At 53.4% G+C, this 58,548-nt stretch overlaps 4 long non-coding RNA genes across 4 annotated transcripts; 2 read left to right on the top strand and 2 right to left on the bottom strand.

Moving 5' to 3' along the window:
* Positions 1–12,445: 12,445 nt before the first annotated feature.
* LOC125321030 lies at positions 12,446–26,892 on the bottom strand. Its single transcript, XR_007201407.1, has 3 exons — positions 26,882–26,892; positions 17,048–17,055; positions 12,446–12,560 (listed from the first exon to the last, which is right to left on the bottom strand). It is a non-coding gene; the product is annotated as an uncharacterized LOC125321030 (long non-coding RNA).
* Positions 13,620–15,143, bottom strand: LOC125321027. Its single transcript, XR_007201404.1, has 5 exons — positions 15,095–15,143; positions 14,482–14,517; positions 14,318–14,356; positions 13,852–13,920; positions 13,620–13,760 (listed from the first exon to the last, which is right to left on the bottom strand). It is a non-coding gene; the product is annotated as an uncharacterized LOC125321027 (long non-coding RNA).
* LOC125321028 lies at positions 19,192–20,425 on the top strand. The gene is made up of 4 exons (XR_007201405.1): positions 19,192–19,215; positions 19,793–19,828; positions 19,954–19,992; positions 20,390–20,425. It is a non-coding gene; the product is annotated as an uncharacterized LOC125321028 (long non-coding RNA).
* LOC125321029 lies at positions 20,421–21,012 on the top strand. The gene is made up of 2 exons (XR_007201406.1): positions 20,421–20,458; positions 20,873–21,012. It is a non-coding gene; the product is annotated as an uncharacterized LOC125321029 (long non-coding RNA).
* Positions 26,893–58,548: the final 31,656 nt, after the last annotated feature.

Genomic DNA, 58,548 nt, shown 5'->3' with positions numbered 1-58,548 from the left:
CCATGAACAGCTCTCAGAAACCACTTCTCAGTGGACTTTAACAGCTTGGAAGCCCAAGGAGTCTGAATGTCTTCCTGGTGCCTTGGGCCCTGGGCAAACAGGGCTTATCAGAGATGCTGGCAGGGGACCATCATCCCTCCTCCTCCCAGGACACCTCTCTTTGCCCAATTAGCTCCGAGTGGCTGCCTGGGGACAAGCCCCTCTTTTTCCACTTCCCCTTGGATGGGCACATCCGACTCAGGTCCAGCGCTGGCCTGGGCCCAGGGCCAGGGAACTGCAGAGACCCTCTGTGTGGACAAGGGCCTTTGGGGACCTGCAGCAAATTGCATCCAGGCACAGTGCTGGAGTTTGAGCCTTACTGGGGATGGGGTCCCTGGCACCCTGCATGTGGAGCAGCTGTGCAGAGCTGGAGCCAGGTGCTCTGTGTGGGCACGGTGGCTGTGGGTGGGACAGGGGGAGGGTCAGGGCAGGACATTTTCCCCTCTGAACTCTGCTCTGGGGCTGGAGGTGGAACTGTTTTGGGGCCTGTGAGGAAAGGGAATGGAGTGGTCCAGCTGTGGGAAGAAGCACACCTGAGCCATTTCCCAAGCCTCAGCCTTGTCTTGGGGTGATCAACATTGCCCAGTGCTCCCCAGTGTCTCCAGTGACTGCAGATCCCAATCAGCTGCCTACCCTTGACTCAAAGTCCTCCCACATTCCTGTTTTCCCTGATTCCAGGGTCCTGGAAGAGGGGTCAGTGCCCAGCCCTATTTTCTCAAAGTGCCTGAGTGGGAATAGGGGCAACTGTGCTGGGACCCAAGAGAGTTTGGGATGGGCTCAGCTCTGGGCTGTCCCACAGGGAAAGCTCTGGGAGGGAAGGGGCAGCAGGAGATGGGGGATCTGGCTGTGGGGGCTGCAGGAGGATGGATTGTGGTGGAGTGGGCACTGTTCTCACATTGGGATCCCGCTGCCTTTGGCTCCCTGCCCTGCAGGCTGAGAGTTGCCCCTGGCAGCTGGCAGATCCCCTGTCCTGGCAAAGACAGGGATGCAGGATGGCTCTGCAGGACAGCGCTGGGCACCCCTGGCTGCACCTCCACCTTCACACCCTGCAGCCATCCCTGGGAGAGGAGGCATTTGGGCTTTTCACAGGGAGAGGGCTGCATTGGAGGGGATCCTATGGATGTCACCCCAAGACAGGAGACCTCTCAACTCTCCTGACACAACATTTCTGGGTTTCATTTTCTGTCATCCCCTGATCTTATCTCTGCTTCCTGGAGATTTTCCTCCTGGACTTGTTTGCCTGGGCCTGATCTGTCCCTGCCACCACTCACAGACCCCAAATCTCTGTGCACTCTCCTTGACCCTGCAGGAACCTGCCTCATTGCAGGGCACTGGCTGGGGGCAGTTTCTGTTTGTGGGTTGGAAAAACAACAGGCCAAACTAAGACTGATCACTAAAAGTAAGACTTCAGATGTCTCAGGGACTTGTCAAAATTCATAATACCATTTATATATATATCCCCTCCCTGCCATTCTCCACTAGTAGGAAACTGAAAACAAAGTCTCAGGAAATGTCCTCATTTTTATCAAAATCCTTGGCTTGGAAATACTCTGGGACAGATCACAAACCCTCAGCATTGTCAGAGCTTCATGTCTGACCTCCCCTGCACTCGAGATGTTCTGAGCTGTACTCACAGAATCTGTAGACATTGGGATGTTCCAGCTTCAGGAGATCCCTCCAGGAGCTGCAGCTGCCTTGTCCTGCAGCCAGAGGCTTCCTGAGTCAAGAGCTGGCAATGATTCTGCTCCAGCAACTTCTCAGCACCTTTGCAGCCTTGGCTGAGTTTAAGCCCTGTGTGCCTCTGTGCTGTGCCCGGGCTGGCTGCAGGCAGTGGCCCAGCCCTGCTGGGCTGGGCCCAGGAGCTGCTCCTGGCCACAGCTGTCTCTCTGCAGCGCTGCCGCTTGCCAGGAGCCGCCTCTGTGCCAGGAGCCCGGCCCAGCTCAGCAGCACAGCCACAGCACAAGGACTCTGATGACCCTCTTGGGGCTTGGTGCTGAGGCCCTGAACATCAGTCCCTGAGAGGGAGCTGAAGCAATCTCTCAAGAATTCAAAGTCAATATCAATCTCCAGAGTTTCCTGAAGTTTTAATGGGTCCCACTGAGGAACACTGAGGATGAGAAAGTGTCCCCAGGTTCCAGTTAGAGCAGAACACTGGAGGCAGTGGTGGCAGGTGAGGACAAGCAAGGAAAGGTGTCTGTGCGGCTGAGGAAACCTGGATGTGTTCCATGACTCCAAAGGGCCATGGCCTGAGCCCCAGCCCCTGGCAAGGCAGATCCTGTCCCTCCCTCAGTGCGCAGGGCTCTTGCCGGGGCACTGGGATGTGGGGATGTGCAGTGCCAAGGGCAGCACCATGGGGCGGCCCCTGCCAGGCCGCTGAGCAGGGACAAGGAGGCCCTGAGGCCCCAGGGCTGCAAGGGTCACTTGTCTCCTGCTGGCCTCAGGGCCAGGGACAGCAGCCGTGGCCAAAGTGCTGCACAAGTTGGCTCTGTCAGGGCCTTGCAGCTGCTGCCCATCCCTCTGCCCTCTGCAGCCCAGGCTGTCCCACGCTGTCCCTGCCCTGCGCCTCTGTCCCTGCAGGCTGTCCTCTTCCCGCCGGCTGCCCCACCTTGCCGGCCCCTTCCTTTGCTGGCAGCTCTGCGTCCTGCCTGCCTCTGCCTGGGCACACAAAGCCTTGGGCTGCTCCAGACTCCTTCTGGGGGACGTGTTGCAGCACAGCACTTCCCTGGGAGGGAAAGACCTTTCTCCTGGTGTCCAGTCTGGAGCTGCCCAGCTGCCCTTGGTGCCATTATTTCTTTGTCAGGCTGTTTTATACAACGAAGAAAAGCTCCTCCATCTTTGAAACCTCCCTTCAAGCCCTCCCAGGCTACTTCTCTTCTGTCCTCAGTCTCCACAGAACTGAGCCCAGGGCCCTCAGCTTCCACCTGCTGGTTTTGTGATGAGGCCTCCAAAGCCCATCTTGGGAGATTTTTGGGTTCTCTCTAAGGTCTTTGAAAATGGAAACATAGTGATCGAGGTCCAAGATAAATGGAGTGTTATTTTTTCCCAAACCTTGCAGTGACAGAACAAGGGGCAATAGCTTTAAACTGAATGAGGGGGAATTTAGATTTGATCTAAGGAGGAAATATTTGACAGTGAGAGTGGCACAGAACTGCAGCTGTGCAAGGCAGAGAACGATGCTCCATCCCAAAATTCTTCAAGGTCAGGAGGTTTGTGCCAACCCCTCCACTCCCCAAGGATGGAATTCCTGTTGTGGGGGTTCTCTGATGTGCTGCGTGACCTCACAAAGCTTCTGGCCAGAATGTCTGCTGGGGGCCAGCCAGGCTGCTGCAATGGCAGTGACCTCACAGCCATCACCATTCCAGCCCTGTCCCCTGGGCCTGGCTCTCCCCTTTCCTCTCTCCTGGTCTTGTCTCTGCAGGGATGAGTGGTTTTGTGATGAACACCTTGTCCCCAAGATATTCCTGAGACCAATCATTTGTCAGTCAGGCCCATGTCACAGCAGTGACCTCATTTTCAACTCGCTCAACTCCTCATCTCTGCTGGAGCCCACATTGAGCAGCCAAAGCCAGCCCCTGCTCTGGCCTTTCCCTCTGCCCTGCCCCAGGGCCTGACAGAGCCAGGCGGCCGCAGGTGACCTTGAGGTTGTGTAGGGCTCAGGCACAGGGGCTGTGCCAGACTCAGTGCTGAGCTCACACTCTGTGGGGTGGAGCAGAGCCCAGCCAGAATCACCCCCTGAAGCAGCAGCTCTGCCGTGCTGGCCACTGGGCCGGCTTGGCCAGGGAGGCTTCTGGCCATGCCCTGCAAGGAGCTGCTGCTGCCAAGGTGCCTTTGGTGTCTCAGGCTCTCCCTGGCACAGCTCCCACTCCGGCACTCTGCACTGAGGCCTTCAATGTGTTGGGCTGGCCTGGGGCTCCTCCTGCAGCAGGGTCTGCCCTGGTCATGGCACAGGAAAGGCAGTTCCTGCTGGAGCAGGAGGCTCTGCCTGGAATGGGCTCAAACAGCTCCAACAAGGCCCTGTTTGCAGAGCCCCCAGTGGGGAATGCAGAAGGGAGGTCCCGCTGCTTTTGGGGTGAAGAATGCAGAACCCAGCCTGACTCCTCCATTTCAAAGTTCAACATCCTCAGAGGGAGCTGCAGCTGTGGCAGAGCTGGTAAAATCCCTGGAGAAAGGAACAACCAACCAAGTGACGCCACTGAGAGCTTCTCCAGAGCTGTGGAGTTGGCACAGCCTGGGCACATCTGACTGACAGGGCAGCACGTCAGACTAGAAAAGCCCCGTCCCAAATTTTAATGGCAATGTCTTCTGACATTTCCCTTCTTGGGGGTGGTGGAGATCCCTCCCTGGAGTGGGGACACTCCTCAAGGTCACTGCTCAAGGCCGAGTCACAGAGATTTGCCCACGGTCATTGATCTGGGTGAGTGACATCAATCTCTGCTTAAGGACTGGTTTTGCTTTAATACAAGTGCTTCAAAATTGCGTCCTAGAGCACTAGATTGTAATAGTTGTTACAGCTCCTATACTGTGCAGTAAATAATTCTGATTAAGATCTTTTTCTCTAATCATGAGGGTAATCAATTAGATCTGTATTTATATAAATAGATCTGATTTGCTATTACTCATCCTGTGGGACAATTTACATAAAGCTTCAATTCCACCTGTCTAATCCTTGCCAAAAAAACCATAAACCCTTGCCAAAATCTGGGGCTGGGATTGGATCCGGCCGTTCCCAGGCTCCCCTCACTGAAGGAGTTTAGAAAGCCTGGGGGTCCTGGAGGGATTTGGGGATCTATGGGGAGTGTTTGGGGGTCCCTTCTGCACCTCATGACCCAATGGCAGCTTCTCTAATAAACTTTGCCTGAAACTCCCACTCTGCCCATGACAGGCACGCTGTGAGTGTCTGTGACATCCCGGCTCTAGGGCAGCCTGGGGACTCCTGGATGTCACCATGGAACCCCTGTGAGTGTCCGTCACCTCACGGTTCTTTAGGAGCACGGGGATTTCACCACTGGACTCCTGCCACTGACTGCGACATCCCGGCTCCTTGTCAGCATACAGACACGTCTGTTGTCACCATGGAGCCCCTGTGAGTATGTGTGAGCTCATGGCCCTTTGGAAGAAGACACCCTTTGCATTTCACATGAAGCCCCTGTGACCGGGTCTTTAGCAGCCCAGAGACCCCTGAGATGTTACTGTGGAGCCCCTGCGCTTGTCTGTGAGCTCTCAGCTTCTGAGCAGGCTGAAGACAACTGTGATGTCACCGTGGAGTCCCTGTGGCTGTGTGCGACTAATGCATCTTTAGGAGCCTAGAGACCCCTGGGATATCACCGTGGAGCCTCTGTCACTGCCAGTGACCTCGTGGCTCTTTAGCAGCCTGGAGACACTTGGAATGTCACCGTGGAGCCCTTGTGAGTACCTGTGACAGATCAATGCCCCAGCAACATGAAGTCCCCTGGGATGTCACCATGCAATGGCTTTGACTGCCTCTGACCCCACGGCTTTTTATCATCCCAGGAAAAGCCTGGGATGTCACCACGGAACCCCTTTGACTGCTTGTGCCGTGGTTTAGGAATGATATTCCCCCATTTCATGCTCCTACTAAAACCGTGGCGCCTCTCACTCCCCTAATGCCTCCCATGGAAAGCACAAAAGACAAAGATCCTGGGCTGGGATAAGAACAATTTACTGGGAACAGCAATGAGATAAGGAACAAACAGGAAGGGCAACAATATTGATAACAGAAGGGATAAGACAAAGAAGTTACTTACAGGGAAAACTGCAACACCACCAACCCTGCCGCTGTGTTCACCCAGGTGCCTGTGGAAAACCAGAATAAGGAGATCACCATCCAGGTGTCTTCCCAACGTGGATCACCAGGAATGTGGGTCACCAGGTCTCTTTGCAAAGTGGGTCCTCTGATGGAGGATGATGATGGGGCAGCAGACAAAGCTTTTCCTGCAGTTGGGGCGGTCCCAGGGCTTCCCTTACCGGTGGCTCTGCCGGTGATTAGTCAAGTAAGAACTCCGAGTGAAGCTCTTCCCACACTCAGGACACTTGTAGGGCCTCTCCCCAGTGTGGATGCGCTGATGGGGGACGAGGCTAGAGTTGCGGCAGAAGCCCTTCCCACAGTCGGGGCAGCGGAAGGGCCTCTCGTCTGTGTGAATCCGCTGATGCAGGAGGAGTTTGGAGCTGTCCCGACACCTCTTGCCACACTCGGGACACTCGTAGGGCTTCTCCCCGGTGTGGATCCTCTGGTGGTGAATCAGGGCCAAGCTCCTGCTGAACCTCTTCCCACATTCCCCACACTTGTAGGGCCGTTCCCCTGTGTGGGTCATCTGGTGGCGGATCAGGCTGGAGCTGACATTGAAGTCCTTCCCACATTCCAAGCACTTGTAGGGCCGTTCCCCGGTATGGATCCTCTCGTGGCGGATCAGGTGGGACCTCCAGCGGAAGCTCTTCCCACATTCACCACACTCATAGGGCTTCTCCGTATCATGAAGCTGCTCATGGACCACTAGGTCCGAGCTCTGGCTGGAGCTGCAGCTGCCATCCCGGCACAGGGTGGGTCTTTCCTCCTTGGAGCACCCTGGCCTGGGTTTGGAGCCCCTCTTTGTATGGCATCTTTGGGGCTTTTCCTTCCCGTTGCGTTCTTGTGACGTGGAGCCACTCAAAACGACCTCTTCCACAAGACTCTGTCGGGGGAATTTGCCCTTCCTGGTCTCCATCCTCAGCTCATTGTCTGGGGGAGGAAGAACAAAGAGAGGATGGGATTTGCTTCCATGTCAGAGGGAAGGGGAAGGAGATCCCCTAGTTCATCCTTGGCAGGATGGCGTCGGCAGCAGGGTTGTCCTGCAGCCAGGGGTGATGCTGGGCTGAGAGATGGAGCAGAAGAGAGGGGGAAAGGGGCAGTGACTTCTGCCTCACCTGTCTGGCTGTCCTGGGGCATCTTCCTCTTCCTCACAGCTTTCTCCTCCATCCGGCCAAGGTTTGGGAATGGGAACTCCTGCAATGGGGAAAAACAAGGTGTGAGCGCATTGGGTTGGGCGTTCCTCCTGCCCAAGTCCATCTCTAGAAGTCACCGGGCCTCTGGTGTCCATAAAAACCTCCAAAACACCAAGATTCAGTTCAAAAGAAGCCTCCTGCGAGTTCCCCCTCTCTGGTCTCTCTACTTTGAGCTTCTGGGGGCTCCCTCGTGTCCCTGCTGCTGGGGGTCCTGAATGTATTGGGTTTCCCCCATCTGCTTGGTCCCCACCCACCCCAGGCTGCCTGGCGTCCCTGGAATTCCAAGGCTCCCCCCACTTTGGTCTCCAAACTTGGAGATCCTTTGTGTCCCTCTTCTCTGGCATCCCCTCACTTAGGAATGCTGGGGGGCTTTGGGAGTCCTGGGGTCCCTTCTCCCCTTATTCTCTGCTTCAGGGTGCCAGGGCTTCAAGGCATCCCCCCTTTCCCACTTCAGGGTCCTGGCAATCCTTGAGGTCCCCCCTCTCTGAGGTCCCCACTTCAGGGTGCAGGCAATCACAGGGTTCACCCTCTCCACATTCCCTCTCCTCCAGATTGCTGGGGTTCCCCCAGTCCCGATATTGTTCCTCTCTGCTCTCCTCCCTCTGCAGGTCCCAAGGTGCCCCTGCTCTGGCTCTTCTGGGGCGTCCCACAACCCCCTGGCTCTGGGCTGAAAGCAGCAGTGCCTGACCCAGGAAGGCCAACTCTCACTGTGGGGTCGGGACCTGGCATCCCCCCGCTCACCTTGGGGGCTCTGCTGGCAGCAGCTACCAGGACTGCCAGAAAAACCCTTCCTGGGGACACCCCAGCATCCCCCAGAGGATCTTTTTGCCTCAGCTTTGGAGTCCTGCAAGCTCCAAACAGCCCCTCCCAAAAAACACTGTGCTGCTTTTAAGGGAAACTGGCAGGAGAAATGAACCCGCCTCAACCACCTCAAGAGAGAGTTCCGGTCGGGCTCACAATTCATTAAAGAGATTACAATAAACACAGCAATCAAGAGAAAACGGGTTTTAAGCCACAAAGACTGAGTACAACCTGGCACCGTGCTGGTCAGAGTGGTGCTGGAGATCCTACCACGTGGTGGTCACAGTCTTGTCAAAAGTGCTGGTCCTGTGGAAGTTCTGCTCCTCCTCTGGATCCCTTGAGCAGCAGTGGTTTCCTAGTTCCCCCAAGCCAGGTTTTATATGCTCAGGTTCAGGTGGAAATGCTCAGTACCTCCCCCAGGTCAGGGAGGTTCACAATGGAATGATGTCACTCTCTGAGTCACAGGATATTTTGGGAGTCCTTGATTGTCTAAGTCCTTGCAGCTGCCCATTCTGCTGGTGGATAATGACCAATTAGCAGAGAAGTCCCCTCAGGCTGGATGTGACTGCTGGTTGTTGTGGGTTTGTTTTTCTTTTCAGGAATTTTGTCCCATCTGAAAGGAAGAGGCAGTGAGGGCAGGGGGTTGCCCAGGAGACAATTAGGGGCAATTAGGAAACAAAAGAAATGGCCACGCCTCCTCACATACCATGGTGATGGCTCAGCCAGAGAAACCAGAGTTTGGAAGTGGTGGCTGGGGAGTGAGCTCTCTGGCTGGGGGGTTGGTTCTCAGCAATGGCAGAGATCCCATGAGAGGTTGGGGGCAAACCGAGACTTTGCTGATGTGTGGGGTCTGGGCTCTGCCCCCTTTGCTCGGCAATCGGAGGCACAGCGGTCACCTGTGGTGCTCGCAGTGGGTGCCTGTCCTTACCAAGATGGGGCTGCACTGTGCCTTGCTCTTGGGCTCTGCCCCCTTGTTTTACTGCTTCTCCTGGCTGCCAACACCAACTGCTGCTCAATCAGATCTGCTGCCTTCACCACTTCTGCCAGCTGCCGGTGAGTGACGCTGAGGTCCAGTGCTGCCTGATCGGACCTGCCTGCCTTTGCTGTTTGCTGCCCGCTGCCGGGGTTGGTGCTGAGACACATTGCTGTCCCGTGAGGCTGCAAAAGGAGAGCTGTCCCCTGTGCCCTCTTGCCCCAGCTGCCACTGCCAGCTGGAGAGGCTGCTGCGTGGAGTTACCGAGGAAGCTGCCGCTGCTGCATCGCGTGAGCAAGAATGCTGAGAAGCGTGGAAGAAAGCTGATTACACAGGATCTGAAAACAGGAAAGGCGTCCTGTTTGTCAGGCTGCAAGCCTTCAGAAAAGAATGACAAACTGTCAAGACAACAGATTTATTAGGGGACTGTAACTGGTTTTTGAGCGAGCAGCTAAAACAGTTTCTCACACTCAAAAGTATGAACGCTCTCTAACTTTACAATAAACCCGATTCACTTACACCTACCTTGTGTCTCTTGCATCCATACATCACAATACCCAACCCGTCATCCTTCATGCTCAAGTACAAGATGGCATCACAGGTACCTGCAGGTAAGTGCAGCCATTCCTTGAGGGTTGATCAAACTTTTAGGTCAAGGGCCTCGAGGAACCCTGCTTTCAGTTCTGAATGGTCAGCCAGGTAGGTCACTTGAGGGATGGTATATGTTTTTGGGCTATCCATTTTTTGATTCCTAGAGTTTGAAGAGGGACTTTACCAATTCACTGTAACCAGAATGTGAGTTTTGTAGATAGGATGCATTTTGCTACACCAATCCAAGGGTCAATCTGCAGGCCCAGATCTTTTTCAGAGTCACCGGGGCCAGTCATGTTCAGGACTGTGCCGGTGATGGTCCAAGCAGTGCAGTTGTTGATGCTAGAAGAGTCCTTTGTTTGCTTGATGGAAAAGCCGTGGCACTCTTCCCCTTGTGTTTTGAGACCGGGGAGATTGCAGAAGGTCTCTAATATCTTGATGTTCTGCTTCATGTTTTCCCAGGAATCGCTCAATAAGACCAGATCGTCTGCAAATGCCATCGCTGTGACGCTGTTCATTCCCCAGTGGTACCCTCTGCCCCTCTCTTCCAGCTTGCAAAAGGCAACATTGGGTTGCCCTGTTTGACTCACACCTGGATCTGGATGTGGTCTCTCTGTGTTTTCTTTGTGGGGATATATGTACGGATGTTCTCATACATATTGCTCACCAAGCTGATGACATGAGGCTCCACTTCCCTTTGCTGCAGACCATGCAGAATGTGCTGGTGGCTGACGGTGTCAAAAGCCTTAGTGATGTCCACAAATACAACCCCCAGCGGTTTGTGATATTTTTTGGCAGACCGAATTACTGTTTGCAGGAGTTTCACATTTTCAGAGCATCCTGCCATTCTTATAAAGCCTCTTTGCCTTGGGTTGAGGGAGCATGCTTTAGTCGACCTTGCTGTTAATATTCTGGAGAACAGTCTTAACAGGATGGAGCCAATCATGATGGGTCTCCAGTTATTAATGTCTTGGAAATGTTCTGGTTTGGTTGACTTTGGTGTTAATACAGTCCTGCATCCCCTCACCATGTCCGAGATTTTACCTGATGTTAACCAAAGGTTGAATATCTCCATGGTCTGGGAAAACTCAGGGTCTGTCTTCTTGAGGTCCTTTAGGGTAATCCCGTCTGGACCAGGAGCTCAGCTTTTGCTCATCTCCTGCACACTCTTCTCAGTTTCTTTGGCTGTAATTAAGTCCCTGGAAGCGCTATTGTCAGCTTTCCCATTGAATTTGCAAGTTCCCAAGGCTCTTAAACTTTCCAGGTGTTTCCCATCTGTCTTTAAATGCCACACAAATTTCACTGGGTAGAATTTTGCAGGACAGGCATTCAATGTCATGCAGAGTAATCTTGGCTGATTTCCCCCAATCTAGATGGAATAGGTGCTGGAAGTGCACCTCTCCTGATTGCTCTCTTAGTCAGCCACTTCTGGCAAGGTCTTCAGGAGTTTTCTTCCTGGGTCCCTGCTTTGTTCTTATCTCGGGCTGCTGTTCTTATCTCGGGCTGATGTTCTTATCTGGCTTATCATATTGATGCATCTGAAGCAGCCCTGGGCTGACTCATTGACCAGTGATGTCATCTGCTGGCCATTAAGTACCTGCTTGAATGCCCATGGGAAGGAGTTGAGTTTCCCAGCTGAAAGACTTTGACTGAAAGTTCTCTGATAATGGGCCCGCAGCTGCCCCTCCCTCTGCTGGTTGATGTTCCCAGCTGTTCCTCCTCATTATCTGGCCAATGACTCATCCCAGCTGCTGTTCCCATGCCCACAGCTGGTTCCCTGGGCAGCAATCTCCTCTTATCACTCATCTGCTTCCCTGTCTTGGACAGAATGTGTTTGGCAATGAGTTTACTGATGGTTTTGTTTCCCCAAAACTGAGCCTTCAACCTTATCAGCAGATGCTCTTCCTCCTTAGACCAACACCTTTTGTGGGCGAAACATAGATTTAAAAGAAACATAAAGAGTTTAGTTATAGGCTAGCTGTGTTGCAGTTAGTTAGAAGAGGAAGGAATTTGGGCCCAGCTAGAGTTAATTAAAATGGTTAAGAGAGCTGGACCTGAAACAGTTTTCAAGATGTTAGGAATTGCTTATGGAATAATTGCTGATCTGTCATTTGTATGTTTGCTTAGCTGTGCTTAGAATGAGGAACAGAAACATTGATAAGTTGGTCTGGGGAACAAGGGCAATTACCAGTTTCCTCCCTCTGTGGGAACCTATTCAAAAGTCACGCAAGAGGAAACTTAGAGATGTGGGTGGGGATGTTGCTGGCAGGTTGTGCTCCAGCTCAGGAGGCAATGTTTCCAATGTTCCTTCCCTCTCCTTGCTGCTTTTTCCCCCGTTGTTTAGTACAAAAAGTCTCGGGAGACAGCTGTCTTCTCCCACACTTGGTTGAGTTTTAAGATGTTCTTACACCTCCCATAGCCTGGGAAAACCCTCCCAAACCGTAGGAAAACGAACACACTCCTTAGTGTCAAACACACCCGATGTGTAAAACTCCAGTGTCAGCAGTTCAAATGCATTTTCTGCTAAGTTAGGGAGGCCAGATGGTAAATTTAGAGAGCACAGGTAGGCCCTGTTTTTACACAAGGAATCTAGATTAAAAGTTTTAGATGCCAGGTCCACCCAATCAAAATGGGAAGTTTGGGTGCCGGTCAATGCCTGGTACAGGCGTATCGATGGACACATTTTAGGGATCCGGATAGTTAAAGTGTCCAAAATTTTAGGAGAGGAGGAATAAGATCGGCAGTAGACCTCTCAATAAATTACCGGATCTTGCCAGGCACAAATCCCTGGGCCGGAATTCGGGTAAAAAGCTGCACGGTCCTTACATATAATTTGTTTAACAGTTTAGCAGGAGATTGTTGACTGGAGATTCCAATGGTACCATGCCGGGGCAGAAGTCGGCTTCATTACACTTCAAAGGGCATACAGTGGTACCATGAGGAGGAGCGACCTTTGCAGCAGTGCCCACTTCGTAACAGGTATCTCCTCAGAAGATGGTAGTTACGCTGGCCGCTTACTCGCGCTTCATTGAATTTCTTCACTTTGACATTCAGAGCACTGGGCAGAAATCACATGGCGTCAACACCCGCCTCGGGCCTTCGCGATGCTTTGTTTTAATTAAACAGTCGGATTCCCCTGGTCCACACCAGTTCTAAGCTGGCTGCTTTCTGATGTAGGAAGCAAATAGAGTCAATTTTTGGCCTGTGGTTTTGTTGTAATCCAGGGACAGTTTCCAAAATGATGCAATTTGTGGTGAAAAACCAGGAACGTGCCTCAGCATCGGGATGTTACACACTGAGTACAGAGCTGTTTGTGGTGGTTGTGATCAAGAAAACAACTGGAATTCTTGTCCCTACTTCACTCTTTCTCCCTCTCTCTCTGGGAATGAGTCTCCAACACTCCCTGCAGCTCTGCTTTCCATGATCTGCTCCTCTGGAGTTGGGCTTGGCCAGCTGAGCAGCGGGAAGCAGGAGGATAATGGACCATTCCAACTGCAGACTTCCTTTTTGTAGCCTCTGGATTTCCAGCATTTAGAAATGGTCATGTTTTAAACATTCTGACCAAATCCCACAGGTCTGACTTCTGCCTTGGCAGAAAACCCTCCTGTGGCCCTATTTGGGAACGGACCCTCGGAAACACCTCACTGCAGATGACTTTTGGTTGGTTTTGCTAAGGGATGACAAGAAGATCAGCACAAGGAGGAAGGCTGAGGGAGAGGGAAGGACCAGTTCCTTCCTTTTGTCTTCCCATTGCAAACAATGCAATGGAACCTACAGAGGTTGTGCTGCAGCCAGAGACTTGCCGGGCCAAGTGCTGAGGGAAACGATTCAGCTGAGGCACTTGAGGCATCTTGTCCCCGGTTTGTAGCCCTGGATCTGGGAGGGGACTCAGCTGCCCCCCCTGCACCCCACAACCCCCCTGAAATGGGGGATTCCTCCCGCCTCTGCCAGGTGCTTCTTATCCATCCCTAGCCTGGGTGCTCCTAGTCTGAGCTCCCATGGTCATTCCTGGTGGTGGGGAGCAGGAGGGAGGAGTTCAGAGCAAACCTGGGAGGTGCCAGCAGGCTCAGAGATGTGTGGAGGTGACAGTGAGACAGTGACGGGATGTGCAGATGGTCACGGGGACAGGACAACACCTCTGGGATCAACTTCTTGGAGATTTGGGGGAATTTCCTTAGGAAAGCACACACGGACACAGACACACGGACACAGAGCGTAGCTTTGCCAAAAGGGTGTATTGATTAGTCAGGGGCAAATGGCCCTGGGCTCAAAGGGTTCAGGGGATTCCTCCAGGGATGATCATCTCCTCATTCCACTAGTAGGGAAAAGGACACGGTTGTCCCCACAACTTGCAATCCTGAAAGACATTCGCAGAAGGTGACCTCTGGTGCCCACTGGGACATGAGAGGGGCCTTGGCCCCAGCCCTCTCCCTGCAGGCACTGCTCACCTAGGCATCCAGAGAGGCAGCCAGGCGCTTCACCCGCAGAAGAGCCTCCAGCTTTTTACACAGAGCAGGCTGGGGACAAAGGCAGCGTTAGAGACACACTGGGGGCACTGGGCTGCACTGGGAGGAAAAGGGAAAGCAAAGGGGTCCTTGGGGAAGGGGCCTGAGGGCAGCAATGGGGTGCAGGAGCTGCTGTGCTCCTGCCCAGAGGCAGTGGGATCCTGGCCAAGAGGCACAGCTGGGGCAGGGGCTGTGGCCTGGGCCTTGCAGAGGGTGCTGGGGGGCCTGGGATGGGAATGCAACAGGGGCCCTGGGCAAGGGGTTCCCTGGGAAGGATCCGTGGGGCAGGGGAGGTGTCTGGGGTGTCAGCAGGGCTGCACTGGGCTGTGCTGGGGCAGCATGGGATGGCCTGGGGTGTGGTGGCCGTGCGAGGGGAGGGTCTGACACCGGCAGAACTCCTGGTACCCACCTGAGGTGTCTTCAGGATGTCGACATTGACTACATCCACCTGCAGAGAGACCAGGAGATCTCGCTGGTCACTGGGATGTCCCCGGTGCCAGCAAGGGATGGGGGGAACCAAAGTGCCCCCCAATTACCAGAGGGGATGCCCTCCAGTCCCAGCCCCCCACTCACCTCCTGGAGATCATCTTGGGTTCCTTCCAGGAGTGCCTGGGAAAGGACAACAAAGGCTTGGTCTGGATTGGACCTTGTGGGGCTGAGGGGGGAACACGGGTGCAGGGAGCAGGGCGGAGGCAAAGGGATGGGAATTCAGGGCCTCTAAGGAGATCTGTTTGGAGCTGGGGGAGACCCAAAGACACTGACCTGGGGTAAATTGAGGAGCCAAGGGACGTGGCTGGGGCCGTGGAAGGGGCACGGTGTAAGGTACAGGGCAGGAGAAAGGAATTGTGGTGTAGGGACATAAGAGTGCAAGGGAGGGGCTTGGTGGGGAAAGAAGAACGGGGATGGGCAAGGACAAAAGCGACAGGACTGAGAGAGGGTTTGGGAGCTGGGGGTGAGTCCAGGAATGGTATCAGGAGACAGCGCTGCAGTGGCCAGGAAGAAAGGCAAAGGACTGGGGGGGGCATGGAAGGAAAGGGCTTGGGAATGGTCAGTGGGAGGGCATTTGGGGAGGCTGGCTAGGACATAGAGGAGAGAGCCGGGAGGAAATTCCTGAAGGGACACCAAAAGGGTGGGATGAGAGGCCAGAAAGGGCAGGGTGTGGGGACATATTTGGCTGGTGCCTCACCTTGGCCTGTGCCGGGAGGCACAGCAGGATGGAGAAGAGCAGGGCCACGTTGAGCACAGCCACCTTCATCTTCCTCTCGCACTGGGCAGCGCTGGCTGAGGCTGCGCCGGGCCCGGAGCACCTTTATCCCTGCCGGGACTCCTCGCTGCACCCTCCCCGACAGCCCCCAGGCCAAAGCCCGGCTTGGCACAGCCCCCAGCCCTGGCCACAAGCCTGGCCCTGGCACAGAGTCCATCCCACCTGCGGCACGCATCCAGCCCCCTTGCCTGGCATCCCTCCAGCTTCCTGCACGGGGCAGCTGCCCCTGGAATGGCCCAGGCACCTGCGGGGGCCAAGGCCCTGCGGGGGGTAGGGAGCCAAAGGCAGCTGGGGACCCTGTGGGGACAACCCCCACTCCACCACAATCCATCCTCCTGCAGCCCCCACAGCCAGATCCCCCATCTCCCGCTGCCCCTTCCCTCCCAGAGCTTTCCCTGTGGGACACCCCAGAGCTGAGCCCAGTCCCAGACCCAATATGTGGGAGAAGAACAGTGTCATGGGCAATGTGATCAACCCCATAACTGGGATCTCCAGTCACTAGAGACACTGGGGAGCACTGGGGAGCACTGGGGAGCACTGGGGATGGTGATCAGCTGCATACAATGCTGAGGCTTGGGGAATTACTCAGGTGTGGCACTTCCTAAATTCACACCACCTCGTTTTCTTGCATTGCAGTCCTCAAACTAGCTCCAGAGCAGAGTCCAGAGGGGAAGATGCCCTACCCAGACCCTCACACTGTCACACCTGGGCACACCAGAGCACCTGGGGCCCGCTCTGCACAGCTGCCCCACACATGTGTGCTTCCAGGACCCCATCTGTGGGATATGCCCACCTGTAATACCCATCCCCAACAAGGCTCAGACGCCAGCACTGTCCCTGCCTGGGACATGCCCACAGCTCCCCAAGGCCCTTGTCCCCACAGAGAGTCTCTGCAATGTCCTGGCCCTGGGCCCAGGCCAGCGCTGGACCTGAGCAGGAAGTGCCCATCTAAGGGGAAGTGGAGAAAGAGGAGCTTGTCCCCAGGCAGCCACTTGGAGCTAATTGGGCAAAGAGAGGTGTCCTGGGAGGAGGAGGGATGATGGTCCCCTGCCAGCATCTCTGATAAGCCCTGTTTGCCCAGGGCCCAAGGCACCATGAAGACATTCAGACATCTTGGCCTTCCTAGGGATGTGCAGCTCCTTGGGCAAGTTCCAGAGCAAAGAGTCAAGGCAGGCGCCTGAAATGCTTTCCCAGCTGGCCCACAACACATCTCAGATGGACCCACAGTGTCCCTGGGAAAGAGAGAAGCAGAACCCTTCACTAATGCCCTGGAATGTCAAACAGGAATCACAGCCAGGGACAGCTCTTGGGAATCACTTCCCTGTGGGTTTTTCCTTCTTGGTGATGCCATGATGATTTTTTGCCTTTTTTATCTATACCTTTTACATACCCTTTTATATAGCTTTTATGTGTCCTCAGTGCTTTTAGCATGCATACTTGTAGTTCCTTAAGCCTGATAATTTAGCATAGTCCTAATATTCCGTTAAGCCAGGAGAACAAACATCTTGGAAGCCTCACACTTAGGGCCAGAAAGTCCTATGCTATCCTGAGAAACCAAGGTCCTCCCTAGAACATATTCTGCAAACTAAGATAGGGCCATCCAGGGCGGAATTCCTCGGGATGGGGGGATATCACACTATTAATTTAAGCTTCTCATTGGGGAATCTTTGATAGATATGCTAATTTGCAAGGTCTATAAATTGTACACACGATCCATCGTGTGTGGGCATTTTGGGTGCATTTCCATGTGCATTTTGGTGCATTCCACCTGGACGAAGTCATGCACCTTAAGATCCTTAAATAAATACCAAGGTAAAAAGCCTTTTTCCCTTAAACCGTGTTTGGTTCTTAATTTTAAGACCAGGGAAAGGCAACATTGGAAGCTGGGACAGGCATCTGGATCCACCTGAGAACAAAGCAAGAGACACTGGGAATCTTTGAGCCTCAGGCAAGGCTCCCATGGGCTTCAGAACCCAAAGCAGATTTTTACCCACAGCCTTTGATTTGCAGCTTGGGTGTCCTCAAAAGATTTCTCCTCACACCTTTCTAGGCAGATCACTAAACCAGAGCAGGATTTTCCTGTCCCAGGGGCTGCTCGATGGTTTTGGAAGTGGATGGGTCTGGGAAGCACAGCTGGAAGGAATGTGGCACATCTCAGACAGAGGAGGAGTTTGCAGAGGAACCGTGGGAGCCTGTTGGAAGCTTGGGGGCTCATTGGGAGAGACCAGATCCCTCTCAAGAAACGGGACACCCGTGTTTCGGCCAGCCTGGGAAGGAGGACTTGAAACTGGCAACGACAGGGGAAGGGCAGAGTTCCAGAGAGCACCCAGACAGCAAGACAAGGATCCCATGGGGATAATTCAGGAAAGGAAGGCAGCCCAGGAAATGGCCACAAGACAGGTCAAGGGGGTGTCCTCTTGCATCCCTCCTGGGATACAGACACTCTCCAATGCCTTGCTGAAGGGCCTGGATCCCAAATCATGAGGGATGGGAAGAAAACCCAGAGACTGAGAGATGTGCGGTTGTGAGACTTGGATGTCTCCAAGAGATGGAGGGATGGCTCCATGGTTGCAGTGCTCTTGGGAATGGCTCCAGGGGTTTCAGAAAAGCAGGACAGGAAGGGGAGTGGTGGAGTTGCCATTTTTGAAGGGTAAGTTCAGCCCTCAGGAATCTCTGACCCAGGAGAGCAGGGAGAAGGAATGGTGAAACAAAGACATTCCCATGGCTCTGCCTTCCTGTGTCCCCAGCTCTGCCCCCCTCTACAGGCTCTCCCTGCTGCCAGGCCTGCAGGGAGCCCAGGCTTCCAGGCTGCCTTCAGCTCCTCTATGCACAGACTTCCCCTCAACCCAAAATGTCTGAATGTCTTCCTGGTGCCTCGGGCCCTGGGCAAACAGGGCTTATCAGAGATGCTGGCAGGGGACCATCATCCCTCCTCCTCCCAGGACACCTCTCTTTGCCCAATTAGCTCCAAGTGGCTGCCTGGGGACAAGCTCCTCTTTCTCCACTTCCCTTTGGATGGGCACTTCCTGCTCAGGTCCAGCGCTGGCCTGGGCCCAGGGCCAGGACATTGCAGAGACTCTCTGTGGGGACAAGGGCCTTGGGGAGCTGTGGGCATGTCCCAGGCAGGGACAGTGCTGGCGTCTGAGCCTTGTTGGGGATGGGTAGTACAGGTGGGCATATCCCACAGATGGGGTCCTGGAAGCACACATGTGTGGGGCAGCTGTGCAGAGCAGGCCCCAGGTGCTCTGGTGTGCCCAGGTGTGACAGTGTGAGGGTCTGGGTAGGGCATCTTCCCCTCTGGACTCTGCTCTGGGGCTGGAGATGGGACCGGTTTGAGGCCTGCAATGCAAGAAAACGAGGTGGTGTGAATTTAGGAACTGCCACACCTGAGTAATTCCCCAAGCCTCAGCATTGTATGCAGCTGATCACCACCCCCAGTACTCCTGAGCGCTCCCCAGTGTCTCCAGTGACTGGAGATCCCAGTTATGGGGTTGATCACATTGCCCATGACACTGTTCTTCTCCCACATATTGGGTCTGGGACTGGGCTCAGCTCTGGGGTGTCCCACAGGGAAAGCTCTGGGAGGGAAGGGGCAGCGGGAGATGGGGGATCTGGCTGTGGGGGCTGCAGGAGGATGGATTGTGGTGGAGTGGGGGTTGTCCCCACAGGGTCCCCAGCTGCCTTTGGCTCCCTACCCCCCCCAGGGCCTTGGCCCCCGCAGGTGCCTGGGCCATTCCAGGGGCAGCTGCCCCGTGCAGGAAGCTGGAGGGATGCCAGGCAAGGGGGCTGGATGCGTGCCGCAGGTGGGATGGACTCTGTGCCAGGGCCGGGCTTGTGGCCAGGGCTGGGGGCTGTGCCAAGCCGGGCTTTGGCCTGGGGGCTGTCGGGGAGGGTGCAGCGAGGAGTCCCGGCAGGGATAAAGGTGCTCCTGGCCCGGCGCAGCCTCAGCCAGCGCTGCCCAGTGCGAGAGGAAGATGAAGGTGGCTGTGCTCAGCGTGACCCTGCTCTTCTCCATCCTGCTGTGCCTCCCGGCACAGGCCAAGGTGAGGCACCAGCCAAACAGGTCCCCACACCCTGCCCTTTCTGGCCTCTCATCCCACCCTTTTGGTGTCCCTTCAGGAATTTCCTCCCGGCTCTCTCCTCTATGTCCTAGCCAGCCTCCCCAAATGCCCTCCCACTGACCATTCCCAAGCCCTTTCCTTCCATGCCCCCCCCAGTCCTTTGCCTTTCTTCCTGGCCACTGCAGCGCTGTCTCCTGATACCATTCCTGGACTCACCCCCAGCTCCCAAACCCTCTCTCAGTCCTGTCGCTTTTGTCCTTGCCCATCCCCGTTCTTCTTTCCCCACCAAGCCCCTCCCTTGCACTCCCATGTCCCTACACCACAATTCCTTTCTCCTGCCCTGTACCTTACACCGTGCCCCTTCCACGGCCCCAGCCACGTCCCTTGGCTCCTCAGTTTACCCCAGGTCAGTGTCTTTGGGTCTCCCCCAGCTCCAAACAGATCTCCTTGGAGGCCCTGAATTCCCATCCCTTTGCCTCCGCCCTGCTCCCTGCACCCGTGTTCCCCCCTCAGCCCCACAAGGTCCAATCCAGACCAAGCCTTTGTTGTCCTTTCCCAGGCACTCCTGGAAGGAACCCAAGATGATCTCCAGGAGGTGAGTGGGGGGCTGCGACTGGAGGGCATCCCCTCTGGTAATTGGGGGGCACTTTGGTTCCTCCCATCCCTTGCTGGCACTGGGGACATCCCAGTGACCAGCGAGATCTCCTGGTCTCTCTGCAGGTGGATGTAGACAATGTCGACATCCTGAAGACACCTCAGGTGGGTACCAGGAGTTCTGCCAGTGTCAGACCCTCCCCTCGCACGGCCACCACACCCCAGGCCATCCCATGCTGCCCCAGCACAGCCCAGTGCAGCCCTGCTGACACCCCAGACACCTCCCCTGCCCCACGGATCCTTCCCAGGGAACCCCTTGCCCAGGGCCCCTGTTGCATTCCCATCCCAGGCCCCCCAGCACCCTCTGCAAGGCCCAGGGCACAGCCCCTGCCCCAGCTGTGCCTCTTGGCCAGGACCCCACTGCCGCTGGGCAGGAGCACAGCAGCTCCTGCACCCCATTGCTGCCCGCAGGCCCCTTCCCCAAGGACCCCTTTGCTTTCCCTTTTCCTCCCAGTGCAGCCCAGTGCCCCCAGTGTGTCTCTAACGCTGCCTTTGTCCCCAGCCTGCTCTGGATGAAAAGCTGGAGGCTCTTCTGCAGCAGAAGCGCCTGGCTGCTGCTCTACATGGATAGGTGAGCAACACTCGGGGGTCTCGTGGCCCCAGAGGGTCCTGGGGGTTTCTGGAGGGATCCCAGAACCTGCTGGGTGTTGCCAGAACTTGGGGACGGCAAAGGGACATGGTGGGGGGTTGTCCCAGATCCGTGTCCCAAGTGTGCTGGACAGAGCGGCCCCTAAGTCTTTCCTTGTCACTGGGGAGCTGTTGGGAACCCGACAGTCCCCATGTGGGCAGCAGGATTACCTGGAGATTTTGGGGCATCCTGGGGCTTGGGGGGGTCTTGGGGTTCTGTGGATCTGAGGAGCAAAATCCTGTCCTGGGTCTATCCAGGGCTCCAATTCCCTTCTCCTTCATGACAGGCATGGGGACGAGGACCCTCTCCCATCCCATTGGACACAGGGGGATCACATTTTGATGTCTGTGTTTTTAGATTGAACCAGGTGGGGAAAACCATGTCCTGTCCCCCTCCCGTGGAATGAGGAGATGATGATCATCCCTGGAGGAATCGCCTGATCCCCTGTGAGCCCTGGGCCTTTTTCCTCAAATGGCCAATAAACCCCTTCAGCAAATTTACACTCCGTGTCCATGTGTCTGTGTCCGGGCGTGTTTTCCAAAGGAAATTCCCCCAAATCTCCAAGAAGTTGATCCCCGAGGTGTTGTCCTGTCCCCCTGACCATCTGCACATCCCATCACTGTCTCACTGTCACCTCCACACATCTCTGAGCCTGCTGGCACCTCCCAGGTTTGCTCTGAACTCCTCCCTCCTGCTCCCCACCACCAGGAATGACCATGGGAGCTCAGACCAGGAGCACCCAGGCTAGGGATGGATAAGGGGCACCTGGCAGAGGCGGGAGGAATCCCCCATTTCAGGGGGGTTGTGGGGTGCAGGGGGAGCAGCTGAGTCCCCTCCCAGATCCAGGGCTACAAACCGGGGACAAGATGCCTCAAGTGCCTCAGCTGAATCGTTTCCCTCAGCCCTTGGCCCGGCAAGTCTCTGGCTGCAGCACAACCTGTGCAGGAGACTTTGAAATGGGAAGACAAAAGGAAGGAATTGGTCCTTCCCTCTCCCTCAGCCTTCCTCCTTGTGCTGATCTTCTTGTCATCTCTTAGCAAAACCAACCAAAACTCATCTGCAGTGAGGTGTTTCCGAGGGTCCGTTCCCAAACAGGGCCACAGGAGGGTTTTCTGCCAGGGCAGAAGTCAGACCTGTGGGATTTGGTCAGACAGTTTAAAACATGACCATTTCTAAACGCTGGAAATCCAGAGGCTACAAAAAGAAAGTCTGCAGTTGGAATGGTCCATTATCCACCCTCTTCCCGCTGCTCAGCTGGCCAAGCCCAACTCCAGAGGAGCAGATCATGGAAAGCAGAGCTGCAGGGAGTGTTGGAGACTCATTCCCAGAGAGAGAGGGAGAAAGAGTGAAATAGGGACAAGAATTCCAATTGTTTTCTTGATCATAACCACCACAAACAGCTCTGTACTCAGTGTGCAACATCCCGATGCTGAGGCACGTTCCTGGTTTTTCACCACAAATTGCATCATTTTGGAAACTGTCCCTGGATTACAACAAAACCACAGGCCAAAAATTGACTCCGTTTGCTTCCTACATCAGAAATCATTAAACCTCTACCAAGATGTGTTTCCCTGCAGCAGAAAAGGCCACTTGATTCCTTTTGTGCTGACTTTCTCCTGAGTTCACGACTTCAGATCAACTGAAAGTGTCCCGCTACCACCAAAGGTGGCCGCCAACAGCCAGGATCCAACCCCCGAGTCACCATCAAACGCGCTGGATCTGCCCCTTCCGCAGCCCAGCAGCAATTCCTGCCGCTGCCCCCTGCTCTGGGTCAGACCGACGGGCATGGTTCTGGTGTGTGGGGCCGGCTCCCACAGGACACAGCGCTCAGACCCGCTCTGTGTCCCGCAGCTTGGGCATCTCAGGTGCTGCTCCACAGCTGCGGGGCCTTTCCCACTCTTTTTTCACCAATGTTCCACCGCTGCTGCACTGAATCACAGAATCCCAGAATTAACCAGCTTGGAAAAGACCTGTGACATCATCCAGTCCAACCTATGACCCAACACCACCTTGTCACCAGACCATGGCAGCAAGTGCCACATCCAGTCTTTCCTTAAATACCTCCAGGGACGGCAACTCCACCACCTCCCTGGGCAGCCCATTCCAATGCCCAATCACCCTTGCTGTGAAGAAACTCTTTCTAATCTCCAGCCTAAACCTCCTCTGCTGCAGCTCAAGGCTGTGTCCTCTTGTCCTGTCTCTGGTCCCTGGGAGAAGAGACCGAGCCCCACCTGGCTGCCCCCTCCTGTCAGGGAGTTGTAGAGAGTGAGAAGGTCCCCCCTGAGCCTCCTCTTCTCCAGGATAAACAACCCCAGCTCCCTCAGCTGCTGCTCACGGGACTTGCATTCCACCGCTGTTCCACTGTTGCTCCGTGGCTGCTGCTGCTGCTGCTGTTCCAGCGCAGCTGCAAAACCTCCCCTGGTGCTGCTCCCACTCCAGTGCTGCTCGTCTGTGACACTGCGGGGCCTCCTGGAACCGTGGGGACATTGTGACACCGCGGGGACACATGGAAGCAAAGGAACCCTGTGCCACTCCAGGATCTTGTGGAATCCACAGGCCCTGGGGCACTGTGGGGCCTCATGGAACCAAGGATCCATTGTGATCCCTGAGGGCCTCGTGGTTCCCAGGGATCCTTGTGACACTGCAGGGCCTCATGGAACCAAAGATCCATTGTGACACTGCAGGGCCTCATGGAACCAAAGAGACCCTGGGACAATGTGAGACCTGATGGCAGAAAGGGGGGAACCTGTGACACTGTGAGGCCTCATGGAGCCAAGGCGACCCTGACATAATGTGGGACCTCGCAGCAGAAAGGGGACTCTGTAACAATGTGGGGCCTCGTGGAACCAAGGACCATTGTGACACCACAAGGGCTCATGGCACCAGAGGGATCCTGTGACACCGTGCGACCTCGTGGCCCAAAGGAGAAACCTGTGACACTGTGGGGCCTCAGGGAATCAAGGGGTCTCTGAGACACGGTGGGGGCTCCTGGTTCTCAGTCTCTTCTGACACTTGTCTCCATCTACACAGAAGCCAAACAGGGCAGCCTGAGCCTCTGCATCCAGAATATTCCCGTCTCCATGGCAGGATGCTCCTGCTCCCAGTGGTGCTGTGTGTTCCCTCTGCTCCCTGGGGGAATTGCATCCTACAAGAGACACAGCGACCACTCCGGTAGCCGACACCACAGGGCAGGGCCTCCTTCTGGGTGGCAGCAGAGACATCTTTCACTCCATCAGAATGCTCAGAGCCCCGTCCAATGTGGTCTGGAATGTTTCCAGGCACGGGGCATCCACCAGCTCGCTGGGAAATCTGTGCCAGTGTTTCACCACTCTCAGCATTAGAATTTTCCCTTTTCTCTGCTCTGAACCCACTCTCTTTCAGTTGAAAACAATCTCCCCTTGTCCCCTTGGCACAGGCCCTACGGAAACATTTCTCCACATGTTTCCGAGGAGGTGCTTTGAAGTCTGAAAGGTCACACTGGGGTGTCCCCACGGCCTTTTCTGCTCCAGACTGAACAGGTCCAACTGTCCCAGCCTGTCTCTGTCACAGAGCTGCTCCAGTCCCCCGAGCATCTTGGTGGCCTCCTCTGGAAGTGTTCCACGACCTCCGAGTCTTTCCTGTGCTGAGGACCCTCTTGTCAATTGTTTTTACAGAAGACACAGCATGGGGTGGCCCCTGCCAGGCCGCTGAGCAGGGACAAGGAGGCCCTGAGGCCCCAGGGCTGCAAGGGTCACTTGTCTCCTGCTGGCCTCAGGGCCAGGGCCAGCAGCCGTGGCCAAAGTGCTGCACAAGTTGGCTCTGTCAGGGCCTTGCAGCTGCTGCCCATCCCTCTGCCCTCTGCAGCCCAGGCTGTCCCACGCTGTCCCTGCCCTGCGCCTCTGTCCCTGCAGGCTGTCCTCATCCCCCCGGCTGCTCCAACTTGCCGGCCCCTTCCTTTGCTGGCAGCTCTGCGTCCTGCCTGCCTCTGCCTGGGCACACAAAGCCTTGGGCTGCTCCAGACTCCTTCTGGGGGACGTGTTGCAGCACAGCACTTCCCTGGGAGGGAAAGACCTTTCTCCTGGTGTCCAGTCTGGAGCTGCCCAGCTGCCCTTGGTGCCATTATTTCTTTGTCAGGCTGTTTTATACAATGAAGAAAAGCTCCTCCATCTTTGAAACCTCCCTTCAAGCCCTCCCAGGCTACTTCTCTTCTGTCCTCAGTCTCCACAGAACTGAGCCCAGGGCCCTCAGCTTCCACCTGCTGGTTTTGTGATGAGGCCTCCAAAGCCCATCTTGGGAGATTTTTGGGTTCTCTCTAAGGTCTTTGAAAATGGAAACATAGTGATCGAGGTCCAAGATAAATGGAGTGTTATTTTTTCCCAAACCTTGCAGTGACAGAACAAGGGGCAATAGCTTTAAACTGAATGAGGGGGAATTTAGATTTGATCTAAGGAGGAAATATTTGACAGTGAGAGTGGCACAGAACTGCAACCATGCAAGCCAGAGAGCGATGCTCCATCCCAAAATTCTTCAAGGTCAGGAGGTTTGTGCCAACCCCTCCACTCCCCAAGGATGGAATTCCTGTTGTGGGGGTTCTCTGATGTGCTGCGTGACCTCACAAAGCTTCTGGCCAGAATGTCTGCTGGGGGCCAGCCAGGCTGCTGCAGTGGCAGTGACCTCACAGCCATCACCATTCCAGCCCTGTCCCCTGGGCCTGGCTCTCCCCTTTCCTCTCTCCTGGTCTTGTCTCTGCAGGGATGAGTGGTTTTGTGATGAACACCTTGTCCCCAAGATATTCCTGAGACCAATCATTTGTCAGTCAGGCCCATGTCACAGCAGTGACCTCATTTTCAACTCACTCAACTCCTCATCTCTGCTGGAGCCCACATTGAGCAGCCAAAGCCAGCCCCTGCTCTGGCCTTTCCCTCTGCCCTGCCCCAGGGCCTGACAGAGCCAGGCGGCCGCAGGTGACCTTGAGGTTGTGCAGGGCTCAGGCACAGGGGCTGTGCCAGACTCAGTGCTGAGCTCACACTCTGTGGGGTGGAGCAGAGCCCAGCCAGAAGTCACCCCCTGAAGCAGCAGCTCTGCAGTGGTGGGCACTGGGCCGGCTTGGCCAGGGAGGCTTCTGGCCATGCCCTGCAAGGAGCTGCTGCTGCCAAGGTGCCTTTGGTGTCTCAGGCTCTCCCTGGCACAGCTCCCACTCCGGCACTCTGCACTGAGGCCTTCAATGTCTTGGGCTGGCCTGGGGCTCCTCCTGCAGCAGGGTCTGCCCTGGTCATGGCACAGGAAAGGCAGTTCCTGCTGGAGCAGGAGGCTCTGCCTGGAATGGGCTCAAACAGCTCCAACAGGGCCCTGTTTGCAGAGCCCCCAGTGGGGAATGCAGAAGGGAGGTCCCGCTGCTTTTGGGGTGAAGAATGCAGAACCCAGCCTGACTCCTCCATTTCAAAGTTCAACATCATGAGAGGGAGCTGCAGCTGTGGCAGAGCTGGTAAAATCCCTGGAGAAAGGAACAACCAACCAAGTGACGCCACTGAGAGCTTCTCCAGAGCTGTGGAGTTGGCACAGCCTGGGCACATCTGACTGACAGGGCAGCACGTCAGACTAGAAAAGCCCTGTCCCAAATTTTAATGGCAATGTCTTCTGACATTTCCCTTCTTGGGGGTGGTGGAGATCCCTCCCTGGAGTGGGGACACTCCTCAAGGTCACTGCTCAAGGCCGAGTCACAGACATTTGCCTACGGTCGTTGATCTGGGTGAGTGACATCAATCTCTGCTTAAGGACTGGTTTTGCTTTAATACAAGTGCTTCAAAATTGCATCCTAGAGCACTAGATTGTAATAGTTGTTACAGCTCCTATACTGTGCAGTAAATAATTCTGATTAAGATCTTTTTCTCTAATCATGAGGGTAATCAATTAGATCTGTATTTATATAAATAGATCTGGTTTGCTGTTACTCATCCCGTGGGACAATTTGCATAAAGCTTCAATTCCACCTGTCTAATCCTTGCCAAATAAACATAAACCCTTGCCAAAATCTGGGGCTGGGATTGGATCCGGCCGTTCCCAGGCTCCCCTCACTGAAGGAGTTTAGAAAGCCTGGGGGTCCTGGAGGGATTTGGGGATCTATGGGGAGTGTTTGGGGGTCCCTTCTGCACCTCATGACCCAATGGCAGCTTCTCTAATAAACATCGCCTGAAGCTCCCACTCTGCCCATGACAGGCACGCTGTGAGTGTCTGTGACATCCCGGCTCTAGGGCAGCCTGGGGACTCCTGGATGTCACCATGGAACCCCTGTGAGTGTCCGTCACCTCACGGTTCTTTAGGAGCACGGGGATTTCACCACTGGACTCCTGTCACTGACTGTGACATCCCGGCTCCTTGTCAGCATACAGACACGTCTGTTGTCACCATGGAGCCCCTGTGAGTATGTGTGAGCTCATGGCCCTTTGGAAGAAGACACCCTTTGCATTTCACATGAAACCCCTGTGACCGGGTCTTTAGCAGCCCAGAGACCCCTGAGATGTCACCGTGGAGTCCCTGTGGCTGTGTGTGACTAATGCATCTTTAGGAGCCTAGAGACCCCTAGGATATCACCGTGGAGCCTCTGTCACTGCCAGTGACCTCGTGGCTCTTTAGCAGCCTGGAGACACTTGGAATGTCACCGTGGAGCCCTTGTGAGTACCTGTGACAGATCAATGCCCCAGCAACATGAAGTCCCCTGGGATGTCACCATGCAATGGCTTTGACTGCCTCTGACCCCACGGCTTTTTATCATCCCAGGAAAAGCCTGGGATGTCACCACGGAACCCCTTTGACTGCTTGTGCCGTGGTTTAGGAATGATATTCCCCCATTTCATGCTCCTACTAAAACCGTGGCGCCTCTCACTCCCCTAATGCCTCCCATGGAAAGCACAAAAGACAAAGATCCTGGGCTGGGATAAGAACAATTTACTGGGAACAGCAATGAGATAAGGAACAAACAGGAAGGGCAACAATATTGATAACAGAAGGGATAAGACAAAGAAGTTACTTACAGGGAAAACTGCAACACCACCAACCCTGCCCCTGTGTTCACCCAGGTGCCTGTGGAAAACCAGAATAAGGAGATCACCATCCAGGTGTCTTCCCAACGTGGATCACCAGGAATGTGGGTCACCAGCTCTCTTTGCAAAGTGGGTCCTCTGATGGAGGATGATGATGGGGCAGCAGACAAAGCTTTTCCTGCAGTTGGGGCGGTCCCAGGGCTTCCCTTACCGGTGGCTCTGCCGGTGATTAGTCAAGTAAGAACTCCGAGTGAAGCTCTTCCCACACTCAGGACACTTGTAGGGCCTCTCCCCAGTGTGGATGCGCTGATGGGGGACGAGGCTAGAGTTGCGGCAGAAGCCCTTCCCACAGTCGGGGCAGCGGAAGGGCCTCTCGTCTGTGTGAATCCGCTGATGCAGGAGGAGTTTGGAGCTGTCCCGACACCTCTTGCCACACTCGGGACACTCGTAGGGCTTCTCCCCGGTGTGGATCCTCTGGTGGTGAATCAGGGCCAAGCTCCTGCTGAACCTCTTCCCACATTCCCCACACTTGTAGGGCCGTTCCCCTGTGTGGGTCAGCTGGTGGCGGATCAGGCTGGAGCTGACATTGAAGTCCTTCCCACATTCCAAGCACTTGTAGGGCCGTTCCCCGGTATGGATCCTCTCGTGGCGGATCAGGTGGGACCTCCAGCGGAAGCTCTTCCCACATTCACCACACTCATAGGGCTTCTCCGTATCATGAAGCTGCTCATGGACCACCAGGTCTGAGCTCTGGCTGGAGCTGCAGCTGCCATCCCAGCACAGGGTGGGTCTTTCCTCCTTGGAGCACCCTGGCCTGGGTTTGGAGCCCCTCTTTGTATGGCATCTTTGGGGCTTTTCCTTCCCGTTGGATTCTTGTGACGTGGAGCCACTCAAAACGACCTCTTCCACAAGACTCTGTCGGGGGAATTTGCCCTTCCTGGTCTCCATCCTCAGCTCATTGTCTGGGGGAGGAAGAACAAAGAGAGGATGGGATTTGCTTCCATGTCAGAGGGAAGGGGAAGGAGATCCCCCAGTTCATCCTTGGCAGGATGGCGTTGGCAGCAGGGTTGTCCTGCAGCCAGGGGTGATGCTGGGCTGAGAGATGGAGCAGAAGAGAGGGGGAAAGGGGCAGTGACTTCCGCCTCACCTGTCTGGCTGTCCTGGGGCATCTTCCTCTTCCTCACAGCTTTCTCCTCCATCCGGCCAAGGTTTGGGAATGGGAACTCCTGCAATGGGGAAAAACAAGGTGTGAGCGCATTGGGTTGGGCGTTCCTCCTGCCCAAGTCCATCTCTAGAAGTCACCGGGCCTCTGGTGTCCATAAAAACCTCCAAAACACCAAGATTCAGTTCAAAAGAAGCCTCCTGCGAGTTCCCCCTCTCTGGTCTCTCTACTTTGAGCTTCTGGGGGCTCCCTCGTGTCCCAGCTGCTGGGGGTCCTGAATGTATTGGGTTTCCCCCATCTGCTTGGTCCCCACCCACCCCAGGCTGCCTGGCGTCCCTGGAATTCCAAGGCTCCCCCCACTTTGGTCTCCAAACTTGGAGATCCTTTGTGTCCCTCTTCTCTGGCATCCCCTCACTTAGGAATGCTGGGGGGCTTTGGGAGTCCTGGGGTCCCTTCTCCCCTTATTCTCTGCTTCAGGGTGCCAGGGCTTCAAGGCATCCCCCCTTTCCCACTTGAGGGTCCTGGCAATCCTTGAGGTCCCCCCTCTCTGAGGTCCCCACTTCAGGGTGCAGGCAATCACAGGGTTCACCCTCTCCACATTCCCTCTCCTCCAGATTGCCGGCGTTCCCCCAGTCCCGATATTGTTCCTCTCTGCTCTCCTCCCTCTGCGGGTCCCAAGGTGCCCCTGCTCTGGCTCTTCTGGGGGGTCCCACAACCCCCTGGCTCTGGGCTGAAAGCAGCAGTGCCTGACCCAGGAAGGCCAACTCTCACTGGGGGGTCGGGACCTGGCATCCCCCCGCTCACCTTGGGGGCTCTGCTGGCAGCAGCTACCAGGACTGCCAGAAAAACCCTTCCTGGGGACACCCCAGCATCCCCCAGAGGATCTTTTTGCCTCAGCTTTGGAATCCTGCAAGCTCCAAACAGCCCCTCCCAAAAAACACTGTGCTGCTTTTAAGGGAAACTGGCAGGAGAAATGAACCCGCCTCAACCACCTCAAGAGAGAGTTCCGGTCAGGCTCACAATTCATTAAAGAGATTACAATAAACACAGCAATCAAGAGAAAACGGGTTTTAAGCCACAAAGACTGAGTACAACCTGGCACCGTGCTGGTCAGAGTGGTGCTGGAGATCCTACCACGTGGTGGTCACAGTCTTGTCAAAAGTGCTGGTCCTGTGGAAGTTCTGCTCCTCCTCTGGATCCCTTGAGCAGCAGTGGTTTCCTAGTTCCCCCAAGCCAGGTTTTATATGCTCAGGTTCAGGTGGAAATGCTCAGTACCTCCCCCAGGTCAGGGAGGTTCACAATGGAATGATGTCATTCTCTGAGTCACAGGATATTTTGGGAGTCCTTGATTGTCTAAGTCCTTGCAGCTGCCCATTCTGCTGGTGGATAATGACCAATTAGCAGAGAAGTCCCCTCAGGCTGGGTGTGACTGCTGGTTGTTGTGGGTTTGTTTTTCTTTTCAGGAATTTTGTCCCATCTGAAAGGAAGAGGCAGTGAGGGCAGGGGGTTGCCCAGGAGACAATTAGGGGCAATTAGGAAACAAAAGAAATGGCCACGCCTCCTCACATACCATGGTGATGGCTCAGCCAGAGAAACCAGAGTTTGGAAGTGGTGGCTGGGGAGTGAGCTCTCTGGCTGGGGGGTTGGTTCTCAGCAATGGCAGAGATCCCATGAGAGGTTGGGGGCAAACCGAGACTTTGCTGATGTGTGGGGTCTGGGCTCTGCCCCCTTTGCTCGGCAATCGGAGGCACAGCGGTCACCTGTGGTGCTCGCAGTGGGTGCCTGTCCTTACCAAGATGGGGCTGCACTGTGCCTTGCTCTTGGCGTCTGCCCCCTTGTTTTACTGCTTCTCCTGGCTGCCAACACCAACTGCTGCTCAATCAGATCTGCTGCCTTCACCACTTCTGCCAGCTGCCGGTGAGTGACGCTGAGGTCCAGTGCTGCCTGATCGGACCTGCCTGCCTTTGCTGTTTGCTGCCCGCTGCCGGGGTTGGTGCTGAGACACATTGCTGTCCCGTGAGGCTGCAAAAGGAGAGCTGTCCCCTGTGCCCTCTTGCCCCAGCTGCCACTGCCAGCTGGAGAGGCTGCTGCATGGAGTTACCGAGGAAGCTGCCGCTGCTGCATCGCGTGAGCAAGAATGCTGAGAAGCGTGGAAGAAAGCTGATTACACAGGATCTGAAAACAGGAAAGGCGTCCTGTTTGTCAGGCTGCAAGCCTTCAGAAAAGAATGACAAACTGTCAAGACAACAGATTTATTAGGGGACTGTGACTGGTTTTTGAGCGAGCAGCTAAAACAGTTTCTCACACTCAAAAGTATGAACGCTCTCTAACTTTACAATAAACCCAATTCACTTACACCTACCTTGTGTCTCTCGCATCCATACATCACAATACCCAACCCGTCATCCTTCATGCTCAAGTACAAGATGGCATCACAGGTACCTGCAGGTAAGTGCAGCCATTCCGTGAGGGTTGATCAAACTTTTAGGTCAAGGGCCTTGAGGAACCCTGCTTTCAGTTCTGAATGGTCAGCCAGGTAGGTCACTTGAGGAATGGTATATGTTTTTGGGCTATCCATTTTTTGATTCCTAGAGTTTGAAGAGGGACTTTACCAATTCACTGTAACCAGAATGTGAGTTTTGTAGATAGGATGCATTTTGCTACACCAATCCAAGGGTCAATCTGCAGGCCCAGATCTTTTTCAGAGTCACCGGGGCCAGTCATGTTCAGGACTGTGCCGGTGATGGTCCAAGCAGTGCAGTTGTTGATGCTAGAAGAGTCCTTTGTTTGCTTGATGGAAAAGCCGTGGCACTCTTCCCCTTGTGTTTTGAGACCGGGGAGATTGCAGAAGGTCTCTAATATCTTGATGTTCTGCTTCATGTTTTCCCAGGAATCACTCAATAAGACCAGATCGTCTGCAAATGCCATCGCTGTGACGCTGTTCATTCCCCAGTGGTACCCTCTGCCCCTCTCTTCCAGCTTGCAAAAGGCAACATTGGGTTGCCCTGTTTGACTCACACCTGGATCTGGATGTGGTCTCTCTGTGTTTTCTTTGTGGTGATGTATGTACGGATGTTCTCATACATATTGCTCACCAAGCTGATGACATGAGGCTCCCCTTTGCTGCAGACCATGTAGAATGTGCTGGTGGCTGATGGTGTCAAAAGCCTTAGTGATGTCCACAAATACAACCCCCAGCGGTTTGTGATATTTTTTGGCAGACCGAATTACTGTTTGCAGGAGTTTCACATTTTCAGAGCATCCTGCCATTCTGATAAAGCCTCTTTGCCTTGGGTTGAGGGAGCATGCTTTAGTCGACCTTGCTGTTAATATTCTGGAGAACAGTCTTAACAGGATGGAGCCAATCATGATGGGTCTCCAGTTATTAATGTCTTGGAAATGTTCTGGTTTGGTTGACTTTGGTGTTAATACAGTCCTGCATCCCCTCACCATGTCCGAGATTTTACCTGATGTTAACCAAAGGTTGAATATCTCCATGGTCTGGGAAAACTCAGGGTCTGTCTTCTTGAGGTCCTTTAGGGTAATCCCGTCTGGACCAGGAGCTCAGCTTTTGCTCATCTCCTGCACAGTCTTCTCATTTTCTTTGGCTGTAATTAAGTCCCTGGAAGCGCTATTGTCAGCTTTCCCATTGAATTTGCAAGTTCCCAAGGCTCTTAAACTTTCCAGGTGTTTCCCATCTGTCTTTAAATGCCACACAAATTTCACTGGGTAGAATTTTGCAGGACAGGCATTCAATGTCATGCAGAGTATCTTGGCTGATTTCCCCCAATCTAGATGGAATAGGTGCTGGAAGTGCACCTCTCCTGATTGCTCTCTTAGTCAGCCACTTCTGGCAAGGTCTTCAGGAGTTTTCTTCCTGGGTCCCTGCTTTGTTCTTATCTCGGGCTGCTGTTCTTATCTCGGGCTGATGTTCTTATCTGGCTTATCATATTGATGCATCTGAAGCAGCCCTGGGCTGACTCATTGACCAGTGATGTCATCTGCTGGCCATTAAGTACCTGCTTGAATGCCCATGGGAAGGAGTTGAGTTTCCCAGCTGAAAGACTTTGACTGAAAGTTCTCTGATAATGGGCCCGCAGCTGCCCTTCCCTCTGCTGGTTGATGTTCCCAGCTGCTCCTCCTCATTATCTGGCCAATGACTCATCCCAGCTGCTGTTCCCATGCCCACAGCTGGTTCCCTGGGCAGCAATCTCCTCTTATCACTCATCTGCTTCCCTGTCTTGGACAGAATGTGTTTGGCAATGAGTTTACTGATGGTTTTGTTTCCCCAAAACTGAGCCTTCAACCTTATCAGCAGATGCTCTTCCTCCTTAGACCAACACCTTTTGTGGGCAAAACATGGATTTAAAAGAAACATGAAGAGTTTAGTTATAGGCTAGCTGTGTTGCAATTAGTTAGAAGAGGAAGGAATTTGGGCCCAGCTAGAGTTAATTAAAATGGTTAAGAGAGCTGGACCTGAAACAGTTTTCAAGATGTTAGGAATTGCTTATGGAATAATTGCTGATCTGTCATTTGTATGTTTGCTTAGCTGTGCTTAGAATGAGGAACAGAAACATTGATAAGTTGGTCTGGGCAACAGGAACAATTACCAATTTCCTCCCTCTGTGGGAACCTATTCAAAAGTCACGCAAGAGGAAACTTAGAGATGTGGGTGGGGATGTTGCTGGCAGGTTGTTCTCCAGCTCAGGAGGCAATGTTTCCAATGTTCCTTCCCTCTCCTTGCTGCTTTTTCCCCCGTTGTTTAGTACAAAAAGTCTCGGGAGACAGCTGTCTTCTTCCACACTTGGTTGAGGTTTAAGATGTTCTTACACCTCCCATAGCCTGGGAAAACCCTCCCAAACCGTGGAAAAACAAACACACTCCTTAGTGTCAAACACACCCGATGTGTAAACCTCCAGTGTCACCAGTTCAAATGCATTTTCTGCCAAGTTAGGGAGGCCAGATGGTAAATTTAGAGAGCACAGGTAGGCCCTGTTTTTACACAAGGAATCTAGATTAAAAGTTTTAGATGCCAGGTCCACCCAATCAAAATGGGAAGTTTGGGTGCCGGTCAATGCCTGGTACAGGCGTATCGATGGACACATTTTAGAGATCCGGATAGTTAAAGTGTCCAAAATTTTAGGAGAGGAGGAATAAGATCGGCAGTAGACCTCTCAATAAATTACCAAATCTTGCCAGGCACAAATCCATGGGCCAGAATTCGGGTAAAAAGCTGCACGGTCCTTACATAAAATTTGTTCAACAGTTTAGCAGGAGATTGTTGACTGGAGATTCCAACGATACCATGCCGGGGCAGAAGTCGGCTTCGTTACACTTCAAAGGGCATACAGTGGTACCATGAGGAGGAGCGACTTTTGCAGCAGTGCCCACTTCGTAACAGGTATCTCCTCAGAAGATGGTAGTTACGCTGGCCGCTTACTCGCGCTTCATTGAATTTCTTCACTTTGACATTCAGAGCACTGGGCAGAAATCACGTGGCGTCAACACCCGCCTCGGGCCTTCGCGATGCTTTGTTTTAATTAAACAGTCGGATTCCCCTGGTCTGCACCAGTTCTAAGCTGGCTGCTTGGCGCCGGCCGAGGCAGGGCGCCGGCCTGGAGACCCCATCCGGGGACCCTCTGCTGAGCAATTGGACCAGGTGGTGAAAACCATGTCCTGTCCCCCTCCAGTGGCATGAGGAGATGATGATCATCCCTGGAGGAATTGCCTGATCCCCTGTGAGCCCTGGGCCTTTTTCCTCAAATGCTCAATAAACCTCTTCAGCAAATTTACACTCTGTGTCCATGTGACTGCATCCGTGTGTGCTTTCCTAAGGAAATTCCCCCAAATCTCCAAGAAGGTTATCCCCGAGGTGTTGTCCTGTCCCCGTGACCATCTGCACATCCCGTCACTGTCTCACTGTCACCTCCACACATCTCTGAGCCTGCTGGCACCTCCCAGGTTTGCTCTGAACTCCTCCCTCCTGTTCCCCACCACCAGGAATGACCATGGGAGCTCAGACTAGGAGCACCCAGGCTAGGGATGGATAAGAAGCACCTGGCATAGGGGGGAGGAATCCCCCATTTCAGGGGGGTTGTGGGGTGCAGGGGGAGCAGCTGAGTCCCCTCCCAGATCCAGGGCTACAAACTGGGGACAAGATGCCTCAAGTGCCTCAGCTGAATCGTTTCCCTCAGCCCTTGGCCCGGCAAGTCTCTGGCTGCAGCACAACCTCTGCAGGAGATTTTCCAATGGGAAGACAAAAGGAAGGAATTGGTCCTTCCCTCTCCCTCAGCCTTCCTCCTTGTGCTGATCTTCTTGTCATCTCTTAGCAAAACCAACCAAAAGTCATCTGCAGTGAGGTGTTTCCGAGGGTCCGTTCCCAAACAGGGCCACAGGAGGGTTTTCTGCCAGGGCAGAAGTGAGACCTGTGGGATTTGGTCAGAATGTTTAAAACATGACCATTTCTAAACGCTGGAAATCCAGAGGCTACAAAAAGAAAGTCTGCAGTTGGAATGGGCCATTATCCACCCTCTTCCCGCTGCTCAGCTGGCCAAGCCCAACTCCAGGGGAGCAGATCATGGAAAGCAGAGCTGCAGGGAGTGTTGGAGACTCATTCCCAGAGAGAGAGGGAGAAAGAGTGAAATAGGGACAAGAATTCCAATTGTTTTCTTGATCATAACCACCACAAACAGCTCTGTACTCAGTGTGCAACATCCCGATGCTGAGGCACGTTCCTGGTTTTTCACCACAAATTGCATCATTTTGGAAACTGTCCCTGGATTACAACAAAACCACAGGCCAAAAATTGACTCCGTTTGCTTCCTACATCAGAAATCATTAAACCTCTACCAAGATGCGTTTCCCTGCAGCAGAAAAGGCCACTTGATTCCTTTTGTGCTGACTTTCTCCTGAGTTCACGACTTCAGATCAACTGAAAGTGTCCCGCTACCACCAAAGGTGGCCGCCAACAACCAGGATCCAACCCCCGAGTCACCATCAAACGCGCTGGATCCGCGCCATCCGCAGCCCAGCATCAATTCCTGCCGCTGCCCCCTGCTCTGGGTCAGACCGACGGGCATGGTTCTGGTGTGTGGGGCCGGCTCCCACAGGACACAGCGCTCAGACCCGCTCTGTGTCCCGCAGCTTGGGCATCTCAGGTGCTGCTCCACAGCTGCGGGGCCATTTCCCACTCTTTTTCCACCAAGGTTCCACCGCTGCTGCACTGAATCACAGAATCCCAGAATTAACCAGCTTGGAAAAGATCTGTGAGATCATCCAGTCCAACCTATGACCCAACACCACCTTGTCACCAGACCATGGCAGCAAGTGCCACATCCAGTCTTTCCTTAAATACTTCCAGGGACGGCGACTCCACCACCTCCCTGGGAAGCCCATTCCAATGCCCAATCACCCTTGCTGTGAAGAAACTCTTTCTAATCTCCAGCCTAAACCTCCTCTGCTGCAGCTCAAGGCTGTGTCCTCTTGTCCTGTCTCTGGTCCCTGGGAGAAGAGACCGAGCCCCACCTGGCTGCCCCCTCCTGTCAGGGAGTTGTAGAGAGTGAGAAGGTCCCCCCTGAGCCTCCTCTTCTCCAGGATAAACAACCCCAGCTCCCTCAGCTGCTGCTCACGGGACTTGCATTCCACCGCTGTTCCACTGTTGCTCCGTGGCTGCTGCTGCTGCTGCTGCTGTTCCAGTGCAGCTGCAAAACCTCTCCTGGTGCTGCTCCCACTCCAGTGCTGCTCGTCTGTGACACTGCGGGGCCTCCTGGAACCGTGGGGACATTGTGACACCGCGGGGACACGTGGAAGCAAAGGAACCCTGTGCCACTCCAGGATCTTGTGGAATCCACAGGCCCTGGGGCACTGTGGGGCCTCATGGAACCAAGGATCCATTGTGATCCCTGAGGGCCTCGTGGTTCCCAGGGATCCTTGTGACACTGTGGGGCCTCATGGAACCAAGGATCCATTGTGATCCCTGAGGGCCTCGTGGTTCCCAGGGATCCTTGTGACACTGCAGGGCCTCATGGAACCAAAGAGACCCTGAGACAATGTGAGACCTGATGGCAGAAAGGGGGGAACCTGTGACAATGTGGGGCCTCATGGAGCCAAGGCGACCCTGACATAATGTGGGACCTCACAGCAGAAAGGGGACTCTGTAACAATGTGGGGCCTCGTGGAACCAAGGACCATTGTGACACCACAAGGGCTCATGGCACCAGAGGGATCCTGTGACACCGTGCGACCTCGTGGCCCAAAGGAGAAACCTGTGACACTGTGGGGCCTCAGGGAATCAAGGGGTCTCTGAGACACAGTGGGGGCTCCTGGTTCTCAGTCTCTTCTGACACTTGTCTCCATCTACACAGAAGCCAAACAGGGCAGCCTGAGCCTCTGCATCCAGAATATTCCCGTCTCCATGGCAGGATGCTCCTGCTCCCAGTGGTGCTGTGTGTTCCCTCTGCTCCCTGGGGGAATTGCATCCTACAAGAGACACCGAGCACTCCGGTAGCCGACACCACAGGGCAGGGCCTCCTTCTGGGTGGCAGCAGAGACATCTTTCACTCCATCAGAATGCTCAGAGCCCCGTCCAATGTGGTCTGGAATGTTTCCAGGCACGGGGCATCCACCAGCTCACTGGCAAATCTGTGCCAGTGTTTCACCACTCTCAGCATTAGAATTTTCCCTTTTCTCTGCTCTGAACCCACTCTCTTTCAGTTGAAAACAATCTCCCCTTGTCCCCTTGGCACAGGCCCTACGGAAACATTTCTCCACATGTTTCCGAGGAGGTGCTTTGAAGTCTGAAAGGTCACACTGGGGTGTCCCCACGGCCTTTTCTGCTCCAGACTGAACAGGTCCAACTGTCCCAGCCTGTCTCTGTCACAGAGCTGCTCCAGTCCCCCGAGCATCTTGGTGGCCTCCTCTGGAAGTGTTCCACGACCTCCGAGTCTTTCCTGTGCTGAGGACCCTCTTGTCAATTGTTTTTACAGAAGACACAGCATGGGGTGGCCCCTGCCAGGCCGCTGAGCAGGGACAAGGAGGCCCTGAGGCCCCAGGGCTGCAAGGGTCACTTGTCTCCTGCTGGCCTCAGGGCCAGGGCCAGCAGCCGTGGCCAAAGTGCTGCACAAGTTGGCTCTGTCAGGGCCTTGCAGCTGCTGCCCATCCCTCTGCCCTCTGCAGCCCAGGCTGTCCCACGCTGTCCCTGCCCTGCGCCTCTGTCCCTGCAGGCTGTCCTCATCCCCCCGGCTGCTCCAACTTGCCGGCCCCTTCCTTTGCTGGCAGCTCTGCGTCCTGCCTGCCTCTGCCTGGGCACACAAAGCCTTGGGCTGCTCCAGACTCCTTCTGGGGGACGTGTTGCAGCACAGCACTTCCCTGGGAGGGAAAGACCTTTCTCCTGGTGTCCAGTCTGGAGCTGCCCAGCTGCCCTTGGTGCCATTATTTCTTTGTCAGGCTGTTTTATACAATGAAGAAAAGCTCCTCCATCTTTGAAACCTCCCTTCAAGCCCTCCCAGGCTACTTCTCTTCTGTCCTCAGTCTCCACAGAACTGAGCCCAGGGCCCTCAGCTTCCACCTGCTGGTTTTGTGATGAGGCCTCCAAAGCCCATCTTGGGAGATTTTTGGGTTCTCTCTAAGGTCTTTGAAAATGGAAACATAGTGATCGAGGTCCAAGATAAATGGAGTGTTATTTTTTCCCAAACCTTGCAGTGACAGAACAAGGGGCAATAGCTTTAAACTGAATGAGGGGGAATTTAGATTTGATCTAAGGAGGAAATATTTGACAGTGAGAGTGGCACAGAACTGCAACCATGCAAGCCAGAGAGCGATGCTCCATCCCAAAATTCTTCAAGGTCAGGAGGTTTGTGCCAACCCCTCCACTCCCCAAGGATGGAATTCCTGTTGTGGGGGTTCTCTGATGTGCTGCGTGACCTCACAAAGCTTCTGGCCAGAATGTCTGCTGGGGGCCAGCCAGGCTGCTGCAATGGCAGTGACCTCACAGCCATCACCATTCCAGCCCTGTCCCCTGGGCCTGGCTCTCCCCTTTCCTCTCTCCTGGTCTTGTCTCTGCAGGGATGAGTGGTTTTGTGATGAACACCTTGTCCCCAAGATATTCCTGAGACCAATCATTTGTCAGTCAGGCCCATGTCACAGCAGTGACCTCATTTTCAACTCGCTCAACTCCTCATCTCTGCTGGAGCCCACATTGAGCAGCCAAAGCCAGCCCCTGCTCTGGCCTTTCCCTCTGCCCTGCCCCAGGGCCTGACAGAGCCAGGCGGCCGCAGGTGACCTTGAGGTTGTGCAGGGCTCAGGCACAGGGGCTGTGCCAGACTCAGTGCTGAGCTCACACTCTGTGGGGTGGAGCAGAGCCCAGCCAGAAGTCACCCCCTGAAGCAGCAGCTCTGCAGTGGTGGGCACTGGGCCGGCTTGGCCAGGGAGGCTTCTGGCCATGCCCTGCAAGGAGCTGCTGCTGCCAAGGTGCCTTTGGTGTCTCAGGCTCTCCCTGGCACAGCTCCCACTCCGGCACTCTGCACTGAGGCCTTCAATGTGTTGGGCTGGCCTGGGGCTCCTCCTGCAGCAGGGTCTGCCCTGGTCATGGCACAGGAAAGGCAGTTCCTGCTGGAGCAGGAGGCTCTGCCTGGAATGGGCTCAAACAGCTCCAACAAGGCCCTGTTTGCAGAGCCCCCAGTGGGGAATGCAGAAGGGAGGTCCCGCTGCTTTTGGGGTGAAGAATGCAGAACCCAGCCTGACTCCTCCATTTCAAAGTTCAACATCATGAGAGGGAGCTGCAGCTGTGGCAGAGCTGGTAAAATCCCTGGAGAAAGGAACAACCAACCAAGTGACGCCACTGAGAGCTTCTCCAGAGCTGTGGAGTTGGCACAGCCTGGGCACATCTGACTGACAGGGCAGCACGTCAGACTAGAAAAGCCCTGTCCCAAATTTTAATGGCAATGTCTTCTGACATTTCCCTTCTTGGGGGTGGTGGAGATCCCTCCCTGGAGTGGGGACACTCCTCAAGGTCACTGCTCAAGGCCGAGTCACAGACATTTGCCCACGGTCATTGATCTGGGTGAGTGACATCAATCTCTGCTTAAGGACTGGTTTTGCTTTAATACAAGTGCTTCAAAATTGCATCCTAGAGCACTAGATTGTAATAGTTGTTACAGCTCCTATACTGTGCAGTAAATAATTCTGATTAAGATCTTTTTCTCTAATCATGAGGGTAATCAATTAGATCTGTATTTATATAAATAGATCTGGTTTGCTATTACTCATCCCGTGGGACAATTTACATAAAGCTTCAATTCCACCTGTCCAATCCTTGCCAAAAAACCATAAACCCTTGCCAAAATCTGGGGCTGGGATTGGATCCGGCCGTTCCCAGGCTCCCCTCACTGAAGGAGTTTAGAAAGCCTGGGGGTCCTGGAGGGATTTGGGGATCTATGGGGAGTGTTTGGGGGGCCCTTCTGCACCTCATAACCCAGTGGCAGCTTCTCTAATAAACATCGCCTGAAGCTCCCACTCTGCCCATGACAGGCACGCTGTGAGTGTCTGTGACATCCCGGCTCTAGGGCAGCCTGGGGACTCCTGGATGTCACCATGGAACCCCTGTGAGTGTCCGTCACCTCACGGTTCTTTAGGAGCACGGGGATTTCACCACTGGACTCCTGTCACTGACTGCGACATCCCGGCTCCTTGTCAGCATACAGACACGTCTGTTGTCACCATGGAGCCCCTGTGAGTATGTGTGAGCTCATGGCCCTTTGGAAGAAGACACCCTTTGCATTTCACATGAAACCCCTGTGACCGGGTCTTTAGCAGCCCAGAGACCCCTGAGATGTTACTGTGGAGCCCCTGCGCTTGTCTGTGAGCTCTCAGCTTCTGAGCAGGCTGAAGACAACTGTGATGTCACCGTGGAGTCCCTGTGGCTGTGTGTGACTAATGCATCTTTAGGAGCCTAGAGACCCCTGGGATATCACCGTGGAGCCTCTGTCACTGCCAGTGACCTCGTGGCTCTTTAGCAGCCTGGAGACACTTGGAATGTCACCGTGGAGCCCTTGTGAGTACCTGTGACAGATCAATGCCCCAGCAACATGAAGTCCCCTGGGATGTCACCATGCAATGGCTTTGACTGCCTCTGACCCCACGGCTTTTTATCATCCCAGGAAAAGCCTGGGATGTCACCACGGAACCCCTTTGACTGCTTGTGCCGTGGTTTAGGAATGATATTCCCCCATTTCATGCTCCTACTAAAACCGTGGCGCCTCTCACTCCCCTAATGCCTCCCATGGAAAGCACAAAAGACAAAGATCCTGGGCTGGGATAAGAACAATTTACTGGGAACAGCAATGAGATAAGGAACAAACAGGAAGGGCAACAATATTGATAACAGAAGGGATAAGATAAAGAAGTTACTTACAGGGAAAACTGCAACACCACCAACCCTGCCCCTGTGTTCACCCAGGTGCCTGTGGAAAACCAGAATAAGGAGATCACCATCCAGGTGTCTTCCCAATGTGGATCACCAGGAATGTGAGTCACCAGCTCTCTTTGCAAAGTGGGTCCTCTGATGGAGGATGATGATGGGGCAGCAGACAAAGCTTTTCCTGCAGTTGGGGCGGTCCCAGGGCTTCCCTTACCGGTGGCTCTGCCGGTGATTAGTCAAGTAAGAACTCCGAGTGAAGCTCTTCCCACACTCAGGACACTTGTAGGGCCTCTCCCCAGTGTGGATGCGCTGATGGGGGACGAGGCTAGAGTTGCGGCAGAAGCCCTTCCCACAGTCGGGGCAGCGGAAGGGCCTCTCGTCTGTGTGAATCCGCTGATGCAGGAGGAGTTTGGAGCTGTCCCGACACCTCTTGCCACACTCGGGACACTCGTAGGGCTTCTCCCCGGTGTGGATCCTCTGGTGGTGAATCAGGGCCAAGCTCCTGCTGAACCTCTTCCCACATTCCCCACACTTGTAGGGCCGTTCCCCTGTGTGGGTCATCTGGTGGCGGATCAGGCTGGAGCTGACATTGAAGTCCTTCCCACATTCCAAGCACTTGTAGGGCCGTTCCCCGGTATGGATCCTCTCGTGGCGGATCAGGTGGGACCTCCAGCGGAAGCTCTTCCCACATTCACCACACTCATAGGGCTTCTCCGTATCATGAAGCTGCTCATGGACCACTAGGTCTGAGCTCTGGCTGGAGCTGCAGCTGCCATCCCGGCACAGGGTGGGTCTTTCCTCCTTGGAGCACCCTGGGCTGGGTTTGGAGCCCCTCTTTGTATGGCATCTTTGGGGCTTTTCCTTCCCGTTGCGTTCTTGTGACGTGGAGCCACTCAAAACGACCTCTTCCACAAGACTCTGTCGGGGGAATTTGCCCTTCCTGGTCTCCATCCTCAGCTCATTGTCTGGGGGAGGAAGAACAAAGAGAGGATGAGATTTGCTTCCATGTCAGAGGGAAGGGGAAGGAGATCCCCCAGTTCATCCTTGGCAGGATAGCGTCGGCAGCAGGGTTGTCCTGCAGCCAGGGGTGATGCTGGGCTGAGAGATGGAGCAGAAGAGAGGGGGAAAGGGGCACTGATTTCTGCCTCACCTGTCTGGCTGTCCTGGGGCATCTTCCTCTTCCTCACAGCTTTCTCCTCCATCCGGCCAAGGTTTGGGAATGGGAACTCCTGCAATGGGGAAAAACAAGGTGTGAGCGCATTGGGTTGGGCGTTCCTCCTGCCCAAGTCCATCTCTAGAAGTCACCGGGCCTCTGGTGTCCATAAAAACCTCCAAAACACCAAGATTCAGTTCAAAAGAAGCCTCCTGCGAGTTCCCCCTCTCTGGTCTCTCTACTTTGAGCTTCTGGGGGCTCCCTCGTGTCCCTGCTGCTGGGGGTCCTGAATGTATTGGGTTTCCCCCATCTGCTTGGTCCCCACCCACCCCAGGCTGCCTGGCGTCCCTGGAATTCCAAGGCTCCCTCCACTTTGGTCTCCAAACTTGGAGATCCTTTGTGTCCCTCTTCTCTGGCATCCCCTCACTTAGGAATGCTGGGGGGCTTTGGGAGTCCTGGGGTCCCTTCTCCCCTTATTCTCTGCTTCAGGGTGCCAGGGCTTCAAGGCATCCCCCCTTTCCCACTTCAGGGTCCTGGCAATCCTTGAGGTCCCCCCTCTCTGAGGTCCCCACTTCAGGGTGCAGGCAATCACAGGGTTCACCCTCTCCACATTCCCTCTCCTCCAGATTGCCGGCGTTCCCCCAGTCCCGATATTGTTCCTCTCTGCTCTCCTCCCTCTGCGGGTCCCAAGGTGCCCCTGCTCTGGCTCTTCTGGGGGGTCCCACAACCCCCTGGCTCTGGGCTGAAAGCAGCAGTGCCTGACCCAGGAAGGCCAACTCTCACTGTGGGGTCGGGACCTGGCATCCCCCCGCCCACCTTGGGGGCTCTGCTGGCAGCAGCTACCAGGACTGCCAGAAAAACCCTTCCTGGGGACACCCCAGCATCCCCCAGAGGATCTTTTTGCCTCAGCTTTGGAGTCCTGCAAGCTCCAAACAGCCCCTCCCAAAAAACACTGTGCTGCTTTTAAGGGAAACTGGCAGGAGAAATGAACCCGCCTCAACCACCTCAAGAGAGAGTTCCGGTCAGGCTCACAATTCATTAAAGAGATTACAATAAACACAGCAATCAAGAGAAAACGGGTTTTAAGCCACAAAGACTGAGTACAACCTGGCACCGTGCTGGTCAGAGTGGTGCTGGAGATCCTACCACGTGGTGGTCACAGTCTTGTCAAAAGTGCTGGTCCTGTGGAAGTTCTGCTCCTCCTCTGGATCCCTTGAGCAGCAGTGGTTTCCTAGTTCCCCCAAGCCAGGTTTTATATGCTCAGGTTCAGGTGGAAATGCTCAGTACCTCCCCCAGGTCAGGGAGGTTCACAATGGAATGATGTCATTCTCTGAGTCACAGGATATTTTGGGAGTCCTTGATTGTCTAAGTCCTTGCAGCTGCCCATTCTGCTGGTGGATAATGACCAATTAGCAGAGAAGTCCCCTCAGGCTGGGTGTGACTGCTGGTTGTTGTGGGTTTGTTTTTCTTTTCAGGAATTTTGTCCCATCTGAAAGGAAGAGGCAGTGAGGGCAGGGGGTTGCCCAGGAGACAATTAGGGGCAATTAGGAAACAAAAGAAATGGCCACGCCTCCTCACATACCATGGTGATGGCTCAGCCAGAGAAACCAGAGTTTGGAAGTGGTGGCTGGGGAGTGAGCTCTCTGGCTGGGGGGTTGGTTCTCAGCAATTGCAGAGATCCCATGAGAGGTTGGGGGCAAACCGAGACTTTGCTGATGTGTGGGGTCTGGGCTCTGCCCCCTTTGCTCGACAATCGGAGGCACAGCGGTCACCTGTGGTGCTCGCAGTGGGTGCCTGTCCTTACCAAGATGGGGCTGCACTGTGCCTTGCTCTTGGCGTCTGCCCCCTTGTTTTACTGCTTCTCCTGGCTGCCGACACCAACTGCTGCTCAATCAGATCTGCTGCCTTCACCACTTCTGCCAGCTGCCGGTGAGTGACGCTGAGGTCCAGTGCTGCCTGATCGGACCTGCCTGCCTTTGCTGTTTGCTGCCCGCTGCCGGGGTTGGTGCTGAGACACATTGCTGTCCCGTGAGGCTGCAAAAGGAGAGCTGTCCCCTGTGCCCTCTTGCCCCAGCTGCCACTGCCAGCTGGAGAGGCTGCTGCGTGGAGTTACCGAGGAAGCTGCCGCTGCTGCATCGCGTGAGCAAGAATGCTGAGAAGCGTGGAAGAAAGCTGATTACACAGGATCTGAAAACAGGAAAGGCGTCCTGTTTGTCAGGCTGCAAGCCTTCAGAAAAGAATGACAAACTGTCAAGACAACAGATTTATTAGGGGACTGTAACTGGTTTTTGAGCGAGCAGCTAAAACAGTTTCTCACACTCAAAAGTATGAACGCTCTCTAACTTTACAATAAACCCGATTCACTTACACCTGCCTTGTGTCTCTCGCATCCTTACATCACAATACCCAACCCGTCATCCTTCATGCTCAAGTACAAGATGGCATCACAGGTACCTGCAGGTAAGTGCAGCCATTCCGTGAGGGTTGATCAAACTTTTAGGTCAAGGGCCTCGAGGAACCCTGCTTTCAGCTCTGAATGGTCAGCCAGGTAGGTCACTTGAGGGATGGTATATGTTTTTGGGCTATCCATTTTTTGATTCCTAGAGTTTGAAGAGGGACTTTACCAATTCACTGTAACCAGAATGTGAGTTTTGTAGATAGGATGCATTTTGCTACACCAATCCAAGGGTCAATCTGCAGGCCCAGATCTTTTTCAGAGTCACCGGGGCCAGTCATGTTCAGGACTGTGCCGGTGATGGTCCAAGCAGTGCAGTTGTTGATGCTAGAAGAGTCCTTTGTTTGCTTGATGGAAAAGCCGTGGCACTCTTCCCCTTGTGTTTTGAGACCGGGGAGATTGCAGAAGGTCTCTAATATCTTGATGTTCTGCTTCATGTTTTCCCAGGAATCGCTCAATAAGACCAGATCGTCTGCAAATGCCATCGCTGTGACGCTGTTCATTCCCCAGTGGTACCCTCTGCCACTCTCTTCCAGCTTGCAAAAGGCAACATTGGGTTGCCCTGTTTGACTCACACCTGGATCTGGATGTGGTCTCTCTGTGTTTTCTTTGTGGTGATATATGTACGGATGTTCTCATACATATTGCTCACCAAGCTGATGACATGAGGCTCCACTTCCCTTTGCTGCAGACCATGTAGGATGTGCTGGTGGCTGATGGTGTCAAAAGCCTTAGTGATGTCCACAAATACAACCCCCAGCGGTTTGTGATATTTTATGGCAGATCAAATTATTGTTTGCAGGAGTTTCAAATTTCAGAGCATCCTGCCGCTCTTTGCTTTGCTTTGAGGGGGCATGCTTTAGTCAACCTAGCCGATAGCATTCTGGAGAACAGTCTTAGCAAGATGGATCCAATTATTATGGGTCTCCAGGTGCTGATTTCCTTTAATAAAGAAATGAGGTCTTCGGTGGATCGATGCCACATTTGTCCCTACTGGGTCCCTTGTGGACCTCTTAGGCGGCGCTCTGCCAGCACCTACGCGTGCACACCGTCTCACCTTCGCACGTGGTTGCGAAGAGCTGCTCACACACACAGTCTAAGCGGGGAGACAAAGAGGTGAGAGGGGTTCTCTGTATGCAATTCCAAGGCGTTTAATTGCAACACCCCAAAGGGAACAGAGGCAAGAACAAACAACTCAAAAGCTCATGCCCGTTTTATCCCGAAAACTCCCGAAGGCGAGCAGAGCATCCAAAACCAATAGTCTGAGGGCTAGGGGGAGGAGGCAAGGTTGAATGACAGAACAGGGGCCAATGGGAAAAGGGATGGGAGGGGGAGAGGGCCAGTGACCAGCAAAATCGAGACAGAGGGAGAACTTTCTGGCACAGTGTTGTAAGGAGAGACCACTTTTAAGGCAACTTGAGGGCTGTAAAGTGGACTTAGCCACCGCAACACTTTAAGCACTCTTGACTTTAAGTCAACTTTAAGCTGGTTGACTTTGGGATCAAAACAGTCCTGCACCCCTTCACCGTGTCCAGGATTTTGCCTGATGTTAACCACGAGTTGAAGATCTCCATGGTCAGGGAATACCCAGGGTCTATCTTTTTGATGTTCCGTAGAGTAATCCCATCTGGACCAGGAGCCATTTACTCATCTCCTGCACGTTCTTCTCAATGTCTTTGGCCGTAATTAAGTCCCTGAAAGCGCTACCGTCAGCTTTCCCATTAATATGGAAGTTGCCAAGGCTGTCAAATTTTCCAGGTGTTTCCCATCTGGCTTTAAAAATCGAATAAATTTCACTGGGTGGGATGTCACAGGACAAACATTCTACATCATCCAGAATAATCTTGGCTAATTTTCCCCTATCTAGATGGAATAGGTGCTGGAAGCACAGGTATTTACCTTTCTTAATGGCTCTCTTCTTCATCCACTTCTAATGAGGTCTTATCAGCTTTCCTTCCTGGGTCCCCTTCTTGCTCTTATCTCAGGTTGCTGTTCTTATCTGGTTTATCACATTGAGGCATCAAAGCAGTCCTTCCCTGATTCATTGACCGGTGATGTCACCTTCTGTCCATTAAGTACCTGCTTGAATGCCTGCTGGAAGGTGTTAATTCTCCCAGCTGAAAGCCATTCTCTGAGTTTTCTCTGATAATGAGCCTGCAGTTGCCCCTCCCTCCGCTGGCCGATGTTCCCCAGCTGTTCCTTCTCCTTATCTGGGTGGTGTCTTATCTCAGGTTCCATTCTCAGGCCCACAGCTGGTCTCCTGGTGCAATGACTCACCGCAGGTTCCACACACACGTCCTCAGTTGGTTTCCTGGGCAGCAATCTCCTTTTATCGCTGATCTGTTTTGCTGGTTTAGTTGGGATGTGTTCTGCGATGAGCTTATTGATGTTTTTGTTGCCCTCAAACTGAGCTTCCAATCTTATCAGCAGTTCTTCCTCTTCTTTTGTCCAGCACCTTTTGTGGGCTCCTCGGTTGGAGGTCTCTTTTGGGAGGGGAGCATCGACCCTTTCCTGATTTCTAATCATAGGGTGTGCCAATCTTTTGTGTTGTCCCAGGCCAATTTTAGTTTTGAAGTCTCTTCCACATTCCTCACAGATCCACTCCCCAGCTGGAGCCGTTTCTGTCTTTGCCCTGCATTTAGGAACGTGACAAACAATACTATGGTAGTAACTGCTCTCCTTCTGATGCCATGAAGATTTTTGCCTTTTCTTTTATACCCCTGTTATACCTTTTTACAGCTTCTGTATTCCTAGTGCTTTTTGCCTACATTCTTGGACTTGTTTGTCAAGCTGAGACACTCAACATTTTAGAAGCTTCGTAGCTAGGGATCGGTGTGCCCCAGACCCCAAGGTCCTCTCCAGAACACATTCTGTAAACCAAGATAGAACCATCCAGGGGAATGTTCCTTGGGGAGGGGGGCTCACTTGAGCCTCTCATTGGGGAATCTTTGATAGATCTGCTAATTAGTAAAGCCTGTAATGTTATACCCAATGTTGAAGGGGGACACACACTCGGCGGGGTGCATCTCAATGCACATGACCTGGACGTGTACACCTAAGGATCCTTAAAATAAATACCAAGGAAAAATCCCTTTTCCCCTTCTAACCCTGTATGCCTCTTGATTTTAAGACCAGGAAAAGGCATCAGTTGCTGGCGACCACGAAGGGACCCTAAAGACCTTGAAACTCGCAGTCTTGGGTTGGAACACATCTTGCTTTGCCCCTCTCTTTGCTGGCAAATTACAGAGGGGCCAGAGCAATAATCTAAGACTGTAACCAGGACTTTAGGACTCAGCATGGAAAGGCATCACTTCCCACATTTAGCACATCGAAAACAAACCCCCCTTTTTCCCGTGGGCTCCTTTCAGATGTTCAATCAAGCCCAACACACCCCCCACCCGGGTGCTGCAGCATGGACACGGTGGATTTTTGTCCAGAACAGACACCGTTGCGATGTCCTCCGGTGTCTGCTTCCTGCTGTTCCCCGGTGGAGGTGGGGATGTTGCCAGTAAAGTGTTGTTCTCTGGTTCGGGAGGCGATGTTTCCATCTGTCAGGGAGGGTGCAGGGAGGAGTCCCGGCAGGGATAAAGGTGCTCCTGGCCCGGTGCAGCCTCAGCCAGCACTGCCCAGTGCGAGAGGAAGATGAAGGTGGCTGTGCTCAGCGTGGCCCTGCTCTTCTCCATCCTGCTGTGCCCCCTGGCAGACACCCAGACTCCTTCAACATTGAATGTGTGTTTGTCTGTGGATTTGTCGTGTCTGCAGGGCTCCAGCTCTGACATGGAATGGCCTCACGGTGGAGGGCAGGAGATCCCTCAGCTTGAAATCTCTGGGCTTCCCCTCTGGAATTTTCCTTTTTGGATCAGGGGGCAACCATGGGGGGCTGGGGACCCCTATGCCCCCCTCAGCCCTGACCGTCTCTTTTTGCCCTTTCACCTGGCCATCATGGACACGAGGGGTGGTTCCATCATCGTGGTAAATTCTGGATTTGGGGGAGCACCCAGTGTGGGAACTGGGGCCAATCCGGCCTCCCCATTCCTTACTGGGACTGGGGACACCCCGGTCGTGTGTCACCATTTCTCTACAGATGATATTCTTCTTATGGCGCCTGTGTCATTGCAAGGTGGGTATAGGGAATTCTTCTTGTCCCAGAGTCTCCCCTCTCATGGCCATGACCCTTCAGGGCACCCCAGTGCCCCCAGCCGACCCCAGTGCACCCCAGTGCTTCCCAGAGAGGTCTCTTACTGTATTCTCAATAATCTCAGTGCACCCCAGTCCATCCCAGTGCTTCCCAGAGGCTCCCCATCCCCACAGCCCTCACTGCATTCCCATTAATTCCAGTTCAGCCTTGTACTCCCCAGTCCATTTCCTCCTCTCTTTCCCCCAGTCCTTTCCCTTTCCCTATGACAGGGGTGTCCCCAGATCCCCTTCCTTGACCCCCATTCCCAAAGCCCCTCCCCAAACCCTTGGTTTTGGTCCCCTGTTCCATTTTCTCCTGCCCCAACCCGAGTCAAGAAGTGTTAAACTTTAGCTGGGAGTTAGAAGCAATTTGTACTGATTGAACCAAAAGGTAAGTTAACAAAGAGTTAGAAATTTAGCCAAGAAGTTCAGTGCTATTCACCATTATGTACCTGTCAGAAACTTTGCTTATAGTAAATGAGCTGTCATAAGGACAAAAGAAGCTGATGGAATTATAGCCAGCACCTAGATTGCAGGATCAAATACAGGCAGGAGGTGCGGACCGTCTCCAGAAGGCTTCCTGAGGCTTGCCCACAATAGAAGGTAGAAAGTTCATGGTGATGAAGAGATCCCTGACTTCATCTTTCAAGATCACTGACTCAAATCAAGAAAAGAATTGCGCACGCGCAGAGAACTGATAACCGCATTTTAATAGGAAGCGGGAATGGGAGGTGCTGGAGATATGTATAGGATTAATATCTAACACTTTGTGAAATAAATAGAGGGCAAATAACCGTGTAAGCGGCTGGCACGTCTCTGGGAGGCGACTCCCGTGCCGCCCGCCAGCGTAATAAACACACCACTTTCTAACTTTAATTAGTTAGAGAGTTTTTGTCCGTGAATACCGGTTTTTAATGGTTCATCCTGGCGAGCCAGCCAGGAGACAGTTCTGTTTGGCTGTGAGACCAGCCCAGGCTGGTGAACTCCTCGGGATATTCCTGGAGAGAGGGCTCTGCTGCCCAGATTGTTCATCCAGCAGCAGACAAGGACTCCTGACTACTGAAACTCCGGACAAAACGGTATGTTTAAAGGAAAACACTAAAATGATTTACCGTGACCTGTAAGGCGTACGTGTGGTCAGGAAAGGCTGTTGGTAAGTCGTAGGAGACGTCCTACGCACAACTCACGCCTGTGTAGTGTGCCTGCAAGCTGCAGCGGTATTTAGTCAGTGGTATTTAGTTACCAGCGCAGGGAGAGAGCCGTAGAGGGCTTGGTCTACCGGCAGAAGGGGAATTCTGCCGTCTGTTGTGCCGCAGAGAGCTGGGTCTGCCAGCAATTTGGGGCTAGCAGTTTTAAAAGCAAACCTTATTTATGGTTGTTACGGTGTTGTAAGCGTGTCCTGACTGTGAGAGGGCCTGTCTGAGAGCTCGTTGAGACGTGCCATTAGCACAAAGCGAGAGCGGAGTTTGGACCCACGGTTCCGTTCTCGGGCGACCGGGGTGGCCGGGGAAAAACAAAGCGGGTGTGGTGGATGTTTAGAAGTGAACATAGGTGTTGTGTGTTTCTTTATTGTGATTGTGGCGTGTGTATTTTAGCAATGGGGGAGCGGTATTCGCTGTAACACCCGGTGTTCGCACGAAAAGGGCTGGAACTGTGGTGCATTTTTGGAGTAACCCTGCCATCTTATGTCCAAAGTTATCATTGCAACCTAAGCAAAGGGATAACAAGAATTAGGTTTCTTAAAGGAAAATAATGGCAGCTAAGCAGAGTAAAGAGATCCCCAGAACTCGTCCTTCAGGATGCATTTTATCACCCTGGAAAGAACTAGTGGGTTATGGTGGCAAGGAGAATAAAAAAGCTCTTTTTAAGTTCTGTACACAATGGTGGCCGCTCTATAAGCTTGAGGGAAATGTCAAATGGCCACCAACTGGGACCCTGGATTATGACACCCAGCTACAGCTTATGCTTTTCCTAAGGCGAGAGCATAAACGGGAAGAAGTGATATATGCTCATTTGTTTTTCTCCCTCCGGAACCATCCCGAGTGGCAGAGGGATTGTGGAACTGGGGCCCCTTCTGATCCCTTAGTATCGGCCCTCGAAAAAGATAATAAGGCTACGAAGGAAAAGCTTAAGCGACGTTGCATGTTCAATAAATCACCGCTGCACACACCCTGGTAAGGTGTATCCAGGTGACACACAGGAACAAGAGCTGGGGGATCTGTTCAGGCCACCACCCGGGAGGCAAAGGGGGCTGGGGGCAGAAGCAGCCCCGATCCCTACTGCACCTTCCACCTCGTTCTCCAGGGAAGGACCAACTCCAATTTCCATTTCAAGCCCAGCTCCAACCTCTATTTCACCCCCTGCTCCAATCTCTATTTCAACTCCAGCTCATACTTTAGCTAAAGCTGTCACAGCTTTTACTCCAGCTCCAAGCACAGCTGAATCAACTCTGATTTCGGCTCCAACTTAAACTTCTATTCCACCTCTCACCTTCACCCCCGAGTCTACACCATTGCCTCGTAGTGACAGTGAGAAGGAGGAACTGCTCTCTCCAAGGGGTCCTGTAGCATCCTGGGCTCAAAAACAAACTAAGAAAACTCTACAAGCACCCTTGAGGGAGGCAGTAGTTTCTGAAGGGAGAACAATGTTGGTTAAAATTCCCTTTTCTACACCAGATTTAGAGGCTTGGGAAAAAATTGCTGAGCAGTATAGGAACGACCCGATAGGGGTTGCAAAGAAATTCAAGTTTATGGTTAAGCAGCATCGACCTGACTGGTCGGATCTCCAGATTTGTTAGATGCCTTCACGGAAGCAGAAAAACAATTAATTTTGAAAGCAGCAGGGAATTTAGCAGAAAATGCTTGACAAATAGCACAGAGGAGAGTTAAAGATGTTTTTCCTCTCCCAAGATCCACAACAGGATCCTAATGATGATGTGGATATAGAAAACTTAATGAATTACCAAGATTTCATAGCAAAGGGACTGGAGAGGGCGATTCCTAAAACCATAAACTGCTCAGCCCTATATGGAATTAAGCAAGGCCCCTTGGAAGCACCCTCTGAATTTTCAGGCCATTTGCAAGATGTGATGCTGTAGGTACAAAAATGCTGCTAGCGAGGATTTTCTTGCTATTTTCTAAGTCCGTGAGAGACTTTTCTCTCTCACAGAAGAGGTAGCAGGGAATGTAAACAACCAAGCCACCTGCAACCTTGGAAAGTCTTGTTTATGGTATAGTGGAGAATATTTTGACAATGGATGTTTTAGGTTTTCAGCCAATCACCCCCAAGGGGTGGCTGATCCTTTGTCCAATTAGACTACGAAGAAAAAAGTCTATAAAAGAGTTTGTAAAATAATCAAATAAATCAATCCTGCTGCACAATTCCTGCCTGCTGGATCTTCTCTCCTCCTCCTCCCCATGGCTGCGGGACACGGTGATGCACCCTAGGGCCACGGCTGCTACGGTAATACGATGCATCGCCGTACCGCACTAGACCCTGAGTCTGAGGAAGGGATGGAACAGTCAGTAAGCTCATTTATGGGGCAATCTACCCAGGACATCAGGCGCAAACTCCACAAGATACGGGGCCCAACCGCCCAAGTTTAGACACTTTGTTAGAAGAGGCATGGGGAGTTTTTAGCAACTGGGAAGAAGGGTGCAAGCAAGGGATGAGAGAGAATTAGTGGCAATGGTAAAGGAAGGGGAGGAAGAGAGACGTGGGCAAGGAGCACCCTGGCTGGGGAGAGACCAATGTGCTTTTTGCTGGACAACTGGACACTCGAAGAATCAGCGCCCAGAAGGAAGAAAAGGTGATGCTCAGTAAGAGGAGAGCAGAAAGGGGAGGGGGTGGCTGTTTGTGCTAAAAAAGACTGAGGGGGACCAGAGGTCCTTGCCCTCGGGGAACCTCTGGTTATAATCAAACTAGGGAACAAAGAAAAAGAAATCGAATTTCTGATAGACACAGGGGCAACATACTCGGTGTTAAATGAAGCTTTAATGCCAATAACAGATGATTATGTCACGGTACAGGGAGCGACCGGCCGATCTGAAAGAGCATATTTTTGCAAACCACTGAAATACAAACAAATTGGGAAACAATGGGGAATTCATAAGTTTTTATGCATGCCTAATGCTCCATCCGCGTCCGTTTCTCGCGCTTTCACGTGTCGGAGGAAAATAGCTTTAAGGGATGGGACTATGCAACTACACAAATTTATTGTTTAAAATAACAAGCGCATCAGTCGAGGCGTGAGATTTTACAACACCTCCGAGTAATGGCGACTAGTCGCAAGATTTAGGGTTACATCGTAATTTATAACTTTCTAATCCAATAGATACTTAAAACGACACTTTGTTTTAGATTAATGACCTATCACCTGTGGCACTTCTCACTGCAATGCAGCTGTGTCTTGACCAATAACTTCTCATGTCACGTACACACAGATGTCTCTCTTACACCATCTACATTCTTTACTTAAACTATATAAAATCACACTCTTATATTTTAAAACCCTTCACCAAAACACCCAGTGTACAATTTTACTTATAATGATAGGAACACGAGTATTCCTTTTGCTTAAAGTCCACAAATCTCTGTCAATTAAGCCAGACCTAGTCTCTTCCAGGGTTGTAAATCAAAGCCTCCTTTAATTGCAGGAGTTTCTACTCCTCTGTCTCCCACACATCAGCACTTTTTGGGAAGGGATTTACGGGAGCAGTTAGAGACAAAAATAATATTCAAAAATGGGGAGGTTACTTTGGAGGTAAAAGATCGGCAATAAGTGGAGTTATTAAGCCTGATGTTAATAACAAATGAAATCAAGGTTGAAGGTGAAGAAGAGATCAACGAGAAAATAATGGATCAGGTATTTGCTGGGGTATGGGCTTCTAGCATACCAGGGAGAGCAAAGAATGTACCAGCAGTGCAAATCAAGCTCGAAGAAGGGAAACAGCCAGTTAGAATTAAACAATATCCCCTGAAGAAGGAAGGCAGGGAAGGAGTTAGCCCTACGGCTGAAAACTTCTTGCCGATAGGGCTATTAAAAGAGTGTCAGTCTGAATTCAATACTCCTACTTTACCTGTTAAAAAGCCGGATGGATCATACCAAATAGTACAAGATTTAAGAGCTATTAACAAAATAACAGGAGATTTGTACCCAGTGGCTGCCAATCCTTACCCTTTGCTAACCTGTTTAACACCCCAACTAACTCGGTTTACTGTTTTAGATTTAAAGGATGCTTTCTTTTGCCTTCCTCTCCATGAGGCCAGCCAGAAAATCTTTGCATTTGAATGGGAAAACCCCAGAACTGGGTGCAAAGTTCAGCTCACATGGTCTGTGCTACCCCAAGGATTTAAGGATTCCCCTACGATATTTGGGGAGCAACTTGCAAGAGATCTGGAATCCTGGGAAACCCCATCAGGAGAAGGACAGCTGTTACAATGTGGACGACCTCCTGACAGCTACTAAAGCTCAAGAGACTTGTGTGGAGTGGACGGTGAGCCTCTTAAACTTTTTGGGTCTACAGGGATATCGATTATCCCGGAAGAAAGCCCAGATGGGGAGGCAAACAGTTGTGTGCTTGGGCTGTGAGGTCAGTGCTGGACAAAGAACCTTAGGGCAGGATCGCAGGGAAGCAATATGCCAGACTCCAAAACCCCACCCAGTAAAGGAACGGAGAACCTTTTTGGGCATGACGGGGTGGTGCAGACTGTGGATTTATGATTAGGGGTTGCTGGTTAAACCCCTCCATGCCTTGGTTGCGGAAGGAAACAGAGACCTTCAATGGACAAAAGAAGCTACACAAGCCTTCGACCAGCTAAAGAAGGCCCTCGTGTCAGCTCCAGCCCTGGCACTTCCAGATGTGAGTAAACCATTCCTTTTGTTTTCCCACGAAAAGCAGCGGATTGCTTTGGGAATACTGGCACAAGGCCTGGGCCCGTATCGCAGGGCAGTCGCCTTCCTCTCTAAGCAGCTGGATGCAGCAGCCAAGGGATGGCCAGGGTGCCTCAGAGCTGTCACAGCAGGGGCAGTGAACATCCAGGACGCAGCCAAGGGATGGCCAGGGTGCCTCAGAGCTGTTGTGGCAGTGGCACTGAACATCCAGGACGCAGCCAAGGGATGGCCAGGGTGCCTCAGAGCTGTTGTGGCGGTGGCACTGAACATCCAGGACGCAGCCAAGGGATGGCCAGGGTGCCTCAGAGCTGTTGTGGCAGTGGCACTGAACATCCAGGACGCAGCCAAGGGATGGCCAGGGTGCCTCAGAGCTGTTGTGGCAGTGGCACTGAACATCCAGGACGCAGCCAAGGGATGGCCAGGGTGCCTCAGAGCTGTCACAGCAGTGGCACTGAACATCCAGGCAGCAGCCAAGGGATGGCCAGGGTGCCTCAGAGCTGTCACAGCAGTGGCACTGAACATCCAGGATGCACACAAATTCACCCTGGGCCTGACAATGACTGTGCTGCTGTCCCACACAGTGGTCCTGGAGGCAAAAGGCAGACAGAGGCTTTCCCCACAGAGATTCCTGAAGCACCAGGCCATAATGGTGGAAGAAGGTGATGTAGAAATGGTGGTAACTAATATTGTGAACCCAGTTTCCTTCCTCAGTGGTAGTCCGGGAGAACCAGTGATCCGTGATTGCCTGGAGGCCATCGAAGCCACCTACTCCGGCCGCCCGGATCTGAAGGCCACCCCTCTTAAGGGCACTGGGACCTGGTTCACTGATGGGAGCAGTTGTGTCATCAGTGGGAAAAGACATGCTGGGTATGCAGTTACCACAAACAGAGAAGTAAGAGAGTCTGGACCATTGCCAATGAACACCTCTGCAGAGAAAGCTGAAATAATTGCCTTAACCCGAGCTTTAGAACTAGCAAAAGGAAAGAAAATCAATATTTATACAGACTCAAGGTACGCATTTGGGGTGATTCACGTACACGAACCGTCTGGAAAGAAAGAGGACTGCTGAATTCACAAGGGAAAAGCATTAAACATGCACAAGTGATAATAAAATTATTGGAGGCAGTTCAGCTGCCTGAAAAAGTGGCCATCATGCACATCAAAGCACACCAGAAAGTGAACTCTGAATTGGAAGAAGGGAGTGAGCTGGCGGACAGAAAGGCAAAAGAAGCAGCCAAAAGTGAGGGAACTATTGAGGCAGTAGAAGCAGCCTTAATCCCAGACGGACAAATTTCCCTTGAAGGTAAGCAGAGGTGTAACAAAAAAGATAAAAAACTTATTGCACAGGAAAATGGAAGTTATAACCAGGAAGGGTGGGCTGTCACAGAGGAAGGGAAAGGAAGACTTGTAATTCCCTCTTACATGTTATGGTCATTAGTGAAAGAGGAACATGAGAAAACACATTGGGGAATAGACACTTTGTGTAACTGCTTAAGAGGCAGAACTGTAGCCAGAAATTTGCGAGGTACAGAAATGCAAGTAACCCGTCAATGTAGTCTTTGCCTCCAACCTAATCCCAGGAATATTCCTAAACCAAAGCTTGGACAAATTGGGAAAGGCAATGGGCCTGGGCAGCAATGGCAAATTGATTTCTCCGAGCTGCCCAGGAAAGGAGGCTATCGATACCTGTTGGTGTTCACAGATTCCTTTTCAGAACAGCCAGAAGCTTTCCCCACCAGAACTGCTGGAGCACGAGAAGTAACAAAAGTATTGTTACAGGAAATAATGCCGTGTTTTGGGGTCCCAGCCACAATGTCCCCAGATAGAGGCCACACTTTGTTTCAAGAATTGTGCAGCAAATGAGCCGCCACCTAGGCATAGACTGGGAACTCCACACTCCAGATCATCCTCAGTCTAGGGCCCAGCTGGAGAAAATGAATCATGTGATTGAACAACAATTATTAGATTAGGACAAGAGGCAAAATTGCCTTGGCCTCAGGCTCTTCCATTAGCATTATTACAAATTCGGAGAAAACCAAGAGCAAAAGAAAAACGAAGTCCTTTTGAAATGTGGTATGGAAGACCATACGGGGTCCAAGAGGGGGCAACTCCCACTCAAGCAGGGGGAGAAACCCTACACAGATACATGGTGGCCTTAAACACACAGAGAAACTGAGAAACGTGGCTGGGGCTCGAAGCAGAGAGTTGGATGGGCCAGTACACGATAAACAACCTGGCCTCGGCCCAGCGCTGGCCCTGAGCTGGGGCTGACCTTCCCAGCCGAGGGTCCCGCGCTCCCGTCCCCACTCAGAGGCCCCTGTCAGGGTCACACCCGAGGACACAGAGCAGGGACAGTCCCTGCCCGGGGCTCCCGGGAGCTGCCGGGGCCTCCATTCTCCACTGACACCCGTGACGTTTGCAGGAGATGTTCCCTCCTCACCGGACACTGACCACACAGAAGGGACCTGTTGTGGGCATCTGGGAAAACCCTGCAGGCACCTGCCCTGACTGTTTGCGCTGCATTGGCCTCGGGAGCCGCCAGTGACCTGGAAGAATTTCCTGCTGCCCCTTTGTGCTTTGTGCCTCCTTTGTTGGAGAACTGGGGGGCAGTGACCCAGGAGGGGACCAGGGGAGGTGAAGCCGCTCGGAGAGGAGAAAAATTCCAGCCCCTGGACACCAAAGTGGCCACTCCGGACCATGGCAGCCGCGGGTCCATGGGCTCGGCACAGCCGTGCTCCCGTTTGCGGGGCGGCAGCTCCTCGGAACAGGGAAATGTCCCCAGCTTGGCGTTTGACAGAGCGAGGGACGAGAGGCGTCACCGGGACGGCGGGGGCAGAGGTCTGAGGTGCGGCTGATGCCCCCTGGGTGCCCCCCTTCCCCTCCGCCAGCGGGGCTGGGAGCCCCTGGGGAAATCCCTCTCGTGCCTGCAGTCCCTTCCCTGGGACTTTTCCCACTCTCGCCTTCCAAATCCATTGGGGGCCTGGCCGTTCTCAGGGAGGGCTCGTGGGGGTTCACAGAGAGAGAGAGGAGGAGGAAAGGGGCTCGTTTGTCCCCACTTTTAGGTCTCACTTCCAGCAGAACCCCCCGATTGCCGGGGGCTGCGGGCTGGGATAGAGAGGACTCGGCAGGGGGGTGGTCCCTGTCCTGTTGTACTGGTTTTGACTGGGAGAACCGGCTGGGGAACGGTCGCTGGCCTTGCCTGCTCCCAGCACAGAATCTGGGAATCCTGGAATGGTTGGTGTGGGGAAACGGACCTTAAAGAACGTCCCATTCCACCCCTGCCATGGGCAGGGACAGCTCCCACTGTGCCAGGTTGCTCCAAGCCCTGTCCAACGTGGGCTTCCAGGGATCCAGGGGCAGCCACAGCCTGTCTGGGCAACCCTCACTGGGAGGAATTCCTTCCCAATAGCCCATCTAACCCTGCCCTTTGGAAATGGGAGTATATTCCCTCTTCTCCTGTCCCTCCAGGCCCTTGTCCAGAGTCCCTCTCCATCTCTCCCACAGCCCCTTTAGGCACCCCAAGGTGTCCCCAGGTCTCCCCAGAGCCTGCCTTTCTCCAGGCTGCACATTCCCAGCTCTCCCAGCCTGGCTCCAGAGGGGATCCAGCATCTCCATGGCCTTCTCTGGACTCGCCCCAGCAGCTCCACATCCTTCTTTGCTGGGATCCCAGAGCTGGAGACAGGTGAGGTCTCACCTGAGCGGGGCAGAGGGGCTCCTCCCCCCCACCTGCCCACAGTGCTCCGGATGAGCCCAGAGCTCA

The sequence above is a fragment of the Corvus hawaiiensis genome, unplaced genomic scaffold (genome assembly GCF_020740725.1).
Source record: "Corvus hawaiiensis isolate bCorHaw1 unplaced genomic scaffold, bCorHaw1.pri.cur scaffold_32_ctg1, whole genome shotgun sequence".
In the NCBI taxonomy this organism is placed as follows: Eukaryota; Metazoa; Chordata; class Aves; order Passeriformes; family Corvidae; genus Corvus; species Corvus hawaiiensis.
This window is presented reverse-complemented; position numbering and strand designations above follow the sequence as displayed.